The sequence below is a fragment of the Trichomycterus rosablanca genome, chromosome 15, assembly GCF_030014385.1.
Source record: "Trichomycterus rosablanca isolate fTriRos1 chromosome 15, fTriRos1.hap1, whole genome shotgun sequence".
Taxonomy (NCBI): domain Eukaryota; kingdom Metazoa; phylum Chordata; class Actinopteri; order Siluriformes; family Trichomycteridae; genus Trichomycterus; species Trichomycterus rosablanca.
The window spans coordinates 9,875,871-9,947,959 of record NC_086002.1 but is presented as its reverse complement, the minus strand read 5'-3'; the positions used below and the strand labels follow the sequence as shown (position 1 = coordinate 9,947,959).

Sequence of the window (72,089 nt, the reverse complement as noted above, 5' to 3'; positions counted from 1 at the left end):
TCACGTCTGATATTTATGCCGGTATTTACATGTATGTATATGTCATTTCTATTCATCATTTCTTCCGCAGCAATATGTGCAGTCTTTTCAGAGAGAAGAAAAGATGCGAAGGTAGAAATGTAAAATCGTACCTGACTTTGTTTAAAAAAAATCCACACAAAACCGTTGACCTCCTCAGGCAGTCAGCAATGCCCTTCAAGAACGCTTGGACCTTTTGGAAGACTGAAAGCCATGGTCTCATGCTTCTCCAAGACCTAAAAGACTAATAGACTGAAGGTTTCAACTCCAACTTGACTGTATACAGGTTTTCACCTTATAGATCTACTCGCTGTTACAATGCACACTGATAGAAGTCTTTATTATTTTGTCAGACAGAAATTATTGTCATGGTGAGTTATATATGAGTGGTTCTAGTCTATATAGAATACACTTATTGAATGTAGGATGTGTAGCAAAGAAAATTGTTGGGAATATGGGTTAAAAACACTTTATGGTTACCAAAAATTATGATCAGGGTCTGAAATTAACACCCACCATCTGTTCAATACAGTTGAATTAAACAGTTTATATGCACTTGTAGGGAGCATGTCAAGACTGATTTAAATAATTATTACTGCTGCTATTTATTGTGAACAAATGATTGGACAAATTACATACAGTATTTGTCAAAAAAGCTTTATATATATACATACTTATATATACACCGATCAGCCATAACATTAAAACCACCTCCTTGTTTCTACACACACTGTCCATTTACCATATAGAAGCACTTTGTAGTTCTACAATTACTGACTGTAGTCCATCTGTTTCTCTGTATACTTTGTTAGCCTGCTTTTACCCTGTTCTTCAATGGTCAGGACCACCACAGAGCAGGTATTATTTAGGTGGTGTATCATTCTCAGCACTGCAGTGACACTGACATGGTGGTGGTGTGTTAGTGTGTGTTGTGCTGGTATGAGTGGATAAGACACAGCAGCGCTGATGGAGTTTTTAAATACCTCACTGTCACAGCTGGACTGAGAATAGTCCACCAACCAAAAACATCCAGCCAACAGTTCCCTGTGGGCAGCATCCTGTGACCACTGATGAAGGTCTAGAAGATGACCAACTCAAACAGCAGCAATAGATGAGTGATCGTCTCTGACTTTACATCTAGGTGGATCAACTAGGTAGGAGTGTCTAATAGAGTGGACAGTGAGTGGACATGGTATTTAAAAACTCCAGCAGCGCTGCTGTGTCTGATCCACTCATACCAGCATAACACACCACCACCATGTCATTGTCTCTGCAGTGCTGAGAATGATCCACCACCTAAATAATACCTGCTCTGTGGTGGTCCTGTGGGGGGTCCTGACCATTAAAGAACAGGGTGAAAGCAGGCTAGAAAAGTATGTTGAGAAACAGATGGACTACAGTCAGTAATTGTAGAACTACAGAGTGCTTCTATATGGTAAGTGGAGCTGATAAAATGGACAGTGAGTGTAGAAACAAGGAGGTGATTTTAATGTTATGGCTGATCGTTGTACTGTATATCCATTTAAAATCAAATCCATGTGTATCCAGTGTATACGTTCTGAATCCACTGTCTGTTAATCCTGCTTTTTAATTGTGTATTTTAGAAGCAGCAGGTGGTTAAAAAGGGGGAAAAAGTTAATTTCAGACCCTGAGTTGGACGATCTGTTTTGCTTATTTTAGCTGGCAGGTTAGCCTGCATACTAACAGTTATTCAGTTTTGCGCTAACACTTATTTGGCACACAGATGCAGTAACATGCCACATGCAGACGTCCAGGTTTTTTTTTTGGTTCTGAGTACTTGAACACATGTTCAGGACACTGAGGACTCTTATCTGATACGTGCAACAAGTAGAAAAACTCCAGCACATAAGAGGAAATTGGTGCAATAGGTGAGTACACAATAAAATGTATAGTGAGTCGTAATCTAATATTATATTATTTTTTATAATTTATATTAGATTATTAAAGAGGTAAAAGTGGATTAGGCTGGATGTTTGTACAAAATAAAATACAATAGATGAATTGTGTCTTGTGATTCTTTTTAATTATTATTGGAACACTGCAAGCATCAGATGTGTGTGGCTGATAAGTTGTCCTGTGCTGCGAAACTCACTAACAATGAAAGTTTAGATGCAGTTGTTTAAATCTCCTTAACAGGGTTTACAATGTACTACATGGCCAAAAGTATTTAGATGCTTATTATAGCAGGGGCAAAATCCAAGCATACAGACATGCAGTCTTTATAGGTATTCAGTTGGCAGTTTGTTTGTTTGTTAGGATTTTTACGTCATGTTTTACACTTTGATTACACTCGTGACAGGACCAGTAGTTACTTCTTACACTTCTTAGTTACTTAAGGTTTATCAGTTCACAAGGTTATATATATCAAACACAGTCTTGGACAATTTTGTATCTCCAATTCACCTCACTTGCATGTTTTTGGACTGTGGTAGGAAACCGGAGCTCCCGGAGGAAACCCACGCGGACACGGGGAGAACATGCAAACTCCACACAGAAAGGACCCGGACCACCCCACCTGGGGATCGAACCCAGGACCTTCTTGCCAGTTGGCAGTAAAATGGCTAATACTGTCCACCAAGTCAGTTCACTTCATCTCTGCTTTGTCTTAACTGGTCCAGTCAACCATACACACTTAGCCTTAACATTAAAACCACCTTCCGAACTTTGTTAGTCTTCCTCGTGCCACCAGAACAACTGACTAGTCAACACATGGACTCTACAAAACCTCTGAATGTGCCTTTGGTATCAGGTAATAGGATGGTAGCAGCAGACATCCACAGATGCTTGATTGGATTAAGATCTGGGAAGTGTAAAGACTAAGGCAAGGATTGATTCCTGACTCATGACTCTGTGTCATGTTACTTAAACTCTTCCTGAGCAATTTTTGCAGAGTGGCAGGGCATTTTAAACTCGGCCCGTTGTTTGTAGACGTCTATCTCTATTTAATAAAACCAAAAACTCTTTGATTTAATGACTGATTATTGACAAATAAATACTGTATATTAAACTTATATAGCACTGTTCACAAACCCAAGGTTGCTACACAGGACAAAAGCCATTAAAGAAAAAGGAAATATATTTAGAGTAGAGGTAGGTTATTAGCTGAACTTTATACGTGCAGAGAGACACAGTGGAGCAAATACATGAGAGTAGCAAATTCCAAAGAGTAGCTGGCCACCAAATCTAAAGGCCCTGCCACCCATAAAGAAAAACTTGTACTGTACAACTAACAGACCAGAATCAGAGCACCTTAGACTGTGTGATGGGGCATAACAATATAATAATGTAATTAAGTAATTAAGACTGTAATTAAGTAATTGATTGATTGCAACAATTCACATCATAACATACATCACAAACACATAAATCTAGTGCAAAAATAGACCTAAGGTAGTTTATATGTTATTTATTAAAACATAATATAATTATAAAAATACAAACAATATAATAGGACTATAAGATGCAATTAAACCTTATGGTGTGCAAATGGTACAATGTGTTATCTTATTATCCTTTTAGAGGATATGTCTCACTGCAGAAGGGTGAATCATTATGAACTGCCACTACAGTGGGCAGGAACGACTTCATGTAGTGATCCCTATTACAGCAGAGTTGGTGGAACCTCCCACTGAAAGCATCATGCATGGGTGTGAGGTCTCATTCATTATGTTAAGCAGTTTGTGCAATATCCTTTGCTTAACAACTATTTACAACCTCTATTTTTTTATTCATTCATTCATTCATTGTTTGTTTTAAAGCACTGATATTATACAACATGATCTTATAATGAAATGTACTAAACTGAAGAACCACTTCGATTAATAATACTAGATACATTTAAGTGACAATAATGTTTGTGGTTTTCTCTACCCCACCCCCTCCTGCAACTCAACAAGTAAATAAAATTGGTGTACAGTTAGCAGAAAAGTCCTATTTTACTGCTATCCGAAAATACTTTGCTATAGCACAACTTTTTGCTCAACTATTTGCTATATCATCTACACACAGACATGACTGGCTGTTGTCTGAGGGCAAGGATTTACAGAGCTGTGTGGGTTGGGATGGTTATTGCATATCACCCAGTGATTCCAAGGAAACCGGACCAACTGCAACCCTGACCAGAATAAAAACAAGGTAAATCAGGAAAATGATGAAGATCTCTCTCTCTGTCCTGGGTTCCTAGAACATAATGTCTGGAGGGAGTTTTCTAGGTTCTCAATGTGTCTTCAGGTAAAATTACTGTAGTTGTAAGTTAGTGAATAAATGTGCCATGCCCTGGGTGTGCTCCTGTTATGTGTCTAGTTTTTTCCAATGAAGCTGCAGATCCACTGTCATCCTGGTTATGGTCAATTACTAAAAATAAATGCATTTTTAATACTTGATAACCAAAGATTATCACTGTGTATTCCTGTTCATTTTGCTATTGTAATTCTAAATTATTTTAATTCTTGATTTTGCCATATTTTTCCTGTGTCTGTGATTTTTTGTGTGTGTTGTGGTTTTCTATCACCACTTAAAAACCATGCAGAAGATAAACTGGCTGGGTAGGTGTAAGTGAATGTGTGAGTATGTGGTGCCCTCTTACGGACTGGCACAATCCCTACCTGGCAGTTTGAAACTGTTAGTAAGATTTACATCATACAGATAAATAAATGCAATATGATTTGCCTGAAATATGAAACGAGAATTGCTGCTTAACTGATTACAAAGTCATGTTTATGTGTAGAATTATATACTGAATTATTAATGTGTTTATCCAATTGGGATTATTTTGTCATCATATGTAAATATACTAAAACTTGAACACGGTAATCTTTTTTATTATAGGTGTGGGTGGATCGATCCAAATATCGATATTATCAATACCAACATTGGTATTGAAATCGGATTGATACTAGTGTGATGGGATTGATAGTTTAGTTTTACTTTTTCTCTGCAACATTCAGTACGTTTCTCCCATTTCATCAGAAAGTAAAGGCCATGTCTGCTCCTCTCACATCTTACACACCTTGCTCCTCCCCTCCTGCTCTGCTGTGTTTTGTTGTTAAAATCCCAGCAGGCATCAGTACATTGGTAGGCATTAGAAGATTGTAAGTTTTATGTAAGTTTTTTTTTAATACTTTGGTTTGCATATACAGAAATATGGCAATTTTATAAAAATAATAGTGTAAACTATGTGTACGTAAATTACGTAAAGTACAGACACTTTGCGCAATCTACGCAAATGAATCGGCGCATGCGTAGTGAGGCTCTTATCCCACGTGTTTGAGTTTTGGCGAATGAGAGCTGTTTTCTTTTGACTGTGTGCTTTTAAATTTAAACAGAACAGCATATATTATTATTTTAAATGAACAAGGACACATGTATTCGGTCACTATTAAACATTTACAAATTTATTCACCCAGCAAACACAACTACGTGGTATGAGTTATCCAAATGTTGTGAGAGAGTAAAGCACCAGAAACAAGAAATCGGACCGCTTTAAACAACTGACTTTATCATAATAATAATAATAATAATAATAATAATAGTTATGATGTATGAGTTATTGGGGTTTTAATCAGTATCTCAGCTGTGAGTTAGCTGTTGGTTAGGCTAGGTATGGACACATTCACACGGAAGAGCATTTTCTTACAAAGCTCCACAACTTTGGAATAATCTTCCTGCCTCTGTTCGGTATTCGGACACAGTCTCAATGTTTAAGTCTAAACTGAAAACATATTTATTTTCTCAGGCTTTTGATTAATATAGACAAAGGAGCAGAGCTTGGGGGTTCTTGGTCATAGAAACTTGTGGTGATCAGGGATGTTGGGTCGCTGTCGTTCTGCCTCTCTTGTCCAATCACTCTGGTTTGGGTAGGAGAGGTGGGCGCTGATGTCCTGTGAAAGCCTTCATGACCTTGTTACCTGCTCGCTCTCCCTTTTAGTTATGCTGTAATAATTAGGGCTGCCGGAGTCTAAAACTCTCTGTAAAACTGTTTGTCAACTAGCATTGTACATTATTAACTACATTCTCTGTTGTTTTACCCCGAGGGCATTCTGATGGAAACCTGTTTACCCGCCGAGGTTAAGGATTAAAGTCGAGACTGCCGGGACAACGATGCTGCTCCTGTCAGATGTGACGGGTCTGGAGTAATTGCAACGACAAGAAATCACTACAGACTTTATTGAAGACTAGAGCGGATAACAACTCTATTATTATTTAATTGTTTATTTATCTATTTATTACCACTGTATGACTTTTAGATCATTCAATTCTGTGTTTGTATGATTTGTGTAAATCGTGTATTTATTTAAAGTATCCTCCAGACCACCCAAGAAGGATGGGCCCTGTTGAGTCTGGTTCCTCTCAAGGTTTCTTCCTGTAATTTTCAGGGAGTTTTTCCTTGCCACAGTCGCCCTCGGCTTGCTCAACAGGGGTTTTTGTATCAGGGGTTTTTGTATCTGTTGGTCCTGGATTTTGTAAAGTTGCTTTGAGACAATGTATATTGTAAAAAGCGCTATATAAATAAAGTTGACTTGACTTGACTTGACTGTTCTAACCTTATTACTAGGAATGAGCGGATCGATCCAAATATCGATAGTATCAATACTTCAGTTTTACTTTTTCTCCGCTACATTCAGCTCGTTTCTCCCGTTTAATCAGAAAGTAGAAACCATGTTTGTACAGACGCTCCTCTCACATCTTACATGCTCACCTCACTGCTCCTGATCTACTGTGTTTTGTTGTGGTACCATCACGTGACTAAGCGGCACATGTAGCAGAGAGAGAGAGAGAGAGAGAGAGAGAGAGTATGGAGGCTGACAGAGAGGAGCTGTGGGGATATTTTACGGCAGTAAATGAAAAAAGTTAAATAAAAAATCATTTAAAGTTTAAAACATTTGTTCTACAGTAATACTTTTGTTTACTTTGTTTTTTGTAAGCCACAGAGGTGCAGCAAAAATGTAGTTTTGTTATTATATTATTGTATATGATTGTATGAAAAACCTCTAACTGAAAATGAATTTAAGTTATTTAATAATTTTGTGTACTTTTTGTGTTTGTGTTTATTTTACAAAAAGCCAGAAAAAGTGGAACTTCGGTCGATAATAAATGCACATGTTTATTATTCATGTAGGAGTATTTTAACACTGCACTCTCAACTGTTTCTAACAAAAGAAGAAAACAGCCATATTGTGTTCAGTGTGTGATTCATACATCGTTTTATTAAGAAGTAAAAACACGTTCAGCTCGTATTAAACCACCCGGGTTCTTGTGCTCATCTTTACTGTTCAGTTTGACAGTGAAGCTGATTTTTCCTCTCATAAAACACTCGTTATTCATCAGTGCTCAAAACACAACATGGAAACGTGTTCAATTGTATTTTCTTTAGTATTTGAGCTCCTGTACAGACGCTGTTGCGGTGCAGCCACATTGTTTAACGTTTATTTACTTTTCTTTATATAGTAAATCTCTCCTAGAGAGTTACAAGCTGGACAAGTTACCTCAGCAAAGATCCACATGATGGCGCAGAAACACCACAAAACATTCTGAAAACGATTCATTTGGGCAAATTTCCGTTTATTATCAAAACTCTCATAAATAACGAGTACAAATTATTATTTTCATATATGGAACTGCAATTAATTATTTCATTTAAATGTAAATAAGCAATATTATAATACGCAAGTGTCGGTTTAGTGTATGGAGATTGAGAGAGAGGAGCTGTGTGTGGATAATTACAGAAAAGTGAAATGAACTAAAACTTCAGTTAATTATAGTAATATTTGCCCTATTCATAAATCATGACACATTGCTCTCCCCTACATGAAAGTAAACAAACTGCTTTTATAAGTAAAAAGTATCGGCATTTAATTTCATTCGAAGCTTTCTGGATCGAACTAGATGACCTTAAAAAATAATAATAATAACGGCGGTTTTCCTGAGTGAGTCGGCTCACACGGTTCACTTAAAAGAACCGACTCAAGGAGTCAATTCGTTTGCCGACGACCCATCGCTAGTCTCTAAGCAACCCTTGTAACTATCATAGGCTGAACCGCAGCTCACAGAGCTTCTCCTCGAAACCTGTCTAAATACACCAGGTACACAGAAAGACATGCATCATTTACCAGTGTTTTGATCAGTAAGTATACTGTTTGGACAGAAGACTACACTAACTGCACTAAAACATTAAAAAAGGTAAGCTCTTTGCTAACATGCAAACTGAATTAGCTATGTTATTAGCTGAATGAGTCATAACAGAAACATAACGATTAGTCAGTGCTAGTAAGCTAATACTGTAACTAATCTAAATAACTGTAGTAGAGTTAGTTGGTGTGTAGTGGTTAGACTAAACTAGGTTAGTGAAATAGCTGCGGAGATAACTAGCTATAACCTAGCGTAACCCATCTAGATCAGTAAGTGGCTAAACGGATTAATTCTGTCACCTCGGTCAAAACGCTACTGAAGGCGCTGTGGGTTATAAACTGTTCTTTATTGCTGTATATCCAACAAACATAATGTTTTATATAAATAAAAAATAAACTAATATTCCTTGGTTAACGTCAGCAGTAAATGTAACCATATTACACAGTCATCCCTGCAGTTAAACTTCATTGCTCAGGTTATGTGATGAATCTTTAAGGACTAAAGATGAAAGTGAACGTCTCCAACAAACCACTTAAACAACAACAACCAACAAACTACTTTAAAATTACAATTCCAAAATGTTTTACATTGACTTTTATTTAATTGCAGACAGGATGAACCTGAGATATTTCATTTTTTTTCTGGTCAGCTTCATCTCATTTATTTATTAATAAACATCCATTTCTGCATTTCAGGCCTGCAACACATTCCAAAAAAGTTGGGACAGTAAAGCATTTACCACTTTGCAATTGTGTTGCCATTCCTTTTCACCACACTTGAAAGACATTTTGGCACCGAGGATACCAAGCAATTTCAGGTTTTACTTCCTGCAAACACGTCTTAAGATGTGCAACAGTACGGGGTCGTCGTTGTCGCATTTTTTTTATTTTAAAATTCTCCACTAATTCTCTATTGGAGACAGGTCAGGACTGCAGGCAGGCCAGTCCAGTGCCTTTGCAGCCATGCCTTTGTAATGTGTGCAGCATGTGGTTTTGAATTGTTTTGTTAAAAAATGCATGGACGTCCCTGGAAATGATGACGTCTTGAAGGCAGCACATGTTGCTCTAAGATCTCAATGTACTTTTCTGCATTAATGCTGCCTTCACAGAAGTGTTAATGACCTTTGCCAAGGGCACTGACACAGCCCCATACCATGACAGACCCTGGCTTTTGGACTTGTTGCTGATAACAGTCTGGATGGTCCTTTTCGTCTTTGGTCCGAAGCACACGGCGTCCGTTTGTTTTCAAAAAAGACCTGGAATGCTGATTCATCTGCCCACAATACACGTTTCCACTGTGTGATGGTCCATCAGAGAAGTCGACACCGCTTTTGGACATGGTTAACATACATTGTTTTTAAACATTTCAATAATTTTCTTATGCATTTGTTGACAAACTGGCCATCTTTACTCATCAAAGACTTAGCCTTTACTGGATGCTGCTTTTGTACCAAACCATGATTACAATCACCTGTTGACATCACCAGTTTCATCTCATTACTAGCCCTAAATTACCCCCGTCCCAACTTTTTTTGGAATGTGTTGCAGGCCTGAATAGAGGTATATTAACAAATGAAATGATGTTGACCAGACAAAACATGAAATATCTTGAGTTCAAACTGTCTGCAATCAAATAAAAGTCAGAGTAAATGTAAGGAACACTGCATTCTTATTTTATTTGCATTTGCTATACTGTCCCAACGTTTTCTGATTTAGTGTTGTAAAACAGCATTAAATTCGTTAAGAATTACTTAAATTGCAGATAATTGTAATACTGGTGGTGAGAGAAATGTCTCCCCACGAGTTTTAAATTGTTGTTAAGTGGGTTCAATATTAAGTTAAGATTTTTTTTGTTTAAAATTGTTTGTTCAGATTTGGTATGACTAAGTAAACCCTAAGCCAGAGTCAAATAAAAGCCTGTAGATGAAAAGCAAGCCTTAACGTTGTTGGCTGTTGTTATTGAAAAACAGTGCTTATTAGGCTGCTCTGTTATCGGCCTTGGCTCACATGGTCACACATGATATGTCTGTGCTGAGAAATGTGCCCATGTTGTCACATAATTATCATTGCCAGTGGATGAATAACCAGTGCACTGGTTTTTAGCAGCTGAGTCTTTTATTTTTGAACCTTTTGTTATAAACAGGGACTTCTCCACTGAAAAGGCCAATGGGGCTCTTCGACAAGCTAGCAGGCTGGCTGGGCCTGAAGAAGAAGGAAGTGAACGTGCTGTGCTTGGGTCTGGATAACAGCGGAAAAACCACCATCATTAATCAGCTAAAACCATCCAATGTAATTTTCTCTCACTATAATTAGTGTGTATGAGTCTGTTTCAAACTGCTGCATGATATAATTTTACCTTTTACTGTACAGTATCATTTTTTATGGGTCATTTGTAATGTCCATAAGAGCAGTATTTATCCTTTAGTCCTGATGCAGCTATTGTCAATTATTCATGACATGATTGGTTTTTAAAGTTTTCCTCTTTGGTGCTTAAGCCGTTAGATTAATGTTGCTTTTATTTGCCACACCACCTACCTGAATGAGATGCATGCGCATAGCAGTGCTCAACTTTGTGCTCAGGATGCTTTAATGCATGGATTTGTCCTTCTTTATAGAAACTAGTGTCTCATGGTGTCAGAAACTACACAAGCAAATCTATTCATGATTACTTAACTAAACTGGAAAAAATACTTAACTATCACTGACAACTAACAGTAATGTTAGATCTCCTTGATTAAGATGTCATTAAATCATGTGATCATTTTTTTAGGCTCAGGCCCAAGACATCGTCCCCACTATTGGTTTTAACATAGAAAAGTTCAAGACTTCAAGGTCGGCATAAATTGTTTAACGTTTACTAATATGTATTTACTGTTTAATACAGTTGTTATTTAGAATGCTATAATAACCAGACTGTTCTATTTTTAGTTTATCATTTACAGTTTTTGACATGTCTGGCCAGGGCAGATACAGAAACCTATGGGAACACTATTACAAGTAAGTATTTATGACCTACAAATACAGTCAAATTAATTAATGGTTAAGGGCCATGATCAAGGGCCCAACAGTGGCAACTTATCAGTGGCCTTAATGGCCAAGCTGCCACTGACCCTGCATGCACATGCATTGCAACTCAACAATTATCAGTCCATTTTCATTTCTAATTTTTAAAACAAATAGCCAGAAACACTCAAATGTTTTGTGCATGATGCCTTAAAAATAAGTTTTAGGATTTATGTTCTGACATTACTACATTACTTTTAAAACATGTCTAATCTGGTTGTGTTTCTTTATTTGATTAGGGAGGGACAGGCTATCATATTTGTCATTGACAGCAGTGATAAGTTGAGAATGGTGGTGGCTAAAGAAGAGCTGGACACCCTCCTTAACCACCCTGGTAATTATTTTTTAGAGAGTTTAGTCTGTTGAGATTTATTGGTGAGATCTATGTATTACTCCAGTTTGAAACTGAAAGCCTCCTAACATCCTGAATTTATTCTTGCCTTTTTTGTCCAACAATACTTAAGCATGATTTCCTTTTATGTGTAGATATTAAGCACAGGAGGATCCCCATTCTGTTTTTTGCTAATAAGATGGATCTGAGGGATGCATTATCCTCTGTGAAGGTCTCTCAGCTCCTCTGCCTGGAGAACATCAAGGATAAACCCTGGCACATCTGGTAAGACTGCACAAGCTGTACACAGTCAGTTAAAGCACAACCTTTCTCACAAGCCATATTTATATATTTTACTAGAGGGTCTGGTACTTTTTATCATGTAGCATGTTTATAAACCTGCTACTATTGCATGAAGATTTTATTTGAATGGCTTTGCTATCAACCTGTTACCAAGTGTTAAGTACATGTACAGTAAGCACTGGGGGTGCTGGGTAATTTTCGGTGATTCTTCTTTTGTTTAAAATTTAAAGATAAAGCGTTTAGGTAAATTAGATTTTGCTCTAAATAAAAATACAACAGTATTCATCTATCAGAAGACTGTAATGGCTGTAATGTGGTTGTGTTTGGGTGTTTTTCAGTGCCAGTAATGCTGTCCAGGGAGAGGGCCTGCAGGAGGGAGTTGACTGGCTGCAAGGTACAAATTCATTGATTTTTGGCATAACTGCGTGCATGCTTTGTATTTTTGAACCTAGCCCTGGCAGATGCTTTGTGCTTTTAAACCTGTGGTCATCAGATGATCAGAATAGTTTTTATTTAAGGCAAAATACTTAACTAGTCTTAACTGCTAAATAGGTTGTAGCTTAGACCAGATTTTAAAGTGGCCTTGCATAAAAGGTCATACAACCAAAGTTGTTCGGCACACGTCATCTGCATAAGTCCTGTGGTATCAGATACCAGGACATTTCTAGGAGGTCCTTCAATTTCTATTATTCTGTATGTTGCATTGTGGATCATCGTACAGTGCATCCTGGTGCCATCACACCACTGCACAAATGCCCATCTCTTCACATGATCTAAAAATAGGATTTCTAAACTGGTCGATCTTCTTCCATTGCACCAATGTCAAGTTTCGATGCCTCTGTGCCTATTGTATGTGCTTTCGATGGTGAACAGGGGCCTGTGATTATGTCCCAGTAGGTCTTCTCTTGGTCCATACCAGACGCCATAGCCTTCATGTTTACTGGTGTCAGTGAGTCTTGGCCCCTTAACAACCTGTTGACGGTTTGTGGCTCCTCAGACCAAAGTCTGTGGGTACCAAAGCTGCTTATAAGCACCTCTTTCTGTTTGGAGATACTTCAACCCAGTCATCTGGTCATAACAATTCGGTCCTTATCAAAGTCACTCTGGCTATTATGCCTGATCATATCTTCTGTATTAAACACATTTAATACAAGTAACTACTATAAGCTCAACATTTAATGCATCCTTGCATTAGTGAGTGCCTGACACCATCTATTTTCCTAGGTTGAGTTTGCTAGTTGTTGAAAGTCACTTAAATCATGAATTCTAGTTTTCCTATAGAACATTTAAATAGAATATATAAGACTTTCATTAGCCTAAGTCCCATTGATATCCAGTATGATTGTGAAACCCTTACAACAGACATATCGGTCAATAGCTAGTTAGCAGTTACCACTTATTTCAGTTTTTAGAAGTGTTCATTTGCATTTTATTCTTTTCTGCTCTTTTTTCATCCATAGAGCAAATCACACTGTAAGTATTTTAATTGTACCCAGTAAAGTATTAGCTTTTCTTATTAAGCTGAGCCTCGATTCTTAGACACCTTCAGCTGTATCTACATTCATACACAGCATTTAATTGTATCATTTTATATGCACAATCCCTGTGTTCAAGATATTTATAGTACAGCAGAACGTGATTGGCTATTTCAAAAGTTAATTTTTTTAGCTTGTATGTTCGAATGTGTCTGTGTATAACAACGTTATATTCTAGATAGTATTGTGTTCCTTAGCCTGGTGTTTATACCCACGTCCCAATGATAACTTATTTGTCTAAAGTTGTAGATGTGTTTCTTGACTGTTTAGTTTTCTTTCCCAAACAGATCAGATCAGAACGATGAGAACGTGAAACGCTCATAACAGAACAGAGAGGAACCATCACATCTTGCTGAAGTGATAGAAGCGATGTCGCAGTGCAGAACGAACCACCCTCACAGATGTCAAATCAAGGCTGACCCCCGAGCTTTACCCAGTGGGCATGACGGGCCGTCTGTTCAGCGCTACAGAATGTGCTAGTGAGGGATGTTGTTTGGCTTTGATTAAGTTCCACCAGATATTTTTGTATCTTCTTCGACAGGTTCTCTATAAAATAGGCAAAAAATAAGTTAACTTTGTTGTATTTTAATGGTTTTCCCATTGTTTATCACTTTATATTTAATCACACATAATGAAGTAAAAACATGTTTTTATCATTTTCAGATATTAACTAAAATTAAAAACTGAACTCTCTAATTCACAGCCATTTTCAGACCCCTTTTGGCAGCAGTTATAGCCGCAAGCCTTTCTGGATTTGGGTGGTTTATCCCATTTTTCATAGCAGATCCTTACAAGCTCTGTCAGATTAAATAGTCTGTGAACTGCCATCTTCTGTCACTTCACAGATGTTGACTTTCCAAATATTTTTGAGTAGTTATTTGTAAGAATTGAAAAACAATTAAGTTATAAAGTCTCAGCAATACTATTTCCAAAACCTTATAAAATTATTGAAGCACACCATTCACCCATGCTCAAACGGTGCAGTTTATCACTTTTTTATTGTAAAAAAGCTGTCTCATTAAAATGTTTAAAGTGTAAATGCTTTATAAGTAAAGAGTATTTGTCTCTGTATGAAATTCTAGATTTTTTTCTAACTCTGTTTCTCTGACTCTTGACCATCTTGTGCAGTTGAACATGTTTATCAGGTACATTTACCATATTTATGTATTTTGTAAATTAAATTACGCCTGCTAAAATACACATTCATTTTACTTACAACATATAAAGCAGTTATGTAGTAATGTTTTAATAGCCAATTCCCAGCTAACTGAAGAAAAACACAGCTTCCAGTCTTAAAGGGTAAGTACTAAAGGGACATAAGTATCCTAATATATAGACTTTTTCATCTTCGCTTTCTGTAAAGCTGAATGAAGAAGGTGAGAGCACATTTCCTAATGTCTAATGGTTAAGGTTTCTTTAATTAATAAAGTTGTAATGGGAAAAATGTATTTGACTAAACTGTAGCACTGCTGATTTAAATAAACCATAAATAAGAAAATTCTGCTCCAGTGTAAGCCAAAACAATGAAAGCAATCATTAAGGTTAATAAAGTCCACAGTTCCCACAATAGCTGCATTGCGAGGACTAACTTGTACTTCAGTCATGAGTGATTAGATTTAGCTCGTTATTTGGACCTCTTTAACAGTATGACATTAGTCTAATCAGGAGCCAGTCTGCCACTTAAAAAATCACAGGAAAGGGAGAATTGTGTTTAAATCATAAAGTCTAAACTATGCTAAAATGTAGTAAAATACACTGTTCTTGTTAACGTTTGACGTTGGTTTAGTCAAAATATAATACTTTTTAATTAATTAATTACACCCTTCATCATTACCCCATATATATTCACTATATTGTATTGTATATAATACCATATATTGGATATAATAGATTATGTTGTGATTAAGTCCTTGATTTGAATTAACCGTTTACAGTGCTTTAATTTTTCTTTCTTTTGTAGTTCCCCTTGTTACCACCAGATGGAGCCATCGTTTTATTTACATTTTACATTTAGCAGACGCTTTTATCCAAAGCGACTTACAGTACTGTGACGGTATACACCCATCAGGCATACCATTATTATCCTAATACTGTGTTGGTCCCCCTTTTGCTGCCAAAACAGCCCTGCAACTGCGATGCACTGTGTATTCTGATACCTTTCTATCAGAACCAGCATTCACTTCTTCAGCAATTTGAGCTACAGTAGCTCGTCTGTTGGATCGGACCACACGGGCCAGCCTTCTCTTCCCACGTGCATCAGTGAGCCTTGGCTGCCCATGACCCTGTCGCCGGTTTACCACTGTTCCTTCCTTGGACCACTTTTAATAGATTCTGACCACTGCAGACTGGGAACACCCCACAAGAGCTACAGTTTTGAAGATGTTCTGACTCGTCGTCTAGCCATCACCATTTGGCCCTTGTCAAACTCGCTCAAATCCTCACGCTCGCCCATTTTTCTGCTTCCAACATAAACTTTGAGGATAAAATGTTAACTTACTGCCTAATATATCCCACCTACTAACAGGTGCCACGATGAAGAGATAATCAGTGTTATTTACTTCACCTGTCAGTGGTCATAATGTTATGCCTAGTCGGTGTATTGTCTAAGCAATTGAGGGTTAAGGGCCTTGCTCAAGGGCCCAACAGTGGGAACCTGGCAGTGGTGGGGCTTGAATCTTCTGATTACTAGTCCAGTACTTTAACCACTAGGCTAAGAAAACATCTGGATTACTTGTATCTCTGTGGAAATTCCCAGGATTGACTTGCACACTTGTCTTACATTGTGTAACCTAATATAATCTGCGATTGACTTATTGGCATTTCTATTAAAGATGCATACAAAAGGTTATTAAAAAACCTACACTGAAAATGTGAGACACCTCTTGTGTATCTTTGTTACTTGATGTGTTGCTTTGCAACCGTTTTTGTTTATTAATTCTATTATAGACATAAATGCATAAATGTAAGAACTGTGACTGACTTTTAGTTGCATGCTTGAAAGGGTGCAGGACAGATGCGGCTGCTGCTCATTAAAGCTCTGCTCTTTCTCGATCAGACTGAACACCCACCGGTCTCACCATAACATGAGCCAATTACCAACACGATTCCCAGTTTCCCACCCAACCACATGTCTTTTGAATCTTCCAAAACTGCAAAACTAATAAAGCACAGCTTTACAAGAGTTCACCCTTACCACAAACACCAGCCGTTTTTTAAACTGAGAAACCTTTGACCACTTTTATTCCAGTGTTGCTTTGGCATTGTGATCTGGTTACTGGCTTTCATAACTGAACAAATTATCTCCATGTTTTGCTTTGTGGCACAAGGCAGGTTTTAATACAAAGTCTCTTTTTACTGTGCACTATTCCTTTTCCCATTAATCCTGACCATAGTGCAGTCCCTACTGCTTAAAATTGTTTTCTAACTGAATGCTACCAGCACTGTATTTTATAGTCGAAATGGTGAAACCTGGTCTTTAACCTGACGTCTCACACATTACTTAGAAACCAAGCCAAAAGTTTTTACTGTAGTATCGCCAGACAACAATCATTAACACTGCTTTATTGTAGAGTCTGTGCTTTTATTGTAAAGGATTCTTCATTTCTTACCACTGCTGGTGCAATAGTGGATATGGTGTGATTCGTGAACATCACATTTAGTCACAGCCTTTAAATCACTGCTTCTCTTGTATTGCATTTACTTAGTAAATGATGAGTGGCCTGAGCTAGGCAGTGTGGCTGTAATTTAATAGGTTATATTTTTTTCTGTTGTTTTGATGCTGGACTAAGCTTTGAGGTATAATGGTCTAGTAAGATCTTTAGATCTGTGCTTCTCTTTGACTTTGTTTTGCGCTCTTTTTTTATTTTATCTATTTTATTTGCTGTTTATCATACTAACCAACCTACCAAAAAGCTGTTTAACTATGTGAAGTCACTGACTGATAGAAGAGTTTTTTACACTGTTGTGAATAGAATAATTTCATTCAGTTACAACTGGTTTAAATACTTAATGTTTTATATGAGATCAGGTTTTTTGTCTTTAAACAAAATTGTGGGTCTTCTCCACCGAAAGCTTAACATCTGCACAGGAAGTGTTTTGAGAGCCCAGTGGTCATAATTGAAGCATTTTGGCAGGCTGTCATTTTTTTCTCACTTAAATTAGTCAACTCATGTGAATCAAGGTTGAGCAGACCAATTTGAAGACTTGTCACCATTAAATTGGCTGCATCACTTCAAAAAGGTCCTCACCTTGTATGTTGTAGAGCAATTATAAATGCACCCTTTATTTCACTGCAGTTTACAATCCACAGAGAATTTTGACTTGTTTACATCTGTCAAAATCTAGTCAAGGGTCACAAATTAAATATGACCTGGAAATGGTCTTAGATGTGGAAATGTCAATCTAGCCTAGTTGGATACCATTTGAATAAGTAAGATATCTTTAAAGGAGTACTCCAGTCCTTTTTAAAGGCTAGTATTTATCTAGTGCAGCTGAACTGTATGTGCAATTACGAGGGATAGTTAGAAAATAACAAAAAATCATATAAGATTAATTGTGGAAATCACTTCTGTATCACTTCTATTTAAAACTACTACTAAATTGGGTCTTTGAATTAGATGAGCCTGACGATTATTTTATACAAACATACATGACAATTTACCACCAGGTTTTTGCACATATATTTATTGACTGCACCGAGAACTGTCCTTAAACCTTTCTTATGAACAAGTTATGGACAATAAAAACTCTCAGATAGAATATTATATTCATTATGTTTTTAACATTTTATAATCTATATTCACTTTATCTGTTGGTTCATATGTGATTACTTTGCAGTTTCAGAGAAAAGACATATAGATATATATTTAATGTACTGCCATATATTTAGTCTAATGGCAACTGATGGCGCAGTCAGTAATTGTGCATGTAAAATGTAAAAAGAACTTTTTTGTGCTTAAGCTCATCTGAAATGTACTGATGCAAAGTGGGAAGTGGCTTATTAATACAGGTACTGTATCTTTGAGATGTAGATGATTTTTCTAGATTTTTCTAGATTTTTCTAGATATGCCTGTGCTTGTTTTGCTAAGAATGCACAGACACATTTTGCTTTGTAGTAAGATAGTGCAGATGCTAGACTGGTTTGTCTGCAGCCCAGACCTCCCATCCACTGAAAATGCATGTGGTGCATTATAAAGTGTAATATATGACAATATTAATCCAGAACTGTTAAGGAGTCCAAAATGGCAATAATTCTCCTTTAACAGTGTGTTACCATCACATTTAGAATGATCATACAACAACAAATGACTTGAAATCAAATATGGATCAGGTTTTGGAATTGGAGTGTGACCCAGTCACTGAAACCATAAAATATTTCAGCACCATGGACAGCCAAATGTTTTTTGTTCAATAAGTGAGTGAATAATTACGACTAATTGATTAACAAATACTAATTAAAATATTTTTACATATATATCTCAGAGGCAGAGTATTAAAAGGGCAATTGTTAATTAACAATCAATACATACAAATTTGAAAACTATTCTTAGGTCATCCTGCATACATCCAAACCCACAAATTTTAGTCTCAGCTTGCATTTAGTTAATGGTGGCTTTTGTTTTGGATTGTTGCCTATTGGTAGAAGCCAGTCTCCTGCTTTAGTATATTGACTGACTGCGTCACATAGGCAGTTTGCTTATTTTTAGTTAAAAATGTTCTTGCGTCTAACTGTGAAATTTGTTTAGTGTCACTGGATCCACACAATCAAAGCATAACAGATCCACCTGTGTGCTTTACAGTATGCAAGGTTTTATTTATTTTATTTGTATCAAATGCTGCTTCTTTTACTTTTAATGGTTGTGGTCAGTTGTGGTGAGTTCAATTTATACTTCATTAGTCCACAACACTCAGCTTCAATATGCCTCTGGTGGTTTGCATACTGTAGATGTTGACCTTTGTGATTGAGTGAGTGGTAAGATTTTCTTTTGATGACCCTACCATGCAAAACACTTTTGCATACTAGATTGTATATAGGATGTTTCATGGTCTTTAAAATCTTACCTTGAGATTCCACACTTTTTCTTGACTGTTATATTATGAATATTTGTGTCTTTTTGCCCTTTTTTTGTGTTTACACAGATGCTGGTTTATGACTTTTAGGATTTTTTAAACCATGTTGCTAATCATGTAATCTGTGTGGATTGGGTCAGAGTTGTATTAAATCACTCAGCTTAAGTTTTAGGTAGCAGATCACTACTCTGAAATTGTCCTGTAAAAATATATTAAATTACATTTTAATGAATTGTTTTCTAATTATTGCAAGCTGTCCAGACCGTAAAACATCCAGGCAGCCCAATTATCAGCCAAGCAGCCCTAATTATAATGCTCCCCTGATAATACTTTACAGTTGATAAAGTTTTGGTATTGCTCTGCAGTGCTTCTTTTCCTTCATGAATAAAGTGCAATGCTTTTTTGCAAAATATCTGTTTATCCTATTCACCCACAGATAAACATAATTTCTGTTCAGCTTTTCTTGCAATCAGTTTCTAGAGATTCCTGAAGATCTTTTGCTTCTTTTCCACCAGTTTTAGAATCACATGTTTGTGCTCCTAATGATATCTTTGCAGGATGATTGGAAGGAAGAAAAGCAATAGTACATAGTTTTCTTTATTCATCAACATTCATTTTTATTGACTGTGTATCATGGTGATTCTTGTTGGGTCAGGAACTCTGTCTGCAATGCAAGGCCGTAATCACATTATGTATTGCACGCCCTCCCCAATATTTAGTTATGCTTAAAATATCCCCCAATATACTAATTTAACAATTAAAAACATATTCCACTCTCTAGCTTGGCATAATGTTATGATCCGTAAGTATTCCCATCAGTTACTGATGGCAGGAATGTTTTAGAATAGCATGAAACCCCAAGCTCACCCACCCACACCTCATTCAGTTGGACTACAGAACATGATTAGGCTACAGAACATGGTCACGGCTACGGCTTTGCTGTAAGGCAGAAAAAATAGATGTAATCTATTGCAGCACAACTTACACATTTTCACCCACACCCAAGGACAATTTATAACAGACAGGTCACATACTAGCATGTTTTGGGAGGTGGATGCACAACCATAGTGGACACAAACTCAGTTTAGTGACCTCAGTTAAGAACTGAACCTTGGTCTGTTGGACCCATGTTGCTGTGAGGTATTTAACAGCTGTGCCACCATGCCACTTTCATTTGTGCACATGTTTTGTCTCTAGTGTTCAGGGCAAGGGCAGTTGTGGAATCTCCAATAGTGAGTACGCATCGTTGATAACTAAGAGTGTGTGTTAACAGTCTAGGTGTGTAATACACACTGGGGCTTTTTGGATGACCGCTGGATAAGTTCCAGTGCGCAAGACTCGGTTAGTTTGACATGTTTATGCGTTCATTCATAACTCTGACGCTGGTTTCGCAAAACTGTGACGAAATCTGTTCTGATTTTAGAAGCTTCAACGCAGCATCGTGTGCGTCTTTAAACTACCATCCCGACAACCGCCCTGCCTCCTTTATATCTCCAACACTGAGAGTGCGCTCTGTGCGCCACCCTGTTCAGTCCCTGCATGCTGCCTCTTCTGCTACTGCTGCACACAGGTAGGAGACACTTGTTCATTACACACTGTGAATATGTCATTAGAAAACCTGCTTTTAAATAAAAAAAAAATCCTTTTTATTGTATTAGATGATTTGCTGTGGTTTTCTTTTGATGTACTACACTTAAAATGCACATTCAATTAAAGTAAACTAAACACGCACTGAGCAGAATCGTCCACGGACGTTTAATGTCACACAAACTACGTTGTCCTTTAATAATACCCTGTAACTTACATTGTAATGTTGTTATTTTGTGATTGTTGTTAAATCTGTAAGGGGATCAGATTTTACACGTATTTTTATTTTATCTTTTTTTCTGTATCGTTGCGCTCGTCGCCAGTTCATTAATTGCAATAACATATATATATATATATATATATATATATATATATATATATATATATATATATGTGTGTGTGTGTGTGTGTGTGTGTGTGTGTGTGTGTGTGTGTAATATGTGTGTACGATATGTATATATCTAATCTATATATTAGTCTATATACACAGACATTTATACTTTTGCACATTTAACCATTTAACATCCTTTTTAGTTAAATATAAATGTGCAAAAGTATGTGTGTGATATATATATATATATATATATATATATATATATATATACAGTATATATATATATATATATATATATATATATATATATATATATATATATATATATATATATATCCTTAGATGTTTTCTCTGCTTGATGCATGCCATAATCATTTCACCCTTCTGAAACAGATTAACATCTTTTCCATGAACACAGGATGTGTCTTTTGACATGGTTGATTAACAAATGAGAAGCTACTCACTGCATCAAATAACAAGCATCATAACTTGTTGCCAGCTGAAAAATAATCACCCATGCAGTAATTATCCAATGGGAGGCTTTTACCTATTTGCTTAGTTAAATTCAGGTGGAGACCTTTTTTTTGGCCAGGTAGTGTGTGTGTGTATATATATATATATATATATATATATATAGTGTGTGTGTGTGTGTGTGTGTGTGCGAGTGTGTGTGCGAGTGTGTGAGTAAAATAAGTCAACAAAAGTACATGAAAAAGCACGTTACTGTCAGATTGTTTAGTTTAAAGTGTTGATGGGATGTGGTGATGATGGGATTCTCCTGCAGGTCTGATGCCAGCAGTGTGGTGTTAATGATAGAAGCACTAGGAGCATCAGCAGTACTCTGTACTCTGTACTACTACACTGATCATGAACATCCATGTGGAAGGACTGGTAGCGATCGTTATCTTCTACCTGCTGATTCTGGGGGTGGGAATATGGGCCGCCTGGAAAAACAAGAACTCGGGAGTGGAGGAAGGAACGGATCGCAACGAGACCATCATGGTTGGAGGAAGAGATATCGGACTGTTTGTTGGAGCGTTTACTATGACTGGTATGTGTTATACATCTACTTTATTACTGTTTTATTAAATGTACTGAACTTTTTTCTGCTTCTGTTTTGCAAATCATACCTGCTTGTGTCTGTAAAAAGTCGAAAATACTGAGTCACACAAATTATGCTTAATAAACTTTAATGATTCAGTTTATTACATTAGTGGATTAAATGGTACTGTCCATACGAGCAAACGAACAATTAACATCAACTTTATGTTTATCTGCTGTGTGAGTGTACCTCAATATGAAGTCTAAATGCCTGTATAATGAGGGACATGTAAGACAGTTTTGACCTTGTTGGACATTTGACACACCAATTATTATTTTCTTGTTGTTATTTATTATATTTTTCTGCTATTATTTATCTAATAGTGTGTAATACAATATAAATAATACTAAGTATTAAAAGTTTTTTTAAATTTTTTAAATTGTTTATTAAATTGTTTAATTTATTTTTCTTTTAGCTACATGGGTTGGAGGAGGTTATATTAATGGCACAGCTGAGTATGTGTATCTGCCTGATTTTGGCCTGGCCTGGGCACAGGCTCCCTTTGGATATGCCATGAGTCTCATAGTGGGTATGGTAATATTAATAATAATAATAATAATAATAATAATAACAATAACAATAATACTACTGTAGTCTGGTTGCTTAAGTATAATTTATTACCCTTTACTTTATCTTACTCATAGTATGAAGTTTTGTTTTATACAGGAGGTCTGTTCTTCGCTAAGCCGATGCGTTCTCGAGGCTATGTGACTATGTTGGACCCATTCCAGCAGCTGTATGGGAAGCGAATGGGCGGCCTGCTCTTCATCCCTGCACTCATGGGAGAGATCTTCTGGTCTGCCGCCATCTTATCAGCTCTTGGTAAGAAATCAATCAATGAACAAGAACTAGAAATCCAGTGCTGTAAAACGAATATAAGGCTTTTACATGGTTAAACATCCAGTTTTTAAAATGTATTTATATGAAAGCATTTATATGAAAGCATTTAGTAAATCGAATTCAATCCGTCAATACAGTGAAGCAAATAGAAAAGGTTTGTAGTATCTGGATCTGCAGATAAGAAAGATAAGAGTTTTCGGAGTTCTTTACAATTTTATACACATGATGATGATGATAACTAGATTTAGATGTAAAAAGTCTAGAACAGCACTGTTAGCGATAGTCAGTTCTGATCTTGAACATGTGTTTAAATCAAGTGTAAAGAAATAGTTCTTTGATTAACTTCTGTATAAGTAAGAACCATTAACAATGATCTCAAAACATATCCCTGTAATAAAAGAGCAAACAAAATGTACTTTTTACTCACTCATAATTCTTCAGTCAAAGCATTTAACTGGTAAAGGTATTAAATACATTTTTACAGTAGGTGACACTAGAAGTTGTCACTAGGCTTGACACTCGTTCCTTAATCTGCATTAAAGTGAAGGAGAACATTGAGTGAAGAAATTTATTAGATTAAAAATGGGTATTTGTTGATGGTCTGTGACAGTGACCATATGATTTAAAGGAGCGGTAAACTAAGTACAATTCTCTGCACAACCTGGGTAAAAAATTTAGCTTTCTAAGACAAAAAACACTGTTCTTACCCTAGAGAACACTTAAAACAAAAATACATTTAACAATAACAAGATTCAATATGGTTTACTATTTATTAAAAAGGCTTAACAAATATCAAAGGCCTAACAAATATCACAATTCACAACTGCCCCTATCAAACTGGTTTGGACTCATACAACGTTACTTCTTTGTCAACAGGAGCAACATTAAGTGTCATCGTGGACATTAACATCAACATTTCTGTAATCATCTCAGCCTTCATTGCCATTTTCTACACACTGGTTGGGGGCATCTATTCAGTGGCTTATACAGACGTGGTTCAACTCTTCTGCATCTTTGTGGGACTGGTACAGTAACCTTATTCAGTCACACACCTTTATTATTGTGCACACACTTAGCTTTTACTTGTATGTTAGTACTGCAGCCCTACATTATTTAAGGATTTGAAAAGATTGGCAATACTTGTAACTTATACTGAAATGATCAATAGTTATAATACACTGAATGACATTTATCTTGGCCATCTATCCTATAGTTAAGCTCACTTGGTCAGAACGTTTTGAAGACATGCTTTAATAGACACAGAAGTCTAAAAAAGAAACATTTAATGTAATTGAATATAATTTAACATTTGTATAAACATTTGTTCAGACAAAGAATTTAAAGTTCATACACTTTATGACTCTCAAGTGCATCATCTGTCACATACAGTGTATCACAAAAGTGAGTACACCCCTCACATTTCTGCAAATATTTTATTATATCTTTTCATGGGACAACACTATAGAACTAAAACTTGGATATAACTTACAGTAGTCAGTGTACAACTTGTATAGCAGTGTAGATTTACTGTCTTCTGAAAATAACTCAACACACAGCCATTAATGTCTAAATGGCTGGCAACATAAGTGAGTACACCCCACAGTGAACATGTCCAAATTGTGCCCAAAGTGTCAATATTTTGTGTGACCACCATTATTATCCAGCACTGCCTTAACCCTCCTGGGCATGGAATTCACCAGAGCTGCACAGGTTGCTACTGGAATCCTCTTCCACTCCTCCATGATGACATCACGGAGCTGGTGGATGTTAGACACCTTGAACTCCTCCACCTTCCACTTAAGGATGCGCCACAGGTGCTCAATTGGGTTTAGTCCATCACCTTTACCTTCAGCTTCCTCAGCAAGGCAGTTGTCATCTTGGAGGTTGTGTTTGGGGTCGTTATCCTGTTGGAAAACTGCCATGAGGCCCAGTTTTCGAAGGGAGGGGGATCATGCTCTGTTTCAGAATGTCACAGTACATTTTGGAATTCATGTTTCCCTCAATGAACTGCAGCTCCCCAGTGCCAGCAACACTCATGCAGCCCAAGACCATGATGCTACCACCACCATGCTTGACTGTAGGCAAGATACAGTTGTCTTGGTACTTCTCACCAGGGCGCCGCCACACATGCTGGACACCATCTGAGCCAAACAAGTTTATCTTGGTCTCGTCAGACCACAGGGCATTCCAGTAATCCATGTTCTTGGACTGCTTGTCTTCAGCAAACTGTTTGCGGGCTTTCTTGTGCGTCAGCTTCCTTCTGGGATGACGACCATGCAGACCGAGTTGATGCAGTGTGCGGCGTATGGTCCGAGCACTGACAGGCTGACCTCCCACGTCTTCAACCTCTGCAGCAATGCTGGCAGCACTCATGTGTCTATTTTTTAAAGCCAACCTCTGGATATGACGCCGAACACGTGGACTCAACTTCTTTGGTCGACCCTGGCGAAGCCTGTTCCGAGTGGAACCTGTCCTGGAAAACCGCTGTATGACCTTGGCCACCATGCTGTAGCTCAGTTTCAGGGTGTTAGCAATCTTCTTATAGCCCAGGCCATCTTTGTGGAGAGCAACAATTCTATTTCTCACATCCTCAGAGAGTTCTTTGCCATGAGGTGCCATGTTGAATATCCGGTGGCCAGTATGAGAGAATTGTACCCAAAACACCAAATTTAACAGCCCTGCTCCCCATTTACACCTGGGACCTTGACACATGACACCAGGGAGGGACAACGACACATTTGGGCACAATTTGGACATGTTCACTGTGGGGTGTACTCACTTATGTTGCCAGCTATTTAGACATTAATGGCTGTGTGTTGAGTTATTTTCAGAAGACAGTAAATCTACACTGCTATACAAGCTGTACACTGACTACTCTAAGTTATATCCAAGTTTTATTTCTATAGTGTTGTCCCATGAAAAGATATAATGAAATATTTGCAGAAATGTGAGTGGTGTACTCACTTTTGTGATACACTGTATAAGCTACATTAATTATGAACAATTTGAGTAGAAATCCACAACTGAGAACTTAATCATGCAATTTGAATGTAGCCTCAGTAAGATTGCATAGCTACTCTAAAGGTACAAGGGATGTATTCAAATTAGCAAATTATCTGCCTATTGTTATCTATTAAAATATGTAAGTATACATGTAACATACAGTTCGAATAAGTTATATGATTAAGCTACAAATAATTAGAAATTGGTAAAATGAAAAATACTTTATAATGTTCTACATTCAAACAGTAAATAAATAAAAAGGGTTTTTTACTGGTCTGTAGTGATTAAAACAAAGTAAAAATACTATAAAAGTAAAAGTAAATTAAAAAAACAAAACATTTGTATTCTTCCTTCAGTGGATCAGTGTCCCTTTTGCACTGTCGAACCCTGCTGTGTCTGACATTGGCTTGACAGCGGTGAAGAAGCTCTACCAGGATCCCTGGCTGGGATCGATCAAAAGCACAGATGGATGGATGTGGGCGGACAACTTCTTCCTTTTGGTACGTGTAGTTCACTTGCAGACAGAATGATCTGTAAATAAAGAAATTTGGTATTTTGTAATTTGCAATTCTCAGTGCAAATGTTCTTATTTAATTAGCTGAAATTATTATTAGACCCTTCAGATTTTCTTCATTATTGTTTGTCACGCTATATGGTTTATGATCCTGATTTAAAATACTGTATATTATGTCAAGGAAATTTTAAACAAAAACTGAAATAGCCATTTTTATATTAAAGAAAATGTTGTAGGTTTTAGTATAATAATCGTCATCTCTTCCAGAATTTCTCATATTTCACACCGTAGTGTGTTGCTAGTTTAGACTTTTTAACGTATATTATTTCTATTATAAGTTTGTTTGTTCATTTTCATCCATGACAACGTAGTTATTCATTACACAAGATTCATCAGTTCACAAGGTTATATCGAACACAGCCATGGACTATTTAGTGTCTCCAATTCACCTCACAGGCATGTCTTTGGACTGTGGGAGGAAACCGGAGTAAACACGCAGACACGGGGAGAACATGCAAACTCCACACAGAAAGGACCTGGAGATTAAACCCAGGACCTTCTTGCTGGGACACGACAGTGCTACCCACCTAGCCACTGTGTCGCTATTATAAGTAATAAGTAATGATAACAAACAGGGCTGGTAGTAATTAAACTGGATGTGTCTATTGTAAATTGACCCAAATTACTAGTTAACTTAAAATGGTTAACTGTGTCAGTAATGGTGCAAATACTTTTAAGTGGCAGCTAATACTGGAGTGACTGAAGTAAATGATCATTTTAAATAATGTATTTTGTGTTTCTCAGGCTGCCTGTTTACAGCTCTAAAATCAATTATGTATGACAAATATTCAAAAATAGATGAGATCTGGAGGGGGGCAAATACTTTTATGGCACTATAAATAAGCACCAGAATGTAATTGGCTTTTGTAACCTATTCTAAATGAACAGTACAAAAACAATAAAGCACGACACTGTTCTGATAGAAATGAAAATGTGATATGTATTTTTAAATGTCAAGGACTCGTAATGGAATTGTACAGTAAGCAATTCTGAACTGTAAGAAAGCACTTCAAATACACGAATGCTTAAATGTTTAACATAAATAACATCCTCTAAAATATGTAAATAATATTTCTCTGCCTTATTTAATTCAATTTCTAACTGTTAGGTCATACTACACTGAGAGTTTAAAAAGGGACCAATGTACCATCCCATAACTCGGTCGTATGATCGTATGAAGTGTATTAACAGTCCTAATCTGTGTCTACCAATTGTGTTACCTGTTACTGTTGTTTTTTAGTGTATTGCTTTTTGCACTCTGCATTGACATTGCTATTGTTGTTTCCAGATGTTGGGGGGAATACCCTGGCAGGTCTATTTTCAACGAGTTCTTTCTGCCTCTTCAGCTACTTATGCCCAAGTTCTCTCCTTCCTGGCTGCTTTTGGCTGCATCATCATGGCCATTCCCTCAGTCCTGATTGGTGCTATTGGGGCCTCCACAGGTAAGTTAAAATATTTAACTTAAAATAATATATGTCCTAGAGACCCGTTCAGTGGTGGGTGTTTTGTCTGGAAGTTCCAAATTGCACAAACAACAGTTCTAACCAACCATATTAGTAGTTGTTGTGCTAGTAAAAAATCCAGCTAGTGGGAGGGCATGGGCCATGTGTAAACTGGTAAAACAAATAACATCCCACCGCTTCGTACTGAATTTTAGTTGGATATAAAATGATTATTTAAGGACATACTTTGACTTTATTACAAAAAATAATACAATTAAACTGTCTATTTAACTAAGCAGAATACATCTTTAACCATAAAGTTATAACATTTCCACCCATTTTGGCCCTGCACATCAGTATAAGAGAAAAAACTCCCAAAGGAGACCTCAAAACCATATCCTTCAAGCAACCAGTCACCCCCTGCTCTTGAGTTTACACTTTGATGCCTTTGTTTTCACCATGCGTGCCATCTCCCTCGACTTACATATCAATCATTTAACAAAGCCACCCAGGTGAGAGCCATATTCTACTATACTATCTTCTCAGGCTTTACATCCTCTTCCCTGCTTAATATCTGAGCCACTGGACCATGAGTGTGCTGCTAATGATGTGCCAGATGCTAACCCTCACATAGTCTGATTGCTACAGTGAGGTTTCTTTCTCTGAAATGAACTCTCACAACGGGGAGGTTTTTCCCCTGACTGTACTGACTCAGGGTGGTGGGTATGTTCCCCTCAGATCTCTAAAGAAACATGTAAATAACAACAGCTGGTCTCCATTTATTATTAAGGGCTTATCCAGTTAACCATGTGAACTCTGTAAATATTACATCTAAGCTATAAGCCAGAAGAAACACCTTTATTCGACTGATTTTTTTTTACCATCAAAGACCCTGTGACAAACAAAGCTATTAGGAAACACTGGTGAGGCTCTAGCTGAAGTGGCAATGTTAATTTGAGATCTAATAAAAAGCTCCCATTTCGATTTTGAAAGCACTATATTAGACAGAAATAGCAGTGAACAAAGTACATTAATGCTCCTTCCTTTAATTACTGTTGTGTCATGGAATTGAGGCAGAATGGTGGTACATTAAGTATAGTTGGTACTGCACGACTCCAAGAACCTTGGTTTACTCCTCTCTTACTCTTCCCAGTTAGTATCTGTGTGAAAGCTGGATTGTTTTCTACATGTCTGAATAAATTTCCTCAGTTGATATTTGCTAAAGATGAATAAATAAAATAATTTTGCTACCTTAGTATATACTGTATATTCTCAGGGCTTTTGGTGCCTTATAACTCCAAAAAAAATTGAGCATGTATTTATTTGGGTTTTATCTGTGCATTCACAGAATGTCTCAATAGATGAACTGATCCCTGTTTAGGGTGTGTTCCTGTTTTTTCTTTTCAAATGGGCTTTAGATTAATTCCAGTCTAAAGATTTAGTGCTCTTAGTGTTCTTGTCACACAGCAACAGGGACCTAAGTAATTGTCTATAAAGCTTTGTTCATGTTAGAATACTCTGGTATTCTTGCATCTAGATGGAAGTACAATGACACATACATAATGTAAGTACTGTATGTGATGTAACTGATCATGTGTTCTGTGGGCTGTAGCTAACAACGCAACATGGTAACCAACTCTTCACTTTTACCCGTAGACTGGAACCTGACTTCTTATGGACCCATCCCACCCATGATGAAAGATGAATCAGAAATGATTCTTCCAATCGTCCTACAGCACCTGTGCCCATCCTATGTCTCCTTTTTTGGGCTGGGGGCAGTGTCTGCCGCAGTTATGTCATCGGCTGACTCGTCCATCCTTTCAGCAAGCTCAATGTTCGCAAGAAACATCTACCAGATGGCCTTCCGTCAGTCGGTAAGCACCCAATCAGAAAGCCCTTAAATAAATAGCACGAGAACTTAACATGTTAATTGCTACCTTTGATATATATTAATATTTACTCAGTTGTAAAAACAGTTTAAGAGCCTTTTAAATTAACCTAAATTTCTGCATTAGTTACTCAGTCTGTCCTGTAGGTGCATGTGAATTTGTAGGCATTTATAAAAACAACTTTTAGAGGAGTTTTTAATTACTTTAACAAACTGTGTAAAACCAGGGGCCTTCCAAACACCAACTGAATGATAAAATAAAATAGAATGCCTTTATTTGTCATATACACACACAGTTGTACAGTACAATAAAATTCTTTCTTTAAATATCCCAGCTTGTTTGGAAGCTGTGGTCAGAGCGCAGTGTCAGCCATTGTATGGCGCCCCTGGACCCAAAAGGGTTAAGGGCCTTTCTCAAGGACCCAACATCAGCTGCATGGCAGAGCTGGGATTCGAACTCTCAACCTTGCAATTGTTAGCCCAAAGCTCTACATACTAGGCTACCAAAAGTTTAAACCTTTGGCAGAAATAGTTTTACCTTCATGATTTACCACTAGTAATTCTGGTCAAGGTGGGACAGGCTTCCCTGGAATAACTAGGCACAATGCAGTAACACACAACTGACAGGGTGCCAATCCCTTCCCTCTCAGACATAGCCTATAATGTTGTTATGTAGATGCCTGACTGGTCAATAGTACTGCTGGGGGTTTACACCGACTAGGCATTACATTATGACCACTGACAGGTGAAGTGAATAACACTGATTATCTCATCATCACGGCACCTGTTAGTGGGTGGGATATATTAGGCAGCAAACATTTTATCCTCAAAGGTGATGTGTTAGAAGCAGGAAAAAGGATTTGAGTGAGTTTGACAAGGGCCAAATTGTGATGGCTAGATGACTGCGTCATCTATCAAAAGTGGTCCTAGGAAGGAACAGTGGTAAACTGGTGACAGGCCCATGGGCATGTGGTGTGTCGTGTGGTCCGATCCATCAGATGAGCTACTGTAGCTTAAATTGCTGAAGAAGTTAAGGCTGGTTCTGATAGAATGGGTCAGGGCTGTTTTGGCAGCAACACAATATTAAGAAGGTGGTAATAATGTTATGCCTGATTGGTATAAATCCTGGATCTCAGTGGTAGAGGACTAATTTACTGTTGTGCCATCAAAGGAATTGCATAAATAAGTCATTTAAAATTATATAGAGAGATTTTACATGATGCAACAGGGCGATTAAATTTATTCTTAACAGAAATGTCTAAAAAGAAATGGTAGCCTAGTTCCAAAATTACTGCCCATAAGTTACAAGCTTTATGAGGCTTGTTACATCCAATAAATTTGGGTTTACAAACTTTATCTTAAATCAAATCAAATCAAAGTTTGTTTTTTGTCACATACATAGTGGTAGTAAAATGCTTTTGTAACTGTTCGGCCACACTAGTAATTGGACAAAATATGTTACTACAAAATAGAAATGTTTTTAATATGTAAAAAGTGTAAAAAAAATCTGAAAATTTTAAATAAAAAACAATTTAAAGTAAAAAAAGGGAAACAATCTATATCTATATATTTAATATATAATAGATAGATATGTAATATATGTAGATATTCTATACATATCTATCTATCTGTCTATAAAGACCAGACAGCTATATTGGTTGAGCGCTCGAATAGCTTGCGGGAAAAAGCTTAGTATAGTTCAGTATTTTTGTAAACTGTGCAATAAAATTGCTGTAGCTGTCATTTCTGATTCTTAGTATTTTGCCCCTCTAGGCATCAGACAACGAGATTGTCTGGGTCATGAGGATCACAATCTTTGTTTTCGGCGCTCTTGCTACAGCCATGGCCCTCCTGACAGGTACAGTGTACGGTCTATGGTACCTCAGCTCAGACCTGGTCTACGTCATCATCTTTCCTCAGCTTCTCAGTGTCCTTTTTGTCAGAGGCACCAATACCTATGGCTCAGTGGCAGGCTACATCTTTGGTCTGTTCCTGCGAATTGGCGGTGGTGAGCCATACCTCAAGCTGCCTCCTTTTATTTACTACCCTGGCTGGTACTATGTAGAAAAGGTCCACCATACCACTCAAATGGTGGAACTCTTGGTGATGCAGAGGTTTCCCTTTAAAACAGTCTCCATGTTGGCCTCTTTTCTGGGAAATGTGGCCTTCTCTTATTTATTTAAGTATTTGTTCGAGAGCGGCATCCTGTCAGCCAAGTATGACTTCCTGGATGCAGTGGTGGCCAAACACAGTGCTGAGATCATGGACAGGACAACGCTGGTAAACAGGAACATCATTGGGTTGAACGAGATGGCACCAGCACGGCCGAGGCTTAGCGTCACATTGGCTGGAGCCTTTAGCAGGAGGGAAACCCTTCCAGAAGAAGAGGAGGAGGACTCCAGCCCAGAGTCTCCCAGTCATGAGAATGAGTAAATACCACTGCCTTTTTAATCAGGACCATGGCCATGACGTGAAGGACAGTGCCTCTCGAAATGATGTGCAAGAACAATGTGGACTTTTTTTTGTTTGTTTAACCATGTAGATTGGATTTTTAGTTGCTGCTAGAGGAAAAGAAGACCTAAAGTAACTGGATCCTTGTCTGGAAAAACAATAACAAATGTGGAAAAAAATACAACAAACCAGTAGGAACAGGAACCAGACAGTTTGCTGCAGGTTCTACAGGTACGTATGAACCCCGAACTCCTTTTGCTTAGACAGACAGAAGCCTATATACTGTGACTACATGTTGATTTTGAGGCAATAGCAATATTAATTTCTCTGAACCTAATCCCAGGTCAGGGTCTATTTACGAAACAAAAACACGCCATGCTTTAGCATAGAGAAAAATATATAAGGTACTTAATGGCAGTAGTCTATGTTAGATATTAGAAGAGTTCATCTCAATGGCCTGTCATAGCACTGTTTTTAAAATGAGAAATAAGCAGTTTGATTACTTAAGCCAGTTCATATCCAGATCTAGATGACGGATCTAAAATGTGCCATAACTGTGAGATAATAATACATCCATGACAAATCTACTTCATGTTTTGTGCAGTATAAAGCAGATTTGAGAAAAAAGGTGTGAAACGTAACGTTGCAACTGCCTTAACTAGCTGCAGAGCTGAATTCCAAATGGCTCCCTGTTCTGTACAGTGTGTCCTCTATAGCTGGCTGTAGACTATATAATTTGATGATAGATAATGCAAGACAATAGGTCTGTCTGAAACTGCCTAAGTAGAGAGAATTTTAATAAAACATTGAACTTATAAAGCAGATTATATAAACACACTACTTAGACAGCGATTATGTCGACTGTCCCCGCAGTTTTAGCTTACTAAACTAACACAGACAGCCTGAGGCCATTCAAACCAATGGACTGAGGCGACACAACCCACCAGCATTCCAGCTAACATCAATTAAAAATCAACAATTAAAAATCAATAAGAAATATTTGCATTTAAAAAGAACAGCGTTCATTTCTCTGCATCTGTCAATCATATTTGAAATTCTTTGTGAGAAAAAATGCTGGGATTGTCTACACTGCTTAGGAAGCATTGGATGCTCTCTTGTTATTCAGTGAGATTATCAGTCAGAATAAGGCATCTCAGTAGGCAGCATTTTAAGGTATATAAGAATTTAGACAGCCGTATGATGATGTAAAATGCTATTTATGTGGTAAGATCAGTAGGTTTTCAGACAGACCCAATGACTTGCTTCAATCAGCACATCATCAATCAGCTAATTTTATTCTTGCATAAACGTAATAGAAAAATGTTTACCCAGCCATTAATGTCTCCAAATAAAGGTTAGAAGGATACATATTACACTTTGACTATTACCATTTTAGGTCACTGTAGGTAAACAAGAAGGTTTTCCTACATGTCACATCCTACGTCGTCCTCCAACTGCTGATTTTCAAACCGATGTCCAAAAATGTTCCCACATTTTTTGTCTCATCCTTGCTGTCCGCCTTTGGTCACCACTGTGCTTGTCACGTTATGCTGATCTGACCTCATAAAAGAATAATTTATGATTTACAAATTTGCCAAGTGTAAAGCTGCTTTAGTTCAAATAATAAGAGTCTTTTGACATTTAATACATCATTATGCAAAAAATTTTAGCAGCCACTATGTTGATAATTAAAAGAAGCTGCTGCAAAATCAGACCAACCTGATGTTAAACACATTAGGGATCTGTGCTGTGGTGTTGTGATCAAACTCGTAACTACTGCCAGAAAATGCTGTGGTACCTGATCTGATGCTTAATCGATACTTGTCTTCACTTCTTGTCTATGACAAAAACATTTTTCATGTGTAACGTGCACATATATCGATGTGTTTTAAAAAGAACAAATTAATATGGTCATTTCAGTGTGTTACTAAAATGATTCTCTTCAGTGAGAAATATAATAAATCTATATTTATTTATTTTGGTGTAAAATTATTATAAATGTAGAATTAATCAATATAAATAAATCCTTTTATTAAAAGTTTTAATTAATTGTGTCTTTCACTATATGTATTTCCTAATGGATTTTTTAAATGGGTGTCTTAATACGGTTTTCTAAATGTGTCATATTTTGAAGACTGTGAAAACTGATTTTGGGGGGAACTCATTCAGAGACAAGCTAAGGATCACAACCAGGTGTCAAAATGGCAAGTGGTTTAAGTGGTTTTCCATGATCAGGGTACAATTGAGGAACAATTAAAACGTGTAGATCCCTTTAAATTATTAAGTGTTTGATGTTCTACTGAGTATTACCATGTTATAATAGCTTAATAAAAGGGCTCTACTTTAAACCATGTGTAAAAATCTCCATAAGACCTTTAAGAGCTCCCACCCCCAAGTGAAAAATTAAGGCAAGGCAATAGGGTGCTATTTGTGGCTGTTGCAGCAAAATATTTTATTTTTTCTTGATACTTCAATGCTGTACAAATCATTTCTTAATTGCAAAAAATTAAGCTTCTCTTGTAAATTATTCCAAAAAAAGTGTGTGTTAAAACATGATTTGCAACTCTCCTTGTCCTTCAAAAACCAAAAGGTTCTAAAAATATCACTTGTGTTACTTACATTACGCTAAGTGGTCTGGTGATGTTGGTGGGGCGGAGTGCACCAGTGAATGGGTGGAGAGGAAAGAAAAAAAAAGAAAGGGCGGGTGGATTGGAATGGACCTGTTATGCGTACTTTTTCATCCACTGCGACAGTTCTTTCAGGGTGGTGAAAACAGGGGGTTGGGGATGATGGCGACAATGACGACAGCAACAGCAAAGCTGCCACGCCCTTCTGCATCCCTTGGTCGTCCTCCGCCCTGTCCTTGCTGTCCAAAAGTTTAATCCAATTAAATATATGCAGCTGAGGATGCCAGAGATTCCATTCACTAAAAACAGCAAAGTGCACTTGGCCTGATTAATAACCGGGAAATACAATCGATGTGCTTCGGTCTAAAGGGAGGCTGTTATAATGTCTCTCAGCTGGGTGCAAAAAAATCATAGATTTTTCTGCACAAAAAGAATGATTTGTTCATTAACATGTTTTTATTGCAAATTTCTGTTAACTTACAATTTTATAATCATAGAAATATATTTACAAAAAATTACAGGGAAAAAAAGGCTTGGACACCACAAATTAATAACATGTTTTATTGCAAAGGAGGTTCACAACAGCTACCCGTAATTACAGTACATTGTACTAAAAGTGGGTGGCACGGTGTCTAGAAGGTGGTGTGGTCTGGGTCCTTTCTGTATGGGGTTCCCTCCAATGTGTATGTGTGTGTGTGTTTGCCCTGTGATGGACTGGCGACCCGTCCAGGGTGTTTCCCATCTTTTGCCCAGTGAATTGCAACTATTTCTACCCTAACCAGGATAAAGCGGTGATAAAAAAGACAATGAATGAATGAATTTAAAAGCAGGCAGCTTTTAGTGTAGTACTGTTCTATTTGTGAGTCAAATTTAAAAGACATTGTGCATACATTTGAAGTCTATCTATACACTGTGATTACATATATTTTTTAAAAACATGGTACAATATTTCTTTTCCTGTCAAATGTATGTAGAAGCGTACCAGTTAGATGATTTGCATGTTCTCTGAATGACTCTTGTTGAAGATTGAGAGAGGACGTGTCCTGTTTTATAGTTCAGTTAATCAAATCTTTAACAACAATATAGTTAATAATCTTAGCTCAGAGAGTGACAGCAGCTGGATCAGGATCACTACTATATTCATACCAGTGTTGCATAAAGTACCAGGTATTCAGACTTGAGTAAACAGAACATGTATGAAGTATGGAACATAAATCAACCCAAGATGAAATTACTTTTTATAATATTTTACTGCATCTTATATTATTTGTACCCAAATAGTTAAAGTAATTAAGAATCAAATATAAAAACAGTATTTTTTTATAATAGAAAGAAGTATGATTTTTTTACATTTTCATATTTAGAGGCTCTTCATCGGATAGCCCTGCTTGTCCTATTAACTATGAATTGGAATACAAATTGGTTACAAATTCTAATCCATCTATAAACAGTAGCTTTTTAATGCCTTCACATTATCTTTTTTTACTATTACACTAATCTAGCAGTTTATTAGTACTATTAATACTTAATTACCTATCAGTAAAATATCAATGTCATACACATATACACTGATTTGTCATCTGATTAAGTACTAGAACAGTTTGCTGCTTCATAAAGTGTTTAAAGCTTTTTTAACTTAGAAATTAATGAAAGCAAATGCATTGTATTAATACTGTCCACTTTCATTGTAAATGTGTACTTAATAACCTACAATATGTGTTGTATGACGTCAGAACCAAGGGCCATCTTTGTTTCTTGTCTTGTTTCTTAACAAAGGAGTCTTTATAATCAAATTGTCCATTCATTAAACCTGACAGGGTAATTGAGTATGCTGGGAAATGTAGTCCTAGCAGCAGACGTGCAGTATAATCTAATCACAGTGATAAGCAACTCATTAGAGGGATGCATATAAGGTCAGATGTAACAGCTCTGCAAAGCTAAGTTTGGTTGTGAGAAACGTGAAAGAGTTTATTCAACTAAAGAGCAAAATGGGTCACTATTGAAATCAAGAAAGCTTACATATCTCTGTCATTAAATGTAATAATAAATGTAAATGTTTCGGAGATCACTGAAAGCTAAATGACCTTTGCTAAAGTATTTAAAAAATTTTAAGTGATTAGAAGGTCTACAAGGTCCCTAAACAGTTTCAATTACAATAATAGGCTAAATACATAGAAAAATATACAGAATATATTTATTAGAAAATACATGTACTAATGTACAGCAAATACTGTCATTTCTAAAAACACACACAGGCCGAAATATTAAAACCATCCCAAAGTGCATGACAATTTTGAATGCCTATTTTAAAGCATACTATATGCATACAGTAGAACCCACAGAGAAATATAACATATAGATACAGATTATCAATGTTGACACATACTAGGGTAAACTGTGTAGATATTTATTCATTCATTGTCTGTTTTACCATGGCTTTATCCTATTCAAGGTCGTGGTGGGTTGCCTGTCCATCACAGACAAACACACACATACATACAGTACACTCAGAACTAGGGGGACTTTAGTATCTCCAATTAACCTGACTGCATGTCTTTGGGCTTTTGGACTGTGGGAGGAAACAGGAGCACAGAAAAAACTTCACCTGGGAATCAAACCCAGGACCTTCTTGCTTGGAGGTGACAGTGCTACCAACCAAACCACAGTGCCACCTGTACTGTATAGACATTTATGTCTATACATTTGTGGACGACCCTTCCAATTATTGTCATAACTGAGAATTGTTAAGCAAATTCATCAAGCATCACCAAAGACAAAAACTGTTGTTTAAATTCTATATTCAATCCACCCTTGGAGCCTTGACCCTCATAAGGGTCTGCTTGCTTATGCAATTTTATTCTTTGGTGCCAGAACCCAAAGTCTGTTTATTTTCTTTTTTTCCCTGACATTAAGCAACAGAATCGTCTCGCCCACAGATCACATCAGCATCCAGGTCAGAGCTGTCATGGAGCCATGGCTCTGTTCAATGGCAGCAAAGTCAAAATAGTAGTCTGTTATTCAGGTGTGTGTGTGTGTGTGTGTGTGTGTGTGTGTGTGTGTGTGTGTGTGTGCGTGTGTGTTGGCTAGTCACAATAAAGCTGGAGATTGGCACATGAATACCTCACTGTTTGCCTTTTTGACCATGTGTCAGTGTAGAGAAGTGGCATGAAAAAATTACAGTTGGAAAAATGCATAAAGTGTCGAGATCTGTCAAACTGTTTTGTTTCTGCTTGAGCATATTTGTTTTCATAGCTGCCTCATTACTGATAGTTGTGGCAAGACTGGATTTATTTTCTGGGCGAGCATCTGCGGCTTTGATAATTGAAAGCCTGATGATTGAATGACTGAGGTCAGTTTAGGTTTAGTTCTGAAATGTTTTAGTGAGATCAATATCAGTAGGAGTGGCTGGCCATGCATGGCACTCTGGGGAAAGATAGAGACATTAAACTCTATTTGCCCCTGGGGATTTTTCAGTTAACATCTATCTTCGTCTCAATGTCTCACTCGCTCTCTTGTATTGTCTAAAAGCCAGTGTTATGTTGTGGCATATCCCTTAAACCAGTCATCCCATAATAAACCTCGTATAACCCACAATCTTATGCTCTATCTGATTCTCCTTCGATTTAAGTGTATGTCTTAATTTATTTACATATAACACAGCAAGTCACATTAATGCATGTAGGGGTAGCAATGAGTTGAAGTCACCAAGGATTGAAGAAGAATGGAAGAAAGAAGTTGAATCTGACAAATCACCAGCAAAGCAGAGTAGAGGTATAAAGATGCACTTTTTGACAGTCCAAAATGAATGCTGGGAATTAAACAACATCAGATATCCACACAGTTTAGAAAAGAAAAACAAGTCCTAGAGGTTTAGGCACTCAGATTAGGTTAATAATGTCATATAGGTTTATACAGATATTAATACAAAAAAAAAATCACAAAAGTTTAATGAACAAATATTACAGAGCCTACCACACATCTCAGTGACCACTGCTTGATGAAATACTCATGTTTAAGCATTTAAATCTTCTACAGTCTGATATTTTAGTATTTTAAATACAGATATAATGTTTTATATCTGATACAATCAGTTTTAAATGTGATACAATCTTTTAATATTGTCTAGTAAAATATTTATATAGTGTAGTCATTTATAAACATTGATGTCACAGGGGATAAAATCAAATCACGTAAAAGTAATCTGACTAATGTAATGGCTAGTACAGCATGCATTGTTTAGCAGGACATACAATGATTTATTGGCTACTTTTTACTGTTGCATATTAAAAGATGCATAGATTTTATCTGTAATCAGATCTGTAAGAATCATATATCTTAGTGTTTATTGGTACACTTAAACATGAAGAATATATATATATATATATATATATATATATATATATATATATATACATACAGATCAACCATAATATTAAAACCACCTCCTTGTTTCTACACTCACTGTCACTTTGTAGTTCTACAATTACTGACTGTAGTCCATCTGTTTCTCTACATACCTTTTAAGCCTGCTTTCACCCTGTTTTTCAATGGTCAGGACCCCCACAGAGCAGGCATTATTTAGGTGGTGGGTCATTCTTAGCACTGCAGTGACACTGACATGGTAGTGGTGTGTTAGTGTGTGTTGTGCTGGTATGAGTGGAATAGACACAGCAGTTTTTAAATACCGTGTCCACTCACTGTCCACTTTATTAGACACTCCTACCTAGTTGGTCCACCTTATAGATGTAAAGTCAGAGACAATCACTCATCTATTGCTGCTGTTTGAGTTGGTCATCATCTAGACCTTCATCAGCGGTCACGGGACGCTGCCCACAGGGCGATGTTGGCTGGATGTTTTTGGTGGGTCTCAGACTATTCTCATTTAAAAAAAAATATATATATAGATCTACAAATTACCTGAATCTCTAAATAGAAATATTTGATTTTATTTTTGGCTGTTTGGGAGAAACTTGGTGCACTAAAGCATACCTACAGAGACATGCACTATTTTGGCACGTTTATTGCTGTACTAAATAGTGTATGTTAAATTACAAGTAGTGACTTTAGTATTCAGCAACAAGAGTAATGATAGCACACACCCATAAGGCCAACATATTCATGAAGTATGCGTGGGACACGAGAGCATAGCAATCTTCTTATTATTATACTATTGAATTACCTACACCTAGCCCTTCCCTCTGCATTCAAGAATTTAAACGATTGTCCAGTGTGGCCTGTGCTTTTACAATGAGGTTTATTGTGTGGGTGGCGCAGTGATAAATTATGCTAATCCACTGCTGGGTTTGAATCCCCAGCGGTGCTATCAGCTGCTCAGCCGTCTACATATAGACATGATTGGCTCTCTCTTGGGTCCAGGGGGTGTCCATGGCCCTATGTTGGAGTGGTATCTTGTCAGGGGTGTGATCTCGGGAAACCAAACTCACTGCGACCCTGACCAGCAGGTGGTGGTAAACATGAAATGAATGAATAATTGAATGAATGAATAAATGACTTCAGAGGTACTTTATTTATGGGGTAATATTTTTTTATTTGACTTTCTGCTTTCATCTGACGTAAAGCTGTATTACCTCATCTCCTCCTTCCTCCATCTATCGCTTAGACGACCCCCACCCCCTCGTCTCTATCTATTTGATTGCCAGCCAGCTGGGCGACTCCGAACTATTTCTGTGTTCCTTAAGTGATGTCCCCTATAATGTAATTGCAAGACGTCTAATTGAAAAATGGATAGGGAGAGAGAGAGAGATACTGTGTGGGACAGAGAGTGATAGGGCAGAAAGTAAATACAAAGCAAGGGAGAGAGAGATAAAAAGAGAAGGGGGAGATATGGAATGATGCTGGGATGTAGAAGGAAAAAAAAAACCTTTCTCTCTACCACTCTCTCACCCACTTGCTCCATTTATCTCAATAAAGCGTGGTGGTGGTTCTAGATGAGAGGACTCAGCCTTTATCTGATCCCCTTAAGCAAACTGTAGTGTATCTGACATGCAACAGCACCGTGCAGCAAAAAATGAAGCACAAACTAAATCTCATGTCCCCACGCAGTACAGCAGGATAATATATAACACTTACACCATGGCCAAGGAAAATACTTGCTTTAAATTGGCTGGTAGATTAATTTCTTATATTGTGACACATCTTATGTAGCTCAAGTCAAAAATGCAATCACTACCCTAAATCAATGCTCCTGATAGCCTTTTGTAGAAGCAACATGACATAAATATCTAGAGTAGAGGTAGATGACATCTAACATAAATAATCTTTTAACTGTGGCCCAAATTTATGTGGCCATTATATTCTCCTAGTACTGCATTGCTAAATATAGAAATAATAATTACATAAATTTAAACATTGGTTTTAGATTGTTTGAAGAGAATAAAATAGCAGTTACTTTTAAAAACACCTGATGGACAAGATCAAAAACCATCTTGGGTTATTGGTTTAAAATTTCGTTTTTTTTAAATGTATTTATTCATTAAGATTATTATGTCAGTGTTTACACACTTTGGTTACATTCATGACAGGACAGGTAGTTACTGGTTACAAAAAATTAATCAGATCAAGCTTAACATCAAACACATTCATGGACAATTTAGTATCTCCAATTCACCTCACGTGCATGTCTTTAAACTGTGGGAGGAAACTGGAGCCCCCGGAGGAAACCCACATGGACACAGGGAGAACATGCAAACTCCACACAGAAAGAACCCGGACTGTTCCACCTGGTAATCGAACCCAGGAGCTTTTTGCTGTGAGGCAACAGTGCTACCCATCGAGCCACTGTGCTGTCCCTAATTTAATTTCAAAAATCATTTTCCCCAATAATCTGTTAAAGATTGCAAAGGAACAGTTCTTACTTATGGGAATCTTTATTCTTATGAAGGAAACCAGGCTACTTTGCGTTACTTAAGTACAAATCCCATTTTCTGAGGAATATTAGCACTGCCCTAATGCTTAATACTACTAAGAGAGACAGAAAAATGTAAAAGGGATTTCTAATCTCCAGACATGACTGACAACATTTGATGTTAAAAAGATAAACATCTCATTAAGAAAACTGCTTTAGGTAAAGAGAAAATATTTGTTTACCAATACCAGGTGTACCATGTTAACATTAGCATTAGCTAATAACCTAGGATCAATGGTGACTGAATATGAATGATGAAGCAAACAGAGCACATTTAGATAATTAGAAAAATACAGATAAAAATGTCAGAAATAAGCATCAGGGCTAAAACTGACTGGAATCTAAATGTATTTAATTAGAATTTTTAGAAATTAGAAATTTCTCATGGTGCAGGTGTCAACATACTTTAGATCCAGTAAAGAATATAGAACAAGGTATACTATATATAAACATTGTATAGAGACAAAAAGGCAGTCTATCAAACTTGAATTAAAAGAGCATGCAATGAAGATATTAATGTAAGTGTAGACTTCTAAATATGTACTTCAACATGTTAAGGTGCATATATGCACTGACTGCAGAACGGAAAAGTGTGAGAGGCACTTAATCAGGAGGATTATGGCATGTGAAGTCCAGTCAAATTTATTTGTATAGCGCTTTTTACAATAGACATTGTCTTAAAGCAACTTTACAGAATCCAGAACCAACAAACCACAAACATGAACAGTATGTGTAATAAAGTGCATGTGCAGCAGAATTTAATACAACAAAGGAATTTAAGTAAGGTCTCTAAATGGATCTGTCTTTTTTAAGATGACATGGTTGTTTTTTAATGCACTCATACTTTGCTGCATAAAGCATATGCCTTTACCAACAATTCCACCTGAATGAACCTAAATCTGAGTTGGAGATGTTTTATTATCGGGCAAATAGCTTCCACTGCCTTTATATTACTCGACCCCTCACTCTCACCGTCTCGCTCACACTGTCATTCTTCCTCTACTACACACATACAGCAATCTCTCCAGCACTCCACTCCACTATATAAAAAACACAAAGCCAGGCCCTGAGGGAGGCAAGCACTGTCCAGTTTTTTAAGATACTTCTACATGCTACTCAGGAAGACAGCGTAATCCACACTTAAGTAATACATGACTGACAACTTTTGTTAGTGATGGATGAACTGTGTTATATAATCATAATGCTCTACAAAAACAGTCTGAATTCCTACACATTTAATTTAATATTCCTCCCCATGAATAACATATAGTGGATTCAGAAACTATTCAGACCCCTTGATTGTTTATGTGCTTTACTGTGCTGTGAATTAGATTTTGAACTGATATATTTGCCATTTGTGCCCATTAATCTACACCTAATTACCCAAATGACGAAGTGAAAAACATGCTTTTTCAGTTATTCGAAAATGTATTGACCATTAACAATCTCTCACTCAGAAAAGTACTCAGACCCTTTGCTGCGGGACCCCAATTAGTAGTCAGGTGCATCCTGTTTGCTTTAATTATCCTTGAGATATGTCAAGAACGTCATTGTAAACAGGAGTTCACCTGTTTCATTTTGAATTGACTGGATATACTTTGCATATGGAAACACATGGATCTTAAAGGGCTCACAATTTACACTACATTGTTAGAACAAAAACCAAACTTGAAGTCCAAGGAACTATCAGTCGATCTATGTGATCAAACTGTGTCAAGGCACAGATCAGGCTTTGAATGTTACTAGGACCACAGTGGCCTCAATAATTCTGTAATGGAAGAAGCTTGGATGGCAGCAAACCCACAATAGATTGGCATCCTGACAGGATGGCAATCCATCAAGTGGCCTCAGCCATGCCTCACCTCCTATCCTCAAACACATCCAATCATGTCTGTATGTATACACCAGACCGGCTGATAGCACCACTGAGGATTGAACCCTGGATCCCAGCGGTAGTCGGCTAGCATAATTTACCGCTGTGCCACCCGAGCGCCTGATTAGATTACATCAGATAAATATTTATCACAACCATTTCTTGCTGTTCCAGTAATTCCTGCATGGGGTGGTAAATATGACTCATCTTGCTATTGTTGGTCTGTGAGGGAAAATGTTGCCAAACAAAAGCTTTGAACTAAGTAGAACTGTATGAAATGTTAAAGCTTTATTAGTAGAAAAATCACAGTAGGTCACATCTTTACTGGGTGGACTCTCTTTGTATGCATGTGTGGGTGTGTGGCTGCCGTTTACAGAGTTGAGACTGAGCCAGCACATCCATTAGTGCTGATTAAAAAGTGGAGGTGCAACAATAACCCTTGAAGAAGGTGAATGGATCCACCAGTCACCAATCATTGCCCGAGAGGGTAAAAACAGTGGTCAGGAAACGGGCTGTAAGGAAGCACATGCCATTCTGACATTTCAGACAAGATCAAAGGTCATTTTATATTGTCAATGAAGGGTTAAAGGAAAATGGTTGTTACTGTATTGATGACGGCATTGAGATGTATTTATGACATTGTGCATATGTAGACATGGGAAGACTGTTACCTACAGAGAAAGACAAAAAGAGACACAAAAAGTCAGATTCTCTCAAAATAAATTGATAGTTGGGCACGTATCTTAGAAATAATAAAAAATATAGGATATATTAAATGGTTTATGGATCTCATTTACAAATTGATATACAGTATACAGAACTACACATCCATATTTTCATCCACACCACCACACAAATATAAAACATGCCCTTCCACTTGTGCGAATCAGCTATGGTGTTGCCACAAAAACAAGTTATCATTTATTTATCTATAAAAATCGATTTATTTGGATAATTGGCAGGAACTGTATCTGAACTGCTGTACTTGGGTCTCTCTACAGATGTTCAGTGGTGTTTAAGTGTGGGATTTAGCTGGACCACCCAAGGATATGCAGAGACTTGCCCCAAATTCACTTCATTGTTGTTTTTACTCTGTGCTTCAGGTCACTGTCATGTTAAAAATAAAACCGTCACCCCAGTCTGTGTTTGTCTGTGTTCTAACTAAGTTTTCTTGAAGGGTGTTTTTGTATTTGGCTGCATTCATTTGTCCATTATATCTTACCACTATTCCAGTCCCTACCTGCCTCACTGAATGATGCTGCCACCACCATGTTTCACAGCAGGTATGTTTAACATTTCCTAATTTGTTCATATTTTCTGTACAAGATTTTAGAAGCTTTTTTAGAGTAACCCCTGGGTTCAAATTCAAACCCACTTTGGTCTTGGGAACACTCAAATCTTTAGATATTGTTTTACGTTCTTGTCCTAAAATCTAATCCAGGCAAAAATCAAATCCACAACATAATAAATGTGCAAAAAGTCAAGGGCTCTGAATATTTTCTGAATCCACTGAATATCTATGATAAATCTTGGTGATAAAATGATAAAGATAATTTTTGGATCCAAGCATCCAATCAAGATATGTAAATACCTTGTTTGCACTCTTCTTCCTACATGAATGATGGGTCACTCAACACTTTTTACTAGTAGTTGCGTTTATTTAATGTAATGCAGTTTATACCAATTGCTTCATTTTTCCCACAATTTGTGAGTTTTTGCCATATTGCCAAGTTGTAAACCATAATAACAGCAGGCAATGTTTACATTGTGATTGATTTCATGCAGTGTTCCAATGCACATCCTGTGAAAAAAGTGTGTAACTATTATATTGGTAGTAAACAGGGTTTGGTCCCAGAGCTTAAGATCCTGGTGCCTAAACTATACAGCTGAAAGTCTGAGAGATTGAGGTTTAAAATAGTTTTATACAAACACCTAGTCAACTTAGTTAAACTGGCAAGTAAAAAAATACAAATGTCCTGAAATAAAATTTACAGGTATACACTAACAATTCTGTAAATGTGGATAATTTAGAGATATAGAGATCAACATCTCTATATCTCTAAATAAATCTTCAGCTCACTTTCCCTTTACACAAACAATAAAAAGAAAACTAAACTAAAATGTCAAGACTTTTAAACAAACACTAAAGAGATGCCGCTTTTTTTTGTTCTTCTCACATCAGACCAGCTTTTGTTTGCTAAAATTAACAGGCGACTCAAAATGGCAGACGTCAAGGGAAAAGCTGCTAGTTTCTCCGAGGTCTGACCCTCAAGCTGAATTTAGACTCTTGGAACAAAAAGCTGAATATATCTTTCCCAGTGACATAGCTGGGTGCCATTTGAAGCTGAAGTGGCCATAATTCAAGAGCATTTCCTTAGCTCGACTAGCCTGATTGATTTTTTTTTTTTTTTGCATTTTCGCTGGGTGGACAGTGTATATTGTGCATCTGGTTTTCTTGGCATGAGATGTATTAATGTGACAGCCATATAGTTGATCAATGCTGCCCTCTGCTACGTAGGAACAGAACTGAAGTGTCTGATTTTATGGTGTGTTTATTAAAATCCAGTCAGAATCACGAGCAAAGCCCAGCTGAGCCATGCTGATCACTAGCAATACAGATCAAGTCTCAGAGAGCAGCAGAGAATAAAGCACAATATCTTGAGGATTATTTGGTAAAAAAATACATTTACTCAATTACCACATTTGTCCTAAATGTATTTTGACCAGTCAAGAAATGTTTGGTTTGATTTTATAGACAAATCTTGCTAACAATAATAATTATAATACATCACATTTATATAGCACTTTTCAACAACCAAAAGATGCTTACAGAGTACAATTAATAATCCAGGGAACAAATAAACAACGTACAAACAGGGAAGACAATGATACAAAAGTCACAATGACAACATATAAAAGAGATGCGCTGCAATAGGTTAAGATGGAGGAAGACTGCATGTAAGACAGAAGAGGTGGGTTTTAAGATTGGATTTAAATGAGGACAGTGAGTGTGACTGCTGAAAATGCGAAGGAAGAGAGTTCCAGAGGTGTGGAGCAAGTCTGGAAAATGCTCGATAACCAAAGTTATAGAGGTTAGAGGAGGGAATGGTAAGCAGACCAGCTGTAGAAGAACGGAGAGCGTGCACTGGTTTGTAGACGTAGAGAAGGTCAGAGAGATAGGACGGAGCAAGATTATTGAGAGGACATAACAAGTATGTGGTTTAAAAAAGTCCGTTGCATTGAGATGTATGATTTTGCTGCTCTAGAGTTCAATAGCAGTGTGTTTTACACCAGTCTGCATGGGGAACTTTGAACTGTTTCTGTACTCACGTTGCTTCCAGGGACAGTTTGGATCTTAATTATTAGTGGTACATAAAGGCTGCTATGGTCAAAAAGAATCAGGGAACTGTGATAATGCCCATAGATTTGGAATAGGACATCCACACAGTTTATGGTCAGATGTCCACATATTTTTGAATCATATAGTCCATTTTGCTACTAATGGATCATCATACTAAAGAAGCAATATTACACTGTCAATAATTTGTGATGGAAAATTTACTGGCCTTGTTACTAAATGTTTATGCTCTAAAATCTGACTAAATATACTTCAATTTCTTAATTTGCACCATTAATGTGAATATAGGGCCACTGTAATTTAGAAATTTCAAAGCTAATTTTGACCTTAATTATCGACATGGTATCTAATCTTTTATGTATTCCTTAATAAATAATATATAGAATAAGTGTCTAAAAATAATGACCAATATTATGGTTTATTTTGCTGTATATCTACACAAACTGGTGGTTTTAAAAATACGAAATCCAATACGAAATCCAATAGGTTATATAAGTTCTCTTTAAAAGACATACAATTAAAGTAATTTTGCTGTATTATTATTTCAACATTTTTTGTGTTTCACATAGAACCCCTAACAGCAAAACTACAAATGCTATCATCTATTTTCTCTTTTAAGGGCAGTCAGCTTGCGCTGAATAGATGAAGAATATAAAAACATGCTTTTCTAAGTCACTGCTTATGACTGCCAAGGGCCAGCACAGACCATCACAACCATACTGAGCTTAACTGGCAGGGGCAAGACAGTAAAAAACAAACATGCCTGACTAAGAAAGTAAGAGTCAGATGTGCTGACACACAGGTAAAAATTAGCATTAAAATGTATCCCAGTGCCCGGAGTGTCATCTTATGATAGGCTCTGATAGACACTTTGGGAAAAAGGAGCTGTCAGACTCCTCCTGTGGGCTCCTGTCGTGAAGCAGATCTGGATCTGGAGAAATAGCATAAAAATTAGTCATACTTTACAAAGGTACAGGCCTTTGTGTACCGTCAGTTGATGTGGACTCCAGTGCTGACGGAATGCAAACTGAAACTGAAGTGACAGTTCACTTTTTAACACTTCACTGACCCAACATCTATACACAAAAATACCCTAAAGTGACTTTGGACTATGTTCTGGATGTCCTTGAGCTAAAACCCCATGAAACATCTCTGGAAATACCTGAAGATTGCAGTTTTGATAGACAATGAGTGAATCTGATATGAAGAATGGGATAAAATGCCTAAATCCAGGTGTGCAAAGCTTGTAGAGATGTATCCAAAAGCTGTAATAGCTGCCAAAGAAGCTATGAAGTATTTAATAAAGGGTCTAAATATTTTTTTGTGAATGAGATATCAGTTATTTTGCTTTTCCCTCCACACATGCTGTCACCGACCGACCAAAACCAATATCAATACACTGTATATTATAGACTAATTGACTAATTAGGAGGCATGTTCACAAACTTTTGGCCATATAGTGTGTATATTATCAAGCGTCATTAGTTCATGGTGTCGGTAATGACTTCCACTTCCTGGAACCAGATAAATCTCAATTTACAAACCAGATGATCTAATTATTTTCTGTCTATGTATTTCTCTTTACAATGTATAATCACATGTTCTGCACAATTACACAATCATTCAGCTTACAAAAACCTACTGTGAGCATTATAAGCATAAAAATGACTTCAAAAGATGATTCTAAAACAGCTCTTTTAAATATTAAACACCAGGATACTTCTGAATCCTTTTTTTTTCTCTACACTAGTACTGATTCTAAAGAGAATGTGAGGTTAAATGATTTATTGATTTACAGTAATGATTACAAACAAGTGTTTCATCCTGGAGGTGTACAGCTGATGAGAAATGAAAGCAATTCACTCATAATGAATGAGTCTTGTATTAAATGACTTCACTTAGTCTTAATTGGTTACATGTCATTGTGAAACTAGCAGCAGGCTTCATACTAATAAATAAGCTTTTGCTTTAATGCATTTTGCCTGGAATACATACCAGTGAGTTAGAAAATCTAGTGCAGTACATTTCAAGTTCATAACGATCACAACTCAAAGACTAAAACAAGTATTTTTAATATTTTAGCATGGAGTGGCATGGTACCTCGGTGAGTAGCACTGTCACTTTACGGCAAGAAGGTCCTGGGTTCGATCCCCACGTGGGGTGGTTCGGGTCCTTTCTGTGTGGTTTGCATGTTCTCCCCATGTCTGTGTGGGTTTCCTCCCACAGTCCAAAAATATGCAAGTGAGGTGAATTGGAGATACAAAATTGTCCATTACTGTGTTTGACATTAAAACTTTAGAATAGAATCTTTTGTAATGAATAACTACCGTTTCTGTCATAAATGTAATCAAAGTGTGTAAAACATGATGTTAAATAAATAAATACATATATTTTGGCATCTTAATAAGAATATTTTTTACATGAAAATGTATCAAAATAACTGATACATTAAAACCTGTGTAATTCATATGGATTTGAATCATGATTTTCAGTTAGATTAGTTTTCTTATATGATGACCATAATCATTTTAATGGGTCATGTTAGATGGAAAAAAAATTTCAAAATTTTATGTACTTCCAATTTAATGAGTTTCAGTTGTACACACATTATGTCTTTTAATTTTACACTATGTATGTACGGTATGTTGTAAGCATTAATAAAATATATTCAAAAACAAAACTGATAAGGGGATAAAGTTTTCAGAAAGCACAATGAATAACTAATGCTTTTCTGCAAAGCCTAGGTCTGCACTTACAGTTAACACATCTACAATGAGAAATAATGAGCTTTTTGTAAAGGTGTGTTTTAACGTTGACCCATTTTTGGCCAACTACGTTTCACAGGGTCACTATGAGGTTTCTATTTGTATTATAATTATCCTTTCATGCTTTCAGTTGTAAGTTAGTGATCTTTGTCTTGGTAAAATGTCCTTTTCTAGACCTTTTATTGGCATGTTGTTGTAAACTCTTGCATGGCAAACCTGCCTTTGCTCCCCATGTGCATCAATGAGCCTTGGCCACCCATGACTCTGTCGCCGGTTTACCACTGTTCCTTCCTTGGACCACTTTTGATAGATACTGACCACTGCAGACCGGAAATACCCCACAAGAGCTGCAGTTTTGGAGGTGCTCTGACCCAGTTGTCTAGCCATTTTTGCTGCTTCTAACTCATCAAGTTTGAGGATAAAATATTCACTTGCTGCCTAATATATCTCACCCACTAACAGGTGCCGTGATGAAGAGATAACCAGTGTTATTCACTTTTTTGTAGATACAAAACTTATTTATTAATTATTTAGTACTTAGTACTACATTTAAAAAATTTAATACAGGTAAAAAGGCAGTTTTTTGTTTTTATTTAGATTATTAGTAAGTAAGTAAGTAAATTTTATTTATAAAGCACTTTTAAAACAACTTACATTGACCAAAGTGCTGTACATCGAACAAGCATACATAAGACATTATGTTAAAAAAGTAAAACCAAATAAAAATACAGAGTAAGAGACAAAATAAAACAGATAAAAATAGACTAAACAATTATAATTACCACGACTCCTCACTGTTCAAATGCCAGCTTATAAAGGTATGTTTTTAGGAGGAGCGGCCGAAGGTGCTTGTCGAATAGTAGGAGGTAGAGTGTTCCATAGCCTCGGAGCATAAATTGCAAATGCACAATCACCTTTTAGCTTCAAACAAGCCCTAGGAACAGTCAACAAGTTCTGAGTGGCTGATCTCAAAGATCGCTGTGTGGTTGCGGGAGAAAGCATACCACTGAGATAAGCCGGGGCTTGACCATTAAGCGCTTTAAAAACAAATAAAAGCACTTTAAACTGAATCCTGTGCTGAACAGGCAGCCAATGTAGTGAGGCAAGGGCGGGTGTAATATGGTTTCTTTTCTTGGTATTAGTCAGTAACCTTGCTGCTGCATTCTGGACTACCTGTGAACGCCGCAATAGAGACTGATTAATCCCAATATACAGAGAATTACAGTAGTCAATTCTTGCAATTATTGTACTGTGCCTACTTTTTTCTTTGTTGCAAATATTGTTTATGCATATAATGTTTTGGTTATGGTGGCACAGTGGCTTGGTGGGAAGCACTGTCACTTCACAGAAAAAAGGTCCTGGGTTTGATTCTGAAGTGGAGTGATCTGGGTCCTTTCTGTGTATAGTTTGCATGTTCTTCCCATGTTTGCAGTTTCCAAAGATATGCCCTGTGATGGACTGGCGACCTGTCCAATGAACAGTACCCACCCCTGGTAAAACAGACAATGAGTTAATGTTTTGTTTATACAAATGCTTTGTTAATGTTTTAATTAGTACAAAATGTAGAGACGTATGTATATTTAATGTAAATATATGCACTGGATAAATATGGAAGAGGAAACTGGGTGATTATTGACAGTAATAAGCAGGTCTTTTCCACAGTGAATTTCCCACATGTGGCAGTTTAGACTTACATAATCTTCACTACAGCAGTTGCCCAATTAGCTTTCCTTCCTAACAGCACCTGACCTTTCCTAATAGACTCAGCCACCTTCAGTCAATAGTGTAACTGTCTTGGAAAGAAGCTCTGTAAAATAAAACAAGTTCAGTCCACATGCTAATAAAGACCTAAATTACTCGCTGGAAAAATTCTGCAGTAGTTATTCTCCGCAAAAATAAGTATGAAGCAAAATACCAACTTATTATGGGCTCATATTGCTGTTTTATACTGTTATAAATAGTGGTTACTGATGTGAAAGCTGCACACATGTTTGGTGGATTATTTCTCACTCTGATCATGTGCAGTATTTGTGAGACATCAGAATGAATAGATGAGCTGGCAGATTGGAGGACAGTGGTAGCCTAGTTGGTAGAGTGTTGGGCTATTAGTCGAAAATGCCACCTAGTTAGCATTAGTGATGACAGTAAATGTATGACAGTGAATGTAAAGACTTTACAACTCTGCATATAATAAACGGAACCTTCCAGCAAAATACATGAAAACAGGAATTAGGTAAAAATATCAAACGCATCTTTAATGTATAGCTTAACGTTAGCTTAACCAATTTATTTAGAAAGCAACACTGAGCCACATGCAGCAAAAGAAAATAAGTAATTGGTTTGTAGATTATAACAGGTTTCTCCATCTGCCTGCAGTCATAATGTTGCCTCTCTGGCTCTAAGATGGCAGAGCATTCCCATGCCTCAGTGCACTGAATTGCCTTTTGGGAAATACACTAGCAGATTTTTAGAAGCCAATGATCCAGGGGCTATCCTCAGGTTGCCACTTTTTTATCTTTACATAAGAATATGTTCAAAAATGTGCCATGTGTACTTGAGAATTTGCATAATAGCATTTTAATATTTCTGCCGCATAGGTTTTATCCTATGAACCCGTGCTGCTCTTAAGATTTATGAATCCAACAACTACTATGAAAACATAGGACTGATAAAAAAGCACTTGATAACATAGCAACAGTTATCAGCCATAACATTAAAACCTACACTCACTGTCCATTTTATCAGCTCCACTTACCATATAGAAGCACTTTGTAGTTCTACAGTTACTGACTGGTCCATCTATTTCTCTACATACTTTTTAGCCCCCTTTCACCCTGTTCTTCAATGGTCAGAACCCCCACAGGACCACCAAAGAGCAGGTATTATTTGGGTGGTGGATCATTCTCAGCACTGCATGGACACTGACATGGTGGTGGTGTGTTAGTGTGTGTTGTGCTGGTATGAGTGGATCAGACACAGCAGCGCTGCTGGAGTTTTTAAATACAGTGTCCACTCACTGTCCACTCTATTAGACACTCCTACCTGGTAGGTCCACCTTGTAGATGTAAAGTCAGAGACTGTTGCTGTCTGAGTTGGTCATCTTCTAGACCTTCATCAGTGGTCACAGGACGCTGCCCATGGGGTGCTGTTGGCTGTATATATTTTTGGTTGGTGGACTATTTTCAGTCCAGCAGTAACAGTGGGTGTTTAAAAACTCCATCAGCACTGCTGTGTCTTATCCACTCATACCAGCACAACACACACTAACACACCAGCACCATGTCAGTGTCACTGCAGTGCTGAGAATGACCCACCACCCAAATAATACCTACTCTGTAGTGGTCCTTGGAGAGTCCTGACCATTGAAGAACAGCATAAAAGGGGGCTAACAAAGCATGCATATAAATAGATGGACTACAGTCAGTAATTGTAGAACTACAAAGTGCTTCTATATGGTAAGTGGAGCTCATAAAATGGACAGTGAGTGTAGAAACAAGGAGGTGGTTTTAATGTTATGGCTGATCGGTGTATATTAATTCATGAATTGTACATTATATATATTTGTTTGAGTGCTTTGGTGGTACAGAGGTAAAATACACTAGCCCACTACCACTGAGATACAGGGTTTGCATCTCAGTGATGGTCTTTAAGAAAAATGGAAAACAGAAGCATTTTCACTCATGGACTTTTGCCCCCACAAAAATACATTAGGTACAGTGACAGTTGTAAAATTGAGTGGATATGTGTATTTGGAGTATATATTAAATTTCAAAAACAAAAGTGATTGAACACTCTTACCTGTATTAATAAAACTATAGAAAACTATCGGGTGAAGTCAGGTAACTAGGGACCCCTTTTGGTAGATTACCAAGAAAACCACCTAAAATTTTAAAGACTACCTTAAATGTTACTTTCAAATTGTGTTATGGATATCTGCTGTAATTCTATAAAAGAGTTTCCAAGTTACCAAGTACAATAGTAAAAAACTCTGGCCCTTCAAATGCATCAAGAACCCCTACCTCACTCCAATGTCATGTTCAGGTAAAATGGGACAGCTGGCAAGCTATTTCAATGAAGTTAAAAAGGACACCTAACTAATCTAAGTGTCTTGTTTTTGCTGAATTGTTCATCTCAATTTATCTAATACATGGGATGACCACTGTAAATCCTTTTTCATAAGAAGTATAGGGTATTGTTATAAGTTTTTGATTCCAAGTCAAAAAGTTAATAGAATGCAACATCCTACAAACATGTTTGGTGTTATATACTCATTGTTTTATTTGCAGTACATCTCTTTATTACCATAAAGACAAAATCAACATGCTGCAAAGCTTACATTGCATGTCCAGCGACCAGTGATTTTTTAAATCTTTGATCCACCAAACTTATTTATCTCAGACCAATCAAAATGCTTGTTTCATGAAATGGGCATTTGTAGCAATCATGTAATTACTTGTTTGGTCATTGGCTGCACAAATTTAAAGAGTCCATGATGCCTGATGTAGTTGTAGGGGACAGTTGTAGCCAAGCAGTTATGGTACTAGACTAGTAATAGAAAGGTCGCTGGTTCAAGCCCCACCACTGCCAGGTTGCCACTGTTGGGCCCTTAAGCAAGGCCCTTAACCCTCAATTGCTTAGACAATATACTGTCAAAGTACTGTAAGTCACTTGGGATAAAAGCGTCTGCTAAATGCCAAAAATGTAAATGTAATGTAAATAATGTCACAAATTACCTGACTTTACATATATAAAATTAGTCATGTCATGCCTCTATTTTAATGCCACAGCCACTGGGTTGAGGTACATACTTTTATATACTCTACACTTTACTGTTTTTAGACTACATTTGTCTTACTATCTTATTGTACATTAATAAGCACTCAGGTCTTTATAAATGCTTTTGTTGCTCTTGTCAGCTAATCAGTTTATGGTTCACTTTATCTAGTAAAGAACAGCTCTACAACCAACATGTTAAATGTTAATTCATAAATTCATAAAGTAATTGTTAGCTCAGAGTACATCAGTTCTCAGCCCTGGACTATGAACAATTAATGAACGTGTTCAGTAAAATTATCATTTAGGGAGAAAATGTGTTTGTGTAGTGCAGTTTTATTCCGTGCAGACATTAGTTTCTTTTTTAATTGTAACTGAATGCAAATAAAGAACAGTTCATGCATTTAATTTCTGCTTTAAAACAGGCCTAAGAGATTGCAAAGGTGGACCACCTCAACCCCACACCCATCTGTCCAAGCTCAAAAGGATTTTTCATTTAGAGAATCTTGCACAGCGCAACAGTGCTGGAAAATGAATTATGAGTAACTTAATTATGGGCCAAGCACTGTAAATAATTGTATCTCTGGCTAGTGTCTAATGTGTGTGAGATTCCTGGGTCAAAAGACAGCAAACACCCTGCGAGAAGGGTATATATATAATATAGCATTGTTAATGAGGCTTGTACATTAAAAGCTTATAGGATGATACATTTCCTGATACAGTATTTACCCTTCAATGTTTTGACAGTTTTTTTAAATAGTCAGTGGTAGGTGTTCCTAGGGGGTTAATACAAAACCAAACATCAAGTCAGATTAGAAATGGTCTGGTACAATTTTTCTTTTTTAATATGATATTAATTCTAAATATCAGTTTATATGCTGATCCAGTAGCTACTGACATCCTCACAGTAATACAAACTTTACAATGAGGACATTTGTTTAAAATATGATCAGTGTCATGTCAGGCACAAAATAACACTTGATAATCTGACTGGACACATTTATAGCCAGTGTCCCCAATACCAGTATCAGATTTACCAATGTTAACAATGTTCTGTATGTTTTGGGCTCGTCTTGTAGTCAAGTGTACTTGATTTGGAAACGTAGTCGCTGAGTGCAGTGTATTTATTTGAACGTGCCGCCCTCTGTTGGCGAGAAAAAGTCGTAGCAAAGCAAATAAAAAACATAAATTGACTAATTCCAGATATACTGTATATATACAGTAGACCCTTGACTTACGAATTTAATTGGTTCTGAGTTGTTCTTAAGTCAAAATGTTCGTTAGTTAAACCTATTTTTCCATAAAAAATCATGTAAATAGAATTAATCCGTGCCAGACCTCCCAAACCCCCCCTTACCTAACCCTTCTAATGTTTTAAATGGTCTTTTTTGTTATAAATACAAGTATATTTTTCCTTAAATCTTAAATTATAGAATAGACATTTCTGTAATAAACAATAATAAACAATAATACCCAGTAGTACTGTACTGTATATAAAAAACATCACATTTCAGTACAGTACATGCTGGACCATACACCATAATGAATTTCCTTCTTTTTATATAAAATGTATCTACCAGAAACAACAATAATTCTCATATTTCTCTATTATTTCCTTCTTTATTTCAATAGTGTTGTATTTTGTAGATGTAATTGCACGAAAGAAAGAATACTTTACTGAGCGGATTTCCTTCTTCTCTCTCACTCACTGTCCACTCTGTCTGATACACAGTGACAGCTACTGGCAGGAGTAATTATAAAACAACAAATGTAATAGATTTGTTCATTTTCTCACTACTGTGCTTCCTCTGCACCTTCTTTGGGGCCATTTTAATATAGAATTTTACAAAATATAAGGACAACACCAAAAAAACACCATCCACTGTCCGAATGTTCGCTCACTATATATATATATATATAGTGATAGCTATATAGCTATATATAGCTATATAGCTACAGTGTATCACAAAAGTGAGTACACCCCTCACATTTCTGCAGATATTTAAGTATATCTTTTCATGGGACAACACTGACAAAATGACACTTTGACACAATGAAAAGTAGTCTGTGTGCAGCTTATATAACAGTGTAAATTTATTCTTCCCTCAAAATAACTCAATATACAGCCATTAATGTCTAAACCACCGGCAACAAAAGTGAGTACACCCCTTAGTGAAAGTTCCTGAAGTGTCAATATTTTGTGTGGCCACCATTATTTCCCAGAACTGCCTTAACTCTCCTGGGCATGGAGTTTACCAGAGCTTCACAGGTTGCCACTGGAATGCTTTTCCACTCCTCCATGACGACATCACGGAGCAGGCGGATATTCGAGACTTTGCGCTCCTCCACCTTCCGCTTGAGGATGCCCCAAAGATGTTCTATTGGGTTTAGGTCTGGAGACATGCTTGGCCAGTCCATCACCTTTACCCTCAGCCTCTTCAATAAAGCAGTGGTCATCTTAGAGGTGTGTTTGGGGTCATTATCATGCTGGAACACTGCCCTGCGAGCCAGTTTCCGGAGGGAGGGGATCATGCTCTGCTTCAGTATTTCACAGTACATATTGGAGTTCATGTGTCCCTCAATGAAATGTAACTCCCCAACACCTGCTGCACTCATGCAGCCCCAGACCATGGCATTCCCACCACCATGCTTGACTGTGGGCATGACACACTTATCTTTGTACTCCTCACCTGATTGCCGCCACACATGCTTGAGACCATCTGAACCAAACAAATTAATCTTGGTCTCATCAGACCATAGGACATGGTTCCAGTAATCCATGTCCTTTGTTGACATGTCTTCAGCAAACTGTTTGCGGGCTTTCTTGTGTAGAGACTTCAGAAGAGGCTTCCTTCTGGGGTGACAGCCATGCAGACCAATTTGATGTAGTGTGCGGCGTATGGTCTGAGCACTGACAGGCTGACCCCCCACCTTTTCAATCTCTGCAGCAATGCTGACAGCACTCCTGCGCCTATCTTTCAAAGACAGCAGTTGGATGTGACGCTGAGCACGTGCACTCAGCTTCTTTGGACGACCGACGCGAGGTCTGTTCTGAGTGGACCCTGCTCTTTTAAAATGCTGGATGATCTTGGCCACTGTGCTGCAGCTCAGTTTCAGGGTGTTGGCAATCTTCTTGTAGCCTTGGCCATCTTCATGTAGCGCAACAATTCATCTTTTAAGATCCTCAGAGAGTTCTTTGCCATGAGGTGCCATGTTGGAACTTTTAGTGGCCAGTATGAGAGAGTGTGAGAGCTGTACTACTAAATTGAACACACCTGCTCCCTATGCACACCTGAGACCTAGTAACACTAACGAGTCACATGACATTTTAGGGGGAAAATGACAAGCAGTGCTCAATTTGGACATTTAGGGGTGTAGTCTCTTAGGGGTGTACTCACTTTTGTTGCCGGTGGTTTAGACATTAATGGCTGTATATTGAGTTATTTTGAGGGAAGAATAAATTTACATTGTTATATAAGCTGCACACAGACTACTTTTCATTGTGTCAAAGTGTCATTTTGTCAGTGTTGTCCCATGAAAAGATATACTTAAATATTTGCAGAAATGTGAGGGGTGTACTCACTTTTGTGATACACTGTATATAGTGCTATCAACTCTATATAGCTTAACCACTGAGCTATCACAGCTATATAGTGATAGCTCAGTGGTTAAGGTACTGGACTAGTAAGCAGAAGGTTGCCGGTTCAAGCCCCGCCACCACCAAGTTGCCACTGTTGGGTCCCTGAGCAAGGCCCTTAACCCTCAATTGCTCATTGTGTTCAGCTCATTGTGTAAGTCGCTTTGGATAAAAGCGTCTGCTAAATGCTGAAAATGAAATATAGAGAGAGAGAGAGAGAGAGACGCTCAGAGTCAACTTGTTTGTGACGTCACTTGTTTTGCGAATTTCGGTTCGTAATCCTAAATGTTCGTACGTTACGTTGAAAAAGATCGTTCGTAAGCGAAAATGTTCGTATGGTAAACCGTTGGTAACTCAAGGGTCTACTGTATATATATACTGTATATATATATATATATATATATATATATATATATACTGTATACATATATATACAGTGTATCACAAAAGTGAGTACACCCCTCACATTTCTGCAAATATTTCATTATATCTTTTCATGGGACAACACTATAGAAATGAAACTTGGATATAACTTAGAGTAGTCAGTGTACAGCTTGTATAGCAGTGTAGATTTACTGTCTTCTGAAAATAACTCAACACACAGCCATTAATGTCTAAATAGCTGGCAACATAAGTGAGTACACCCCACAGTGAACATGTCCAAATTGTGCCCAAATGTGTCGTTGTCCCTCCCTGGTGTCATGTGTCAAGGTCCCAGGTGTAAATGGGGAGCAGGGCTGTTAAATTTGGTGTTTTGGGTACAATTCTCTCATACTGGCCACTGGATATTCAACATGGCACCTCATGGCAAAGAACTCTCTGAGGATGTGAGAAATAGAATTGTTGCTCTCCACAAAGATGGCCTGGGCTATAAGAAGATTGCTAACACCCTGAAACTGAGCTACAGCATGGTGGCCAAGGTCATACAGCGGTTTTCCAGGACAGGTTCCACTCGGAACAGGCTTCGCCAGGGTCGACCAAAGAAGTTGAGTCCACGTGTTCGGCGTCATATCCAGAGGTTGGCTTTAAAAAATAGACACATGAGTGCTGCCAGCATTGCTGCAGAGGTTGAAGACGTGGGAGGTCAGCCTGTCAGTGCTCAGACCATACGCCGCACACTGCATCAACTCGGTCTGCATGGTCGTCATCCCAGAAGGAAGCTGACGCACAAGAAAGCCCGCAAACAGTTTGCTGAAAACAAGCAGTCCAAGAACATGGATTACTGGAATGCCCTGTGGTCTGACGAGACCAAGATAAACTTGTTTGGCTCAGATGGTGTCCAGCATGTGTGGCGGCGCCCTGGTGAGAAGTACCAAGACAACTGTATCTTGCCTACAGTCAAGCATGGTGGTGGTAGCATCATGGTCTTGGGCTGCATGAGTGTTGCTGGCACTGGGGAGCTGCAGTTCATTGAGGGAAACATGAATTCCAACATGTACTGTGACATTCTGAAACAGAGCATGATCCCCTCCCTTCAAAAACTGGGCCTCATGGCAGTTTTCCAACAGGATAACGACCCCAAACACAACCTCCAAGATGACAACTGCCTTGCTGAGGAAGCTGAAGGTAAAGGTAATGGACTAAACCCAATTGAGCACCTGTGGCGCATCCTCAAGTGGAAGGTGGAGGAGTATAAGGTGTCTAACATCCACCAGCTCCGTGATGTCATCATGGAGGAGTGGAAGAGGATTCCAGTAGCAACCTGTGCAGCTCTGGTGAATTCCATGCCCAGGAGGGTTAAGGCAGTGCTGGATAATAATGATGGTCACACAAAATATTGACACTTTGGGCACAATTTGGACATGTTCACTGTGGGGTGTACTCACTTATGTTGCCAGCCATTTAGACATTAATGGCTGTGTGTTGAGTTATTTTCAGAAGACAGTAAATCTACACTGCTATACAAGTTGTACGCTGACTACTCTAAGTTATATCCAAGTTTTATTTGTATAGTGTTGTCCCATGAAAAGATATAATAAAATATTTGCAGAAATGTGAGGGGTGTACTCACTTTTGTGATACACTGTATATACAGTGTATCACAAAAGTGAGTACACCCCTCACATTTCTGCAGATATTTAAGTACATCTTTTCATGGGACAACACTGACAAAATGACACTTTGACACAATGAAAAGTAGTCTGTGTGCAGCTTATATAACAGTGTCAATTTATTCTTCCCTCAAAATAACTCAATATACAGCCATTAATGTCTAAACCACCAGCAACAAAAGTGAGTACACCCCTTAGTGAAAGTTCCTGAAGTGTCAATATTTTGTGTGGCCACCATTATTTCCCAGAACTGCCTTAACTCTCCTGGGCATGGAGTTTACCAGAGCTTCACAGGTTGCCACTGGAATGCTTTTCCACTCCTCCATGACGACATCACGGAGCTGGCGGATATTCGAGACTTTGCGCTCCTCCACCTTCCGCTTGAGGATGCCCCAAAGATGTTCTATTGGGTTTAGATCTGGAGACATGCTTGGCCAGTCCATCACCTTTACCCTCAGCCTCTTCAATAAAGCAGTGGTCGTCTTAGAGGTGTGTTTGGGGTCATTATCATGCTGGAACACTGCCCTGCGACCCAGTTTCCAGAGGGAGGGGATCATGCTCTGCTTCAGTATTTCACAGTACATATTGGAGTTCATGTGTCCCTCAATGAAATGTAACTCCCCAACACCTGCTGCACTCATTCAGCCCCAGACCATGGCATTCCCACCACCATGCTTGACTGTAGGCATGACACACTTATCTTTGTACTCCTCACCTGATTGCCGCCACACATGCTTGAGACCATCTGAACCAAACAAATTAATCTTGGTCTCATCAGACCATAGGACATGGTTCCAGTAATCCATGTCCTTTGTTGACATGTCTTCAGCAAACTGTTTGCGGGCTTTCTTGTGTAGAGACTTCAGAAGAGGCTTCCTTCTGGGGTGACAGCCATGCAGACCAATTTGATGTAGTGTGCGGCGTATGGTCTGAGCACTGACAGGCTGACCCCCCACATTTTCAATCTCTGCAGCAATGCTGACAGCACTCCTGCGCCTATCTTTCAAAGACAGCAGTTGGATGTGACGCTGAGCACGTGCACTCAGCTTCTTTGGACGACCAACGCGAGGTCTCTTCTGAGTGGACCCTGCTCTTTTAAAACGCTGGATGATCTTGGCCACTGTGCTGCAGCTCAGTTTCAGGGTGTTGGCAATCTTCTTGTAGCCTTGGCCATCTTCATGTAGTGCAACAATTCATCTTTTAAGATCCTCAGAGAGTTCTTTGCCATGAGGTGCCATGTTGGAACTTTCAGTGACCAGTATGAGAGAGTGTGAGAGATGTACTACTAAATTGAACACACCTGCTCCCTATGCACACCTGAGACCTAGTAACACTAACGAGTCACATGACATTTTGGAGGGAAAATGACAAGCAGTGCTCAATTTGGACATTTAGGGGTGTAGTCTCTTAGGGGTGTACTCACTTTTGTTGCCAGTGGTTTAGACAATAATGGCTGTATATTGAGTTATTTTGAGGGAAGAATAAATTTACACTGTTATATAAGCTGCACACAGACTACTTTTCATTGTGTCAAAGTGTCATTTTGTCAGTGTTGTCCCATGAAAAGATATACTTAAATATCTGCAGAAATGTGAGGGGTGTACTCACTTTTGTGATACACTGTATATATATATATACATATACACAGTATATATATACATATATATATATATATATACAGTATATATATATATATATATATATATATATATATATATACTGTATATATTGTAGTCAAATCCACGCCTTCACTCAGATTCATTTCTTTTTCCTATTTGCTTTTACGCTGCACATCAGCACACAACTTTGATCACTCGCTTACTGTTGACGTGCATTTTTGGACATAGTATTAGGGGTGGGCGGATCGATCCTCCTGCTCTGCTGTGTTTTGTTGTTGTACCATAGCATTGTTAAGTTGTTGAAATCCTAACAGACATCAGTACATTGGTAGGCATTGTAAGTTTTATGTAAGTTTTTGAATACTTTGCTTTGCACATACACAAATAGGGGCAATTTTATGGAAATAATAGTATAAACTATACGTATGTAAAGTACGGACGCACCTTACGCACTTTGAGCACCCTACGCAAATGAATCGGAGCATGCGTAGTGAGGCTCTTATCCCGTGTTTGTGTTTTGGTGAGTGAGACCTCTTTTCTTTTGACTGTGTGCTTTTAAATGTAAACAGAATAGCATCTGTTTTTTTATTTTATTTTTTTATTTTAAATGAACAAGGACACATGTATTCGGTCATTATTAAACATTTACAAATTTATTCACCCAGCAAACACAACTAGGTGGTATGAGTTATCCGCTTGGTGGTGATACGCCATGATAGTAAGGTTGTAAACGTTGTAAAGCACCAGAAACAAGAAATCGGACCGCTTTAAACAACTGAATTTATTTACAACCCTACTGAGAGCAGCTACTTACAAAAATATATGTATTACAATAATACACTTAAAGGTCATAAAAATTCATTCAGATTTAGCTAACAGTAGCGAGTAAGCTAACACGTACCTGTGTTGTTTACCTTAGATATTATGTCACAGCTGTAATGTCTTTCGTATAGTTAGTGTATGAGAGTTATTTGGGTTTTAGTCAGTATCTCAGTTGTGAACTAGTTGGTTAGGCTAGGCTTGACAGCTTCACACGGCTGTTCTAACCTTATTACTAGCGATGAGCGGATCGATCCAAATATCGATAGTATCAATACTTCAGTTTTACTTTTTCTCCGCTACATTCAGCTCGTTTCTCCCGTTTCATAAGAAAATAGAAACCATGTTTGTACAGACGCTCCTCTCACATCTTACATGCTCACCTCACTGCTCCTGATCTACTGTGTTTTGTTGTGGTACCGTCACGTGACTAAGCGGCACATGTAGCAGAGAGAGAGAGAGAGAGAGAGAGAGAGAGAGAGAGAATAGAGGCTGAGAGAGAGAGAGAGAGAGAGAGAATAGAGGCTGAGAGAGAGGAGTGTTTGGGGATAATTACAGAAAAGTGCAATGAAAGAGATCAATTATGTTTTGTTATTATGTAATTGGTTCTGAACAAAAACCTCAGACTTAGTTCATAATAGTAATAAATGCCCTACTCATAAATCATGACACACTGCTCTTCCCTACATGAAAGTAAACAAACTGCTTTTGTAAGTAAAAAGTATCGGTATTGGTACCGGCGATACTCGCCCTGTATTTACTTTTTGCAGTATCGAACACCACTACATAGTATCATTAAACCCCTCGTCACTTCTTGCGTTTGTTTTCATGACAAAACGTATTTTGGGAGAACAGACAGACTCGTCTGCAATTCCTCCGATGGTAGATCGTGTAGTGTGAAACCCCCTATTACCGATCAGTCGTGTAGTGTGAAACCCCCTATCACCGATCAGTCGTGTAGTGTGAAACCCCCTATCACCGATCAGTCGTGTAGTGTGAAAACCACGACTGAAAAGACTCCCGAGTGCAAGAGATCCAGTTGTGTAGTGTGAACTGTACAGCGACCTGAACAAATTGAAAGTCGTGTAGCGTGAACTTGGCATAACTGACACAGTTTGTCCTGCAGATGGAGATGTTTCAGCTTGGTTATGCCTGTGCAAATGGAACAGAGAAGTTTGTGATTGGTCATGATATTTTGCAGGGACAGACCTCGAAAGCTGGTACAACACAGAGCATTGATGGTCGCATCATTTAAAAACCTTTTTACCATGATAAACCATACTAGTAATATCATAGTAACATCATAGTACTACATCATAGTACTACATCATAGTAAGACTTAATTTACCATGTTAAATCATACTACATCATAGAAAAACCTATTTTTACCACGTTAAACCACAGTGTATCATAGTAAAACCTATTTTATCACGTTAAACCACAGTGTATCATAGTAAAACCTATTTTACCATGTTAAACCATATGGCATTATAGTAAAACCTATTTTACCATGTTAAACCACAGTGTATCATAGTAAAACCTATTTTACCTCGTTAAACCAGACTACATTATAGTAAATGCTACCATGCTTAACCATACTGCATCATAGTAAAGCCAGTGTATAAAACCTATCTTATTATGTTAAACCATACTACATCATAGTAAAACCTATTTTACCACAAAAAAACCATACTGCATCATAGTAAAACCTATTTTACCATGTTAAACCATACTACATCAAGGTAAAACCTATTTTATTATGTTAAACCATACTACATCATAGTAAAACCTATTTTATTATGTTAAACCAAACTACATCAAGGTAAAACCTATTTTATTATGTTAAACCAAACTACATCATAGTAAAACCTATTTTATTATGTTAAAACATACTACATCATAGTAAAACCTACTTTATCATGTTAAAACAAACTACATCATAGTAAAACCTATTTTATTATGTTAAACCATACTACATCATAGTAAAACCTATTTTATTATGTTAAACCAAACTACATCATAGTAAAACCTATTTTATTATGTTAAAACATACTACATCATAGTAAAACCTACTTTATCATGTTAAAACAAACTACATCATAGTAAAACCTATTTTATTATGTTAAACCATACTACATCAAGGTAAAACCTATTTTATTATGTTAAACCAAATTACATCAAGGTAAAACCTATTTTATTATGTTAAACCAAACTACATCATAGTAAAACCTATTTTATTATGTTAAACCAAACTACATCATAGTAAAAACCTATTTTATTATGTTAAAACATACTACATCATAGTAAAACCTATTTTATTATGTTAAACCAAACTACATCATAGTAAAACCTACTTTATCATGTTAAAACAAACTACATCATAGTAAAACCTATTTTATTATGTTAAACCAAACTACATCATAGTAAAACCTATTTTATTATGTTAAACCAAACTACATCATAGTAAAACCTATTTTATTATGTTAAAACATACTACATCATAGTAAAACCTACTTTATCATGTTAAACCAAACTACATCATAGTAAAACCTATTTTATTATGTTAAACCATACTACATCAAGGTAAAACCTATTTTATTATGATAAACCATACTACATCATAATAAAACCTATTTTACCACATAAAACCATACTGCATCATAGTAAAACCTATTGTACCATGTTAAATCATACTGCATCACTGTAAAACCTATTCTACCATAAACCATACTGCATCATAAAAAAAACAAATTTACCTCGTAAACCATACTGCATCGTAGTAAACCCTATTTTACCATGTTAAACCATACTGCACTATAGTAAACCATAGTGTGTCATCAGTGTATTACTTTTAAACCATAGAACAAATCTGTATTTTTATATAGCACTTTTATTTTAAGTTACTTAAACTACTTTAAATAAAACAAAAATACAGAATTAAGAGTATTTATTACTGAGGACATACTAATCTGCATTCTCAGGAAATTATTCCTAAAAGTCTAAGTATTACTACAAGTATTTGAATTGAAGTGAATGTGTAGGCTGAAATGTCTGTCTGTTTTGGATGATGTGCTGCTGGAGTCTGTAATATAAAGAGTTAACTTCTCTCAATACAGTCCATTTCCTCCTCCCACCAAACTCTGTTCAGCCTACAAAAACAAACCTGAAAAACAGAACACTTGTCATTTTCAGGTTCTTTTCACCTAAAGCTGGAGGATCTTGGACAGATGTTGGAGTAGACATGGCTCAAGCGAGCGATAAAACCGCTTTCCCTGACATTATCGAGCTCAATGTCGGCGGTCAGATTTATGTTACGCGACATTCAACTTTACTCTCAGTGCCGAACTCTTTTCTCTGGAACATGTTTAAAGAGGACAGTCCGTCTGAACTGACCAGAGACAGTAAAGGACGCTTCTTTATAGACCGGGACGGCTTTCTTTTCCGGTACATATTGGATTATATGCGCGATAAGAACCTGGCGCTGCCGGACTATTTTAAGGAGCGCGCAAGCCTGCAGAAAGAGGCTGAATACTTCCAGCTGCCTGAACTGGCCCGGAGTCTGAGACTAGCTCAGGTCAGCAAGGAGAACTCCATCAATGATGAAGCTTTCCACAGCGATCCAGACGAAGCAGCGGTTTCGTGCGCCATGGCGAGTGCAGGGAGCAGCACTGGACCCCGGTCACCCTCTCTGGATGCGCGCAAGTCCGGCTACATAACCGTCGGTTACCGCGGCTCCTACACCATCGGACGTGACATCCAAAACGATGCCAAGTTCCGGCGGGTGGCCCGGATTACCGTCTGCGGTAAAACCTCCCTTGCCAAAGAGGTCTTCGGAGACACGCTTAACGAGAGCAGGGACCCTGACCGACCCCCGGAGAGGTACACGTCCCGTTATTATCTCAAGTACAACTTTCTGGAGCAGGCGTTCGACCGGTTGGCTGAGATGGGATTCCACATGGTAGCGTGCAGCTCCACAGGAACTTGCGCCTACACCAGCAACGACCCCAATGAGGACAAAATCTGGACCAGTTACACCGAGTATGTGTTCTGCAGGGAGTGAAGTCACAAGCTTTTAAAGATTATAAAAAAAGAATGATAATGTCATCCCTTAGGAAAATTCTCTATAGTTTGGTTTTACTATGATGCACCAGTGTAAACAGTTTGTAGGAAAAAAGATGCCTACATATATTCACATTCACACTTTGTAAAGTTTAATACATTAAGATTAAATACACAAATCAGCTTATTTATTCCGTTTTTAATTTGTCTTCAAATGTAATTTAAAGTTTTGGATTGAAATACAAATTTAAAAGAGTGTTATATCAGTAATGGATTTATTTGTTCTTGTGCTGCTAAGTCGCCCTAAAAAAAATCAAATATATTGAGCTTATTATAGACATGGTGGTAGATTAAGTACAGCATAGCTGCATAGGTCCAGGTGGTCTGGGTTCGATCATCACCTCTGCATATTTGTGTCTGATTTCCTCAGACACACCAAACACCATGCAGAAGGTAGATTGGGTACTCACAATAACCTCTAGGTGTAAATGAGTATATACGTGAGTTTCTCTGTGATGGACTGGTGCCCTGTTTAGGGTGTAGAGTTTCTGGATGACACAGGACCGAATGTAAATCAGTGGGTAAAATTAATGAATGGGTTAATACATGTAATTAAACACTGACATAACAACCTTAATCCTACGATTAAACACTGAATGCTTATTAATGTGCCACAAATATTTAGATGTTATGTACTGTGGCTTTAAATGATACAATTGTGTGATCACTAATCTTTTCATAATCATTTCATATTTATGTTTTACCACCTTTTTCTCCTGGTCAGGGTTGTAGTGGGTTTGGTTTCCCCGTAATCACAGGGTGCAAAGCAGTCACATATTCAAGCTGGGACGCCAATACATTGTAGCCAATCATGTCTGGATGTAGACGGCCGACTGGCTGATAGCACCGCTGGGCACTGAAACTCTGAATCTAATGTTTTCAAATTCAAAAGTTCAAGTACAAAATTATGTTCAGTAACTTAAATTATTAACTACAGATTATTTCTGTGTACTTAATAGAAGTACAGTTTTATTTTGATTGGTCTCCCCAATGCGGTTTCACCAGTCTGCCCTGTTTTGTGGAATTGTGATTCTATAAAGAGAGGCCAGTAACCCAATAAAGCATACATTTTAAAGGTATTTAGTGTAATCCAAACTTGGTCATTATAAGATGACCCAACCTTTACCGGTACTTTACTATCAAATTTAATGACCTTACTATTGCAACAATCTGATTAATTTGCACTAGACACATTACATGAGTTAGATGCGTTACTTGCAAGACCAAATTTCTTAAATGACCAAAACTTACACGTGGCAGCTTTAATTCTAAGATATTGATTGTTTGATTGATTTTGATTGTTTTAATAAGTGTGTAGTTCAAATAATAATCATAATATGTTTAATTGTTCAGCCCTAACTGCGGGTTATGTTTTTATTATGTACCCATCCTTGATGCAATTATGATGTTAGCATGTAAATTCTAGCCATGGTTTTACAGACATTCCATATAATTATAATAAAACCATGGTTTACAAATCATGACTTTCATTTGTGCTAAAGAGTATTTTATTGGATTGCACAAATAGTGTAATTTTCATAAGGGATGACTATTGGTGTGCCTATTTTTAAAGACCTTTGAACTCTTTCAATCCACACTGCTGGTAGGTCTTGTACATGTGGTACATTAGTACACACAGATTAACATAAACACATTTTGTTTACTGTTTCGCTACTGTTCACTGTTAAAGTAAAAAAATTCAGCTAAATTAGAAAGCACAGCAAAAATACCAATGATGAACTGACACCTACAGATGGGCCTGCCTGGACATATTTGGTTATACAGGCATGTAGGAAAGACAACATTTCCTTTCCCACATGGCTGTATTCCTGTCAGTGTTTCTAAGAGGGAATGCTAATCAAAATGCTGATGAGACAGGAATGTGTTTATACGGATCTGTTGACTGACTCTACGGCATCTGCTTCATTTCACGCTCACTGCCATTTCATTATGTTAACATTGTATTATTTTCTAGGCCATTGTCCTTTGTAATCTTTCCCACTGGACTTTTCCTCTCATAGTAAATGAGTGGTGATAAAAATGTGCTGTTTTTGATAACAGTTCAAAATGAACTTTCATTTCCTGCTTGATGTTGTAGATAAAATATGGTTTAGATCTCACAAAACCACATGAAGCATTTTTATGGTATCAGATAGCGATAGTACCTTAAACTGAACCCTAAACATACAACTGTTTGTGAAATACAGCAATGATTGCTGATTTTTAACCAACTCTGTTTTTTCTAAGATAAATAAGGATATTTGTTTCTCTTGCAGTTGAAAAATCTTTGAAATCTTCAATCTTTGCTCTGTTTGTTTGCTCATTTGTCCATGACCTATAAAATAAACTAAATGTGACAACTCTTTATGTTAATATATGAGTGATTTTTGTCTAAAAGCAACCATTGCATGACTGCAAATAAAGTCTTGTGTGTGCTACAGTTTGTAGAGGCATCAGATGTGTGGCTCGTATGCAGGGGGGATTGGAAGGAAGACGGAGAATGAAAAACAGCTCAGAACAGTCAATCTCATATCCAGAAGCACATCTTATAACCATTTTTGCATTCATTGGTTAAGGATGTGATCAGAATCTGTGATCAGAACCACATTACTGTACCACATAGTATATCTAATTAGTAACTAGTAGTATATTTACAGATATAAAATATACATAATGTAATAAAATACAGTGCTAACTTTTTGAATTTCTGGTATTCGTTGTTACTTATCCTTAGTCCCTATTTAAAACTTGTAATGAGGTAAACAAGGTAATAGATTGCATCAGTAATTTATTTAAATTAGCTGTGTTTTCTTTATTTGTCCATCTTGTTATGTATTTCAGCACAGCCTTTAATTAAAAAAACACTTTGTAGCTTAATATGGTAAAACAGCAACAGTTTCCCCCCCTATTATAACCTTTTATGAATTAAGCAACTGTGTTATCGGCTGGCTGAGCTTTTTTGATTGAGTGATTCCAGATAGTACCGGACCCACATTGACCAAGATAAAGTGGCTGATAGAATAAAAGCTGCATTAGGTAGAAATTAATTAATGTAAATCCAGACTATTAGCTATAAGGTAAATTCTTAGATTTTTTGATGAGCTGTTGATCACTGTTTATTTCTGATAGCAGTAAAAGTAATTTGTTAAAAATTGGAAGCTCTAATTTCCCCCCCAAAATATTAGTTAATCAGTGACAGTTTTGCTCTGCTATGGATTGACGTTCAAATTAAACCCAGTGTGTAATAATATGCTGAGAATAATTCTGTAGATATCAGCTGCCGAAAAGCACTGTGGTAACTGCGATAATTGAAGAAGCAAGCTATCCTCAGCAGGTCAGTTAGTAGCTGAGCTGAATTTACGAAACGTCCAAGAGCTCGAAATAGAAACTGATGATCTTAGCATTGTTATTGCTATTGCGCAGTAAAAACACGCTGAAATGGAAGTACTCTGCTAAAAGAGATGTGAAAGTAGATTAAACTCTGTGGGCTGTGAGGAAACTGATATGAGACTGTGACTTTGAGAACAGGAACTAGGCCTGTGCAAGGCAATGGTCCTCTGACTATGATTCATATGAGCGTACAGTCAAAGTCAAAAGTGTGCATAGACTTGCAAGGGTTATGTACACTCACTAGCCACTTATTAGAAACACCTGTAAACTTCAGCTGGTCATAAAATGATACAGCAGAGGTCAAGAACTTCAGTTAATTTTCCACAACAAGCATTATAATAGAAAATGTGATCTAAGTGACTTTGAACATGGCAAGGTTGCAGGTACCAGATGGGCTGGTTTAGGTATGTCATAGACTGCTGATCTCCTGGAATTTTAATACACAGCAGTGTCTAGAGCTTGCACAGAATGACTAAAAACATTTAGCTGGTGGCAGTTCCGCTAAATGCTACATTCATAAGAGAGGTCAAAAAAGAATAGCCAGACAAGCTAACAGGAAGGATCCTGTATTCAAATAACCTCTTTTTACAATCGCATGAACCACATTTTAAAGTGAACAACAGTTCAGGTGAACAGGCTACAGTAAAGATTCTACTCTTGTCAGCCTAGAACAGAAAATCAAGGCTACGCTGGCCACAGCCTTAGAAACTGGACATCTGGGCTGAAGAATTTCACAAATTGCTGTAACATGCATATGGAAGGGTGGTGTAATAATGTGGGGAATTTTTCATACATGCATTGTCTAAATGACACAGCATATCTAAGTATACACTATGCATACTTCAAGCAAAGTAATGTGTTCCACACAAAGCACAAGAAATCTCAAACTGCTTTCATAAACATTCCAGTAGGTTCAGTGAACATTAATGCCCCCATGACTGAAACATGAATGTGCAGTTGCCAAATCTGCAACTGTTTTTTTGTTTTTGGTCAAGAATGCTACTTAAAGACATATCTAGTTTCCAAAATAAACAGATTAATGATCAGTTCTGCAGTACAACCTAAAGGCACCAGCCAGGAGGTTGAATCCTGGACACTAATGGGTGTTTAGTGAGACAGTGATCCAAGATATAGGTTGAAATTGGTTTTGAAATGGCGAAATCAGCCTAGGGCGGCACGGTGGCTTGGTGGGTAGCACTGTCGCCTCACAGCAGGAAGGTACTGGGTTCGATTCCCAGGCAGGGCTGTCTGGGTCCTTTCTGTGTAGAGTTTGCATGTTCTCCCCATGTCTGCATAGGTTTCCTCCCACAGTCCAAAAACATGCAGTCAGGTTAATTGAAGACACTGAATTGCCCTGTAGGAGAATGGGTGTGTGTATATGTGTTTCTGCCCTGCGATGGACTGGCACTCCGTCCAGGGTGTTACTGTGTGCCTTGCGCCCATTG

General features: G+C 37.4%; 3 protein-coding genes across 3 annotated transcripts; all 3 read left to right on the top strand.

The window, feature by feature from the left end:
- The first annotated feature begins 8,043 nt into the window (after positions 1 to 8,043).
- arl6 (ADP-ribosylation factor-like 6) lies at positions 8,044 to 13,965 on the top strand. The gene is made up of 8 exons (XM_063010407.1): positions 8,044 to 8,217; positions 10,309 to 10,454; positions 10,936 to 10,997; positions 11,094 to 11,162; positions 11,468 to 11,562; positions 11,715 to 11,844; positions 12,201 to 12,256; positions 13,685 to 13,965. The coding sequence occupies exons 2-8, from the start codon at positions 10,332 to 10,334 to the stop codon at positions 13,708 to 13,710; spliced, it is 561 nt and encodes a 186-aa protein (XP_062866477.1). The 5' UTR covers positions 8,044 to 8,217; positions 10,309 to 10,331; the 3' UTR covers positions 13,711 to 13,965.
- An 8,290-nt stretch (positions 13,966 to 22,255) lies between these two features.
- slc5a7a (solute carrier family 5 member 7a) lies at positions 22,256 to 32,688 on the top strand. Its single transcript, XM_063010557.1, has 8 exons — positions 22,256 to 22,439; positions 22,906 to 23,019; positions 23,157 to 23,312; positions 24,207 to 24,355; positions 26,690 to 26,833; positions 28,196 to 28,349; positions 30,006 to 30,223; positions 32,011 to 32,688. The coding sequence occupies exons 1-8, from the start codon at positions 22,256 to 22,258 to the stop codon at positions 32,668 to 32,670; spliced, it is 1,779 nt and encodes a 592-aa protein (XP_062866627.1). The 3' UTR covers positions 32,671 to 32,688.
- A 33,644-nt stretch (positions 32,689 to 66,332) lies between these two features.
- On the top strand, positions 66,333 to 67,366 carry kctd12.2 (potassium channel tetramerisation domain containing 12.2). The gene has a single exon (XM_063010577.1). It carries the CDS (start codon positions 66,377 to 66,379, stop codon positions 67,193 to 67,195), a length of 819 nt encoding a protein of 272 aa, XP_062866647.1. The 5' UTR covers positions 66,333 to 66,376; the 3' UTR covers positions 67,196 to 67,366.
- Positions 67,367 to 72,089: the final 4,723 nt, after the last annotated feature.

What these genes read in the sequence shown, in the direction of transcription:
- arl6 (XM_063010407.1), top strand. Translation starts at nt 10,332, where the DNA reads ATGGGGCTCTTCGACAAGCTAGCAGGCTGGCTGGGCCTGAAGAAGAAG. An exon ending in GAAAAGTTCAAGACTTCAAG is followed by an intron (nt 10,998 to 11,093) that starts GTCGGCATAAAT and finishes TTCTATTTTTAG; the next exon opens with TTTATCATTTACAGTTTTTG. An exon ending in CTATGGGAACACTATTACAA is followed by an intron (nt 11,163 to 11,467) that starts GTAAGTATTTAT and finishes TTATTTGATTAG; the next exon opens with GGAGGGACAGGCTATCATAT.
- slc5a7a (XM_063010557.1), top strand. Translation starts at nt 22,256, where the DNA reads ATGAACATCCATGTGGAAGGACTGGTAGCGATCGTTATCTTCTACCTG. An exon ending in TGCTATTGGGGCCTCCACAG is followed by an intron (nt 28,350 to 30,005) that starts GTAAGTTAAAAT and finishes TTTTACCCGTAG; the next exon opens with ACTGGAACCTGACTTCTTAT. An exon ending in AGATGGCCTTCCGTCAGTCG is followed by an intron (nt 30,224 to 32,010) that starts GTAAGCACCCAA and finishes TTGCCCCTCTAG; the next exon opens with GCATCAGACAACGAGATTGT.
- kctd12.2 (XM_063010577.1), top strand. Translation starts at nt 66,377, where the DNA reads ATGGCTCAAGCGAGCGATAAAACCGCTTTCCCTGACATTATCGAGCTC.